The sequence below is a fragment of the Ursus americanus genome, chromosome 35, assembly GCF_024610735.1.
Source record: "Ursus americanus isolate L20-20 chromosome 35, mUrsAme1.1.p, whole genome shotgun sequence".
NCBI lineage: Eukaryota > Metazoa > Chordata > Mammalia > Carnivora > Ursidae > Ursus > Ursus americanus.
The window spans coordinates 2,182,308-2,243,598 of NC_142161.1; the positions used below are offsets into that span (position 1 = coordinate 2,182,308).

The 61,291-nt window shown below is 52.8% G+C and overlaps 4 protein-coding genes and 1 pseudogene across 10 annotated transcripts; 2 read left to right on the forward strand and 3 right to left on the reverse strand.

Moving 5' to 3' along the window:
• Nucleotides 1-2,883: 2,883 nt before the first annotated feature.
• On the forward strand, nt 2,884-17,156 carry ZNF219 (zinc finger protein 219). 4 transcript variants are annotated; one of them, XM_045784874.2, is made up of 5 exons: nt 2,884-3,004; nt 13,671-13,762; nt 14,031-15,438; nt 15,737-15,868; nt 16,096-17,156. In XM_045784874.2, exons 2-5 carry the CDS (start codon nt 13,757-13,759, stop codon nt 16,695-16,697), a joined length of 2,148 nt encoding a protein of 715 aa, XP_045640830.1. In that variant the 5' UTR covers nt 2,884-3,004; nt 13,671-13,756; the 3' UTR covers nt 16,698-17,156. The 4 variants fall into 4 exon arrangements, with proteins under 4 accessions (XP_045640830.1, XP_045640828.1, XP_045640829.1 ...); XM_045784872.2 differs by lacking the exon at nt 2,884-3,004 and adding an exon at nt 8,537-8,973; XM_045784873.2 differs by lacking the exon at nt 2,884-3,004 and adding an exon at nt 9,215-9,383.
• On the reverse strand, nt 4,275-6,197 carry TMEM253 (transmembrane protein 253). The gene is made up of 6 exons (XM_045784875.2): nt 6,083-6,197; nt 5,627-5,737; nt 5,477-5,533; nt 5,051-5,161; nt 4,793-4,939; nt 4,275-4,421 (listed from the first exon to the last, which is right to left on the reverse strand). Exons 1-6 carry the CDS (start codon nt 6,188-6,190, stop codon nt 4,341-4,343), a joined length of 615 nt encoding a protein of 204 aa, XP_045640831.1. The 5' UTR covers nt 6,191-6,197; the 3' UTR covers nt 4,275-4,340.
• A 510-nt stretch (nt 17,157-17,666) lies between the features above and the next one.
• ARHGEF40 (Rho guanine nucleotide exchange factor 40) lies at nt 17,667-36,006 on the reverse strand. 4 transcript variants are annotated; one of them, XM_087859031.1, is made up of 25 exons: nt 35,856-36,004; nt 35,098-35,543; nt 33,119-33,316; nt 31,308-32,553; nt 31,004-31,162; nt 30,743-30,863; nt 30,061-30,157; nt 29,871-29,951; nt 29,629-29,745; nt 28,401-28,496; nt 28,197-28,312; nt 27,722-27,848; nt 25,999-26,121; nt 25,754-25,897; nt 24,658-25,268; nt 24,302-24,536; nt 23,898-23,984; nt 23,108-23,323; nt 21,994-22,164; nt 20,634-20,811; nt 19,770-19,874; nt 19,404-19,547; nt 18,769-18,899; nt 18,324-18,370; nt 17,667-18,078 (listed from the first exon to the last, which is right to left on the reverse strand). In XM_087859031.1, the coding sequence occupies exons 2-24, from the start codon at nt 35,203-35,205 to the stop codon at nt 18,329-18,331; spliced, it is 4,653 nt and encodes a 1,550-aa protein (XP_087715157.1). In that variant the 5' UTR covers nt 35,206-35,543; nt 35,856-36,004; the 3' UTR covers nt 17,667-18,078; nt 18,324-18,328. The 4 variants fall into 4 exon arrangements, with proteins under 4 accessions (XP_087715157.1, XP_045640822.2, XP_045640825.2 ...); XM_045784866.2 differs by having other exon boundaries at nt 17,667-18,196; XM_045784869.2 differs by lacking the exon at nt 19,404-19,547 and having other exon boundaries at nt 35,856-36,006.
• On the forward strand, nt 35,722-37,155 carry LOC148107079 (uncharacterized; annotated as a pseudogene).
• Nucleotides 37,156-47,289: 10,134 nt separating this feature from the next.
• On the reverse strand, nt 47,290-53,846 carry LOC123783929 (ribonuclease 7-like). Its single transcript, XM_087858989.1, has 4 exons — nt 53,810-53,846; nt 52,472-52,558; nt 47,735-48,040; nt 47,290-47,342 (listed from the first exon to the last, which is right to left on the reverse strand). Exons 1-4 carry the CDS (start codon nt 53,844-53,846, stop codon nt 47,290-47,292), a joined length of 483 nt encoding a protein of 160 aa, XP_087715115.1.
• Nucleotides 53,847-61,291: the final 7,445 nt, after the last annotated feature.

Consider the following 61,291-nt stretch of genomic DNA (forward strand, 5'->3'; position numbering starts at 1 on the left):
CTGACGTCAGCAGGAACCTTGTCACAGTACTTCTTTCTGTGAAGTTCCAATAGGCCATAATTCAAGTAAAATATGAGTGACTTCCAGAGAGGCTGCCAAACTGATGAAGGGGCAGATAAGGGTGGTTGCCGGGAAGCGTGGCAGCAGAGCAGAAGGCTCTCCGGGCAGCCAGGGACTCTGGCAACAGGCAGGGGTGGGGGCAGATACCGAAGATCACAGGACGGCTCACACAACCTTCACTCGCCGCTGCGAGAGCGTAATGCAGAGGGAAGGGGCGTTGGTAGCGCTGGGACTTAATCTCTGATCTTCTGACTTGTCGTCTAATCACCTAACACGCCTTCCATTATAAACCCCACCCCCACCCCCAACGCCCAGTTGTTCCAACCAAAAATATCTCTAGATATTGCCAAATAACCCCTAGTGGGCAAAATGCCCTCTCCCTGAGAATCAATGCCGTAGAGGGAGATTGATTAAAAAAAGGTTAAGAACGTAATGTTAAACATCTCCAAAACTCTTGAATTTCAAGAGAGGCCTCAAAGGCCTGCAAGAAGTATTGCACACCCAAAACCCGAATTCCTACCATATGTTTGAATAATTGAAGGACGACAGGCTGAATCTGGTCTGCAGTTTAAGAAAAATTTGTACTCAACATGTTAAGATCAGAAGGGTTCACATTTAAAAAGTCAGAATTTCTGAGGCTCAGTAGATTAGGTGTCTGCCTTCAGCTCAGATCATGGTCTCAGGGGCCTGGGACTGAGCCACGTGGGACTCCCTGGTGGGCGGGGAAGTCTCTTCTCCCTCTCTCTCTGCCCCTCTCCCCGCCCCCCACCAGCTCGTGCTCTCTTTCAAATGAATAAATCTTTAAAAAATTAATTAATTAATTAAAAATTAAAAAGTCAGAATTTCTGACTTGTCTAGGAAAATTGGAACTATGCCAATACCAGGACCACAGTCCCACATGGCAATAATTGGATGGAGTTGAGTGGGGGTAAAGTCTTGAAGTAGAATGTGTGTGCTCTAGTTTCCCACAGTTCCCACCAATCCCTCTTACATCATACCCAATCTGTTTCATTCATTTACACTACTCCTCATCTCTGTAGGGAATTTATTTTCAACCGCTGAAGTGCCTTATAGTTTCAAAGTATTTTCCCATGTGTGATTTTATGTTAGCCTTAGTACTCCAGTAAGGTAGAGAAGATAAATACTATGATTATAATCTCCATGTAAGCAAAATGTACTTCAGGGAGGTTGACTTGCCCAAACCTACACACAATACTGGAATCCCAATTTCCCAACTCCTAGTCCTATTATTTTTTAGGGAAAAGTTTTTTTCTTTTTCTTTCTTTTCTTTCTTTCTTTCTTTCTTTCTTTCTTTCTTTCTTTCTTTCTTTCTTTCTTTCAAGATTTTATTTATTTGAGAGAGAGTGAGAGAGAGCACACACACACGTGCACACGAGCAGGGGGAGGGGCAGAGGGAGAGGGAGAAGCAGACTCCCCATTGAGCAGGGAGCCTGATGCGAGGCTCAATCCCAGGACTCTGGGATCGCGGCCTGAGCCAAAAGCATGCCCCAACAGACTGAGCCACCCCAGGTACCCCTGGAAAAGTTTCTATTAACAACTGCATTTAATGGTTAAGGGAAAACCGAAGAGGTAGATATGGGTATAACTGCCGGAAAAGATTAGTTCCAACTGCTAAACTTTTCAAGAATCACCACAAATAATTAACATTTTTTCTTTTAATATTTCTGTTTCCCTTCTTCTAGGCATTTGAAAAGATTGCCCTTCTAGCTGTCTTGAAGTTGTATGTGGCTATATGACTTGCTTTGGCCAATGAAAATGCTATGTGTCCTGTTGAGGCAGAAGCATTTAAGAGCTCATGAACAATTCATGCTTACTTCACACAGGGATGGGGGGTGGGGACTCTAAGCCTCATGGTGATTTAGACAGGATCTCAAAATGGTGGAGCTCCATCCGCTTGGGTTCCTGAATAACTTATAATGAGCAGAGCCCACTGCCAGACTACTCTAGACATGTACTGTGAGCCCAACCTTTGTGGTTTAAAGTCATTAAGATTTGGGCATTGTTGGGGGCCTGGCTGGCTTAGTAGGTAGAGCATGTGACTCTTAATCTCAGAATTGTGAATTCCATCCCCATGTGGGTCACAGAACTTACTTAAGGAGAAAAAAAAAAAAAAAAAAAAGATTTGGGCATTGTTACCAAAGCATAGCCTAACCTAACCTGACTGATAAGGTTCATTCGTAGGGTCACTGAACTTCTCCAAGAACTAGAAATGCAATTCCTAGATTTCTGATCATATCACTAAAAGCTGTTGATTCTATCTAGAAGACAGAGTGAATTGGTGATTTTTTTAGCCCCATTTCCTCATCCACCACCATCTTCTTCTTCATTTTTAAAGATCTTATTTATTTATTTGATAGAGAGAGAAACAGCCAGCAAGAGAGGGAACACAGTCAGGGGGAGTGGGAGAGGAAGAAGCAGGCTCCCAATGGAGAAGCCTGATGTGGGGCTCCATCCCAGAACGCCGGGATACGCCCTGAGCCGAAGACAGACGCTTAACGACTGAGCCACCCAGGCGCCCCCACCACCACCACCATCTTCTCACTTTGAAGAAAATTATTTTCTGAGTCTTGCACACATAAGCTCTGCATTATTCCGGCAGTTAGATAGGGAGGAGAAGGAGGAGGCCCAGATCTTGTTTTCTCCATTCAAGAGCCTAATTCCAGAACTGTCTCCACCCACTAGTACTCACACAACCTTGTCATAGGGCGACCATTACCACTCCCAAGGTGTCACAAACAGGAGCTCTGCCGCTGGCACCACTGCAATGTCAGGGCAAGGCAGCCAGGCTGCGCTCTTTCCTCACTGATGCCTGGGCTTGGCTAAGTCCGGAGAAGGAGCATTCTCTAGGGAAAGAAGCCTTCTCAAGTGGGAACAAAAATGAGTGTGAAGCGCACACCCATCCTGGGCACTATGTGAATTTGGGGTGAGTTCTCTTAGTACTCCAGCTGTGGTCAATTTCTAGTTTCTCTAGCGGCTAGTAAGCTGCCCGGCTGGTGCTACTGGGTCTCCCAGTTTTCCTGGGATTTTCTCAAGCCCACTCGAGCTTGTCATCTTTGCACACGTGCAAAGGTCATCAACAGTGGGGGTTGAGCCCAATTGGCCACAGCTTCAGGACCAGACGGCAACCGGGATCAAAGGTCGGCGGGGCAGCCGAGAGGCTGAGCTTGCGCAGTCCCGCTCCCGCCTTGGAGAGAAAGGGTGGCGGCAACGCGGGCTCGTTACACCGGCGTGCTCGCAAGAGGCGGGAAAGTCTTAGCTCGGGTCGCCGCGTCCCTTCCTCTTCCTGCCCCATCCACCTGCCTGCCCAGCGAGCCTGTCCTCGTCCGGCACCTGGGCCCCGAGGGAGGGGGACAAGAAGGGCCCCGGGCTTCTGACTCATCATCTCCAACCTCTTTCTCGCGCGCGCTCCAAGTCTCAGGACTTTGGATTTCGGCTCTGTGGGAGGGGGCGCGGCGACAGCATTTGGGAAACCCAGCTCTCCCGAGGGCCGGCCCCCAAACCCTGCCCGTCCGCGACGCTGCCAGAGGGAGGCCTGTGGACCCACAGTCAGCTCCCAGTTGCCGTGGGTGGGGCGGCGGCGCCCCCGCGCGGGATAACCCGCCTGGCGCCTCCCCGCACGCGGGGCCAGTGGTCGCGTCCGAGGAAACTCTCGGCTAGGCCCCGACTTCCAGCGCCTCGCGTCACTCAGCAGATGCACAGCGCCCCCATCCCGGAGGCAAGGCTCTTTATTTCCCATCAGGCCACGGGGCAGCGGGGCATCCCGGGACTTGTAGTCTTCGCTAGCGTAGAAAGGAACTGGATCGAAGGGAGAAACTAAAGCACCCGTGAATTGATTTCCGAGGATGGGCTTGTACGGGACCCCGGGCTTGGAGTGGATGGGATTGTGAAAGGTGGAGAGAAGAGAAATAAGTGAGATGAGGCAGATGTGAAGCTGTATGGGGAGGCGATGGCTAGGGAGGGGAAGGATGGAAGGGAGGAAGTGGGTACAGCTGAAAGTTGGTTTAAGGATGTCCTGCGGGAGGGCAGCTTTTCAGGGTAGTGAGGTGAGGGAAGACTCGGTTTAGGTATAGCTTCCCCTAGCGGGAAAGGGAAGAGCAGGGGGCTCGTCTGGATGGAAACGGAAGGCACTCCCCCGGACTTCATGTAGGTCTCAGAGGACTCCATCCAGCTTCTGAGTTCTGTGGAGTGGGGGCAGGAGGGTCTGGAGAACGCTCCTGCCGGGTTAGTGGAGCAGCACTTGTCGGCCTCCCCTTGCCAGCTCACTCATTCGTTGCATTTGCTGTGCTAGCCACCGTGGGACCGTTCTCCAAAGCGGCAACTTCCTCCAACTCAGAGAGACCCTAAAAGCCAGATAGTTGTGAGGGGAGCAAACTGTAAGGGTGAGAAAGGAGGAATCCCAGACAGAAACAACTTCTCCGTTTCTTGCATTTTTTCTTCCAATATTTTGGCAGTTCTTCCAATATTTAGGCAGCTTCCTAATGCTCTCCCGCATTTCTAGTCTCAGCCATTCAGATACCCAGTTCCCTCTTACCCACCACTACGGAAGAAATGTCTAAAACCAGAAAACCAATCTGTTTCTGGCTGTGACCCCTGCTCTCCCGCCACCCCCACTAACCCCATTATTTTCTCTTAAGTGCCACTGACCACGATAGCCAGGAAAAAAATCAGCCGCTAGCTAACTGCTCCATACTTTCCTCCATGCCCGGAATACCTCCTGCAGCTCCTGGTAGTGCAGACTCCGGCTCCTGCAGCATCCTGGCTTCCTCCAGCTCAGCAGGAATAGCGAGTATGCAGAGACCAGCACTCCCCCTAGGGTGAAGGCCTCAGTGCTGAGCTCCACCACCAGCAAGCCAGCCAGCTGCAGGTAGACAGGGCTGAGGAGGCTCCAGGGAACCCAGCTCCTGTTTGCCCCTGCCCCTTTCCCTCTTCATCTCCTCATCCTCCCACCTTCCCCTTTATTCACCCATACCTGGGAGGGGGCAGCTGGGGCAGGCCCCAAGGCTGTCTTCATCACTTCGACCGCCACCACGATGAAGCCCAAGATCAGACTGAAGATGTTGAGTATCATCATGGCCTGCACCTGCCAGTAAACCAGCTCGGCCTTGCCCAGCCTAGGGGACTCATTGCCACCCCAAGCCCCACCTGCAGCCTAGCCCCAGAACAAAACTCAGCTCCTGTTCCTCCACCTCCAAAGAGGGCCATGAGCCCTCTAATTTCTTGCTTTCCCTCCTCAGTTTTTTAGGCCAGTCAGGGGCAGAGAGTTGACAGGATTAGTTAACATTTAGTCACTTCCTGGGCTGAGTGGTTTGCGTGTGTGTGTGTGTGTGTGTGTGTGTGTGTGTGTGTGTGTGGGGGGTGTGTGGGAGAACAGTGCTGCATTCTCTTCCCCTCTCACCTTCCAGAGGCGGGGTGCTCTGCGCAGCTCAAGGGTGACAGTCCCAGTGAGGAGACCCTGAATGGCGAGAAAGGCAAGTGTTGAGCTCTGGCCCCGTTGAGGAGGCGGCTCCGGGACCTCGCTTCCACCCTTCCTTGTGGTGGGTCTTACCAATGCTCCAGGCCCAAGTGGTAGTGCTGTGGCCATGTGACAAGCAGCGTTCAGGCAGGCAACGGAGACAGCAAAGGGCACCACAGCCACTGCCAGCCACAGCTGGCTCACCTGGAGGCCAGACACAGGGTAGTTGAAGGGGATCCGGGGATCAGCAATTGGGGGGAATGCGTGTTGGTGGAAAGTAGTCAGCCAATGACAAGTGAAGGAATGGGGTATTATTTTTTTCTGCCTCATGTCCAAGTTTGGTTACTTACCTATGTGTTTTCCCCACATAATGGAAGCTAATTGGGGATTAAGGGTCTTGCTTCATTATTCTATGCCATTTCCACCCTCCTCCCACTCAGAGCCTAGCACAGTTTCAGGCACGGGGCGGGTGCTCCCTGAACACGGGTAGAATCGAATTGGGGTACAATTGGACATGCTGAAGCTTGGGGTGGGGCAGCCTGGCCTCACCGCCAGCACCAAGAGGTGCCCACTCTGCCTGTTTCTTGCCCAGTGCTGTAGCTTTTCCAGACGAAGACTGGGTCTCTCCTGCTCCCGCTGAGCAGCTCTCTCCTCCATGTCTCCCTTGACTGCTGGAGTTCGGTGCTTCCTAGCCTGGGAGAAATGCGTTATGGCACCTATCAGGAGATAGGACATGCGGCAACATCTCTTTCAGCTGTCCCTTTGCCCGCTTCCAAAATCCGGGGAGTTGAGGCTCGGCCTCAGACCTACCGAGTCTGAAGGTGCTACTCCAAAGGGACGGGACCCAGCCGGGCCTGGAGCTCCTGGCAGGGTCTGGTAGCTCAGAGCAGATGACGACAAACTTGTCCTGGCAGAGACTGGCTGTCAGGGCCAGGTGTGGTGGGGCAAAGGTCCCCACGAGGGCCTAAGGATCCAGGGAGTGGCCCTGGGCAGACACCAGGCTCAGTTCATTCATTAAGACGCCCAGCCCTGCCTTGCTCTGTCCCTCTTTCCTGTTGCTGCCTTCTCTGCCCATCTGGGGTCCTCTTCTGATTGCTCACCTCATCCCAATGGGCACTACCACCCTAGGCCCCAGTTTCCCCCCATTTCCATCTAATCTTTCTCCTTTTTTTGCTTCCTCCTCAAATTACCTGCTGTTCCCTAGGGAAATCCCATATTACTGTCTGGATTGGTCCCCTGTCATTACCATTTGCAGTGTTGTCTCAAGACCAGGCAAGGTTTAATTCTCCTGGCTTCCTGTCTCTCACTTTCTGGACAGTTTCTCCTCTCTTCTTCCTTTCTTGAAGGATTTACTCTGGATCGGGCACTAAGTAGATGGGGATCCCTATTTACAGTGGGGAATTTTTAATGTTAGAGTGTTAATTTGCAGCTAGACATGTATAGAAAATAGTCCGCAAATGGTCAGTCTTGGGAAGGACACTACTGCACCAAAGAATATTTTTGAGAGATACAGGTCGCCTTGCAGTCACACTGACCTGGACTAGAATCTCAGCTCTGTCACTTTCCCAGCTGTGTGACCTTGGATACATTATTCTACCTTTTTGAACCTCAGTTTGTTCAAACTGAGTGATAAAAAGGGGGCTAATAATTTGACTATGAGGGGTTGTTGACTCATGGTGGGCACTTAATAACCATCGGTGGTGCGATGAGGTCACACTGCTGTGCCTGATGCCCATATACTAAAGGCTTATTCAGAAGCTGAGCTGGGGCCATTTGTTTCTACAGCAAGAAGCAGAACCAGCTGGACCTGAATATATATACTCTATGGATCAAAAATAGGAAAGGTGCAGAGCCTGAGATCTGGAGAAAACCAGACGTATGTTCATAGCCCAGATCTACCGGGGTGACCTTGGGCAAGTTACTTAATCTCTCTGTTTCCTTATCTATAAAGGGAAGTTAATAATACAGATCTCAATACAGTACTCAAGGGGTTGCCCTGAGTATTAAAAGAGAAAATGCAATGAGCAAGCTCAGCCTGGCACCTAGCACTTAAGTGCTCAATAATTGTTAGTGACTATTATATTTATTATTATTACTGATGGTAGAGGAAGACTGAGCCAGAAGACTCCTGGGAGTTAGTACTGACAGACAGGGTCCCGGGAGCCAAGTGGTCCTTTGTAAGACACTTCTGTCCTGCCTAGTGCTGGGCCAACACTCAGGGGAGCATTGTGTCCACTCTTCTTTCCTGGGGAGTGGGAATCACATTTAAAGGCATCTGGGGAAGTTGCGTGTCTACTCCCACCTCAATCCCCATGTGCATTAATTTTATTTGGTGGCAGTGGCCTGACGGAATGTGAAATGTTAGGCTTGCTCTGAGGATCCCTGACCTGGTAGGCCAGTGGAAAGAGACTCTTAGCTTCATTTTCCTTACCCGTAAATGCAGACTGATTATATTTCAGGGTTATTGTGAGGCTTCTATATTATTAAATATGTGAGCAGGCATTCCGTCAATATTGATTAAATCTGAGTATACTACTTACAAGTTTGTAGCCCCTGTCTAGATTACAATCTGCTCATGGAAGGGAACTACAAGCCCCTCATCTGCTCATCCTCCACAGTGCTAAGCATAGTGCCTGGTACTTGGTAGACAATCAGTAAATATTTGTTGTATTGAAGAGCCATTAAAGTGACTTCAGGAATGGAAAAGAGAATTTGAGAGGAAGGAGCAGGATTTGTTTATCAAGAACAGAAAGGACCGAAGAGTAACTTTAATAATGTTTCTTGTACGGCAGACATTAACTATCTCTATAATCGCCCCTCCTCCTCCTCCCCAAAAAGAGAGACAGAAATTGTAAGGGAGAGGCTTTGAGATAAAACCCCAGGAAGAACTTCCCGAGTCTGTGCATGTTGGGGCAGAAAGAGCGGCAGAGCCAACTCCTTCCCTGGTATGTCCGGGTTTAGGGTGGGAGGGGCAGTCCGGCTTGGAGGCTGGGGGAAGGACGAGATGACCTTTCAAAATCTCTTCCAGTCTCCTGTTGGAATCGTCTGTGCGTCCCACCCCCGCTCCCTCCCTCCCTCCCTCCGACAGCGCCCCCCGTCTCCAAACTGCCCGTACCCCGCCCCTGGCGGCCGCCTCTCGCGGCTCCCGGGGTCCCCAGCTCCCTGTCCCCGGAGCCAGAGCCCCGCTCCCGCTCCCGCGCGGCTCCCAGCCCCGCCGCGCCGCCCCCCGCATGCTAATGGCCGGGCCGCCTCCCGCCGCACACAATGCGGGCCAGGGCCGGGGGCGGGGGACCGGGGAGGGGGCGGGGGCCGGGCCGGGGGCGGGGGGGCCGGGGCCCGGCGCATCTCCCCCGGCCCCACGTAACGCTGACGCCCGCGCCGCCGGCCCGCCGCCCGCCGCCGCCGCCGCCGCCCGCTCCGCCGCCGCCCGCCCGGGGCTCGTGAGTAGCCGCTCCCCCCACTCCCGGCCCCCCCCCTCCGCCACCCGGCCCCCGCCCCCGGCCCCCTCCCCCCCACCCGGAGGGGGGGCCCGCTCCGCGCGCCCGGCTCGGAGCAGGTGCAGGGGGCGGGGGCGGGGGAGGGGCGCCGGCTCGGCCCCAAGCAAACTTCGCCCAGAGCTCCTGGGGGGGCGGGGTGGGGGCGGCGGCCTCGGAAGCCGAGAGAGCTGGGGGGCCTCGAGGGAGGGGGGGGCCAGGTGGGGGAGCCGGGAAAGCGGACACCAAAGGGGAAAGGCCAGCGGGGGGGGGGGGCGCGGACGTCTTTGTAGGGGCCCGAAGGCAGGGCGCGAGGGGCCTGGGGGTGCCGGGCGGCCGAGCCGGGAGCCAGAGTGGATGAGCGCCCCCCGGCTCAGGTAGGGCTGATGGAAGAGGGGGAAGGGACCCAAACTCTCCCGGAGCGGGGGTGGGGGAGGGGAGAGGATGGGGGGTGCTTCCCTCTCTGCGTCCCAAACAAAGTGTCACAAAGAGCTCGGCCGGCGGCAGCGGCGGAGGCGGCTGCAACTCAGCTTTTGTTCTCCCGGCCGGGGTAGCTGAGCCCTGGCCTCCCAGTCTCCCAACCCTGCCCCCCATCATCCTTCTAGCTTATCTTCCCCGGGAGGGGACTGGGGTGCTGCTGGAAGAATCTCTTGTGCAGGATCACAGGTCCTGCCCTACTTGCCAACCTACTTCTGGGAGGGAGATTTTCCCAGAGGATCTCCTGCCCGCCCCCCACCCCCTAATCTGAGGACTGAGGCTCATACGGGTGCTAAGACTCTGACCTTTCTAGGGTCAGCTCCAGTTAAGGGGACTTAGGGCTGGCTCCGTGCCCCCTCCCCCAAATCAAGGTCCTCTAGAACTTTCAGAAGAGGGGTCAAGTTGGGACATGCCTGTGGAATAAGATTCACTGTGGTGGGGTGGCTGTAGGTCAGCAGGTGTACCTTCCTCTTGTCTCCTGCTGCACATTTGAAGTCCGTGACTGAGGTGCCATGCCCCCAAATCAGGACAGTGAGGATGGAGGGAAGGAGGCTTTACCAAGAACTCTGTAAAAGATGGGCATGCTGTGATGTGGAGTCAGTTTAGAGGAACTCTCTGAGCAGTGAGGTTCAGAGGCCCATGGAGGGGAGACCATAAAAGTGAGCTACTGGCATGTGTTTGTGATAAAAGTGGTCTTGACTCTAGACCACCTAAGAAGCCCCCTTTCTTTCTTACCTCGTCTTGTGCAGTGTTAATCGTAATTGGTAACGGACTTCAGAGGTGTGGGGTTCTCAACAGAGGGAAGAACATCAAGTATTAGAAATGACCAATGACAGATGTTTAGTCACAACTATACCACAGAAGTCCTGAATCCTTGCCCCTTACACTTTGACCCTAAAAACTTTTGAACCACAGATTTGAGGGACAATCTTTGAGGTCCTTCAGTCAGCAGATGCTTCTGTGTACCTGTCCTTGTTTCTTAGTCTTCTCACCAACCTTTCCAGCCCTCCCTAACGCAGTAAGGCTTGATGATCCACATCCCCTTCCCCACCAGCTTTCCTAGCACATAAAAATAACTGGCCTGTTGCTTTGGAACGACTTCCGATTCCTATCCCTGGCTCTGTATCCCTATAGAACCCAAATAAGGGCCAGATAACCCCTGATTCCCAGTGGGGGTGGAAAGTAGGTCAGTACTACCGTCTGGCCAAGTCTCGTGGATGGTGTTTAGGGCCTAACTATAGGAAACTCTGTGATTATTGCCCACAGGCAATACATGCATGCTGTGGGTTCCAAGCCAGTTCATAGATCTTGGACGCTGTCCGTGCTCTCTCCTATTGAAAGCAAAACAAAACAAAATAAAACAAAACACTCATGGGATCAGGTGCCTGGGGCCTCCTTTGGTGTGGAGATGATTCAGGAGGTCTTGACTGGGTCTAGGAAGGTGTCTAAGTGGGTTTTGTTGATTTGAGGCTACCCTCTAGGGAAACTTTCCCTGCTTGGGAATTCAGCTTCAATTTAGGCCTTCTTGTATATCACTTTTTTCCATCCTGGAAAATGCTATGTGCAAAGTAGGTCTTTCTGTTTTTGTTTTGTTGTGGCGGAGGAAGCTGTGCCCTGTTCCTACTCTGCTTGCTTCATATACGAGGTCAGCCTCCCATGAGATATTTTGCTTGCTGTCCTACAGGCAGTTTTAAGGGCCCTAGAATGTTCTCAGAATCAGAATACGTGCCCATAGGTTAGTCAGCTATGACCATGCAGTATTCCCAGCCTCCCCCCTCCTCCCCCACCATCTGCTTCCTCTGAATATACCAGATTGGCTGTACACCAGGATGTTCCGGGAATCCCCAGGAGAGCAACAGAATGTGATGGACCCAAATACGATGCCTCAGTAACTCATTCCAGGATGTACAAACTGTAACTGTCAGGACACTCCTTATAGCTAATTAAAATTCTTCTAGTTACATCTATTTTCTATTACATTTATCTATTTTCAGTGACATCTAAAAGGCCAAAATAATCCCTCTGGTACCACTGTTCCCCCCACCCCCAATGGTTCCCAGATAGGAATTTTGTAAAATCCTCTAGCTTTTCTCAGTGCTTTTTCTGTGGTGCTAAAATGGCCAATGTGGCCCCTCTAGCACTTCCTAGCTCTTTCTATGGTACCGAGGTGGCCAAAGTGTCTCCTCTGGTAGCCCACTGCACTCTCCATGGTACTGAAGGGATAACCATTTGTTTTTAACATCTCTCTGGGGTCCAGAAGAGTCCTGTGACTCAGAACCACAAATTTTTGAGCTGGAAGGGACCATCAATATAAATTAGTCCAACCTCCTTATTTTACAGATGAGTAAACTGGGAGGTTAAGTGATTTACTGAAGGTTGCAGGGCTATTAATAGCCTGGGCCCACAATAGCCATGCACTTCTCAGTCCTACTCTTTAATTCACCTTTCATGACGCTACTCACGGAGCCTCGCTGGGCTCTTGGTCTCAGGAAAGGGGTTTGTTTGGAGGATCCAGAAGATGACGGTGGATACCCTAATTTGGAGCTACAGAAATACAAATATTAAACGTGGTGGTGCAGGTCGTTTAGTGACCCTCAGATGAGGACACTTTGTCAATCAATCTCCTGTTAATAAAATTCCCTTAACCCAGATTTCACATGTAACAGGTACCTGTCCCTTCATGGAGTCTTATCACATTCACATTCATTAAATGTCAAAAATTAAAGAAGCCTTGGACCTCCAGAGCCTTTTCTCTTTGCTGATAAGCAGCAGGGCTGACTCCTGGCCCAGTTCTCTTCTGTTAAAGATTCTTAAGCAAAGTAATGCTTGAGTCCTTTTCTTTCTCAGTAACCCATTTCGGTTTCACAATGCCTATTGTAAGGAAGTTCTTTATATCTCAAATATTCTTTCTATCTCAGGCAAAAAAATAGGTTAGGCCCACATTCATCTAGCCTCGACCAGATACAATTCTATATGTAAGCAGGAAGGTAGGCTGGCTGACTTCTGCTCGTCCTCCCCGGGCCTATTTCCATGAATGTTAATTCTGGGGTTGCTTCTAAGTCCTAATACTAACCTCTGCAGCTTAGAATCAGGAGAGCCCCCCCCCCCAACCCCAATCTTCTCAGTGCTCTTCTCCTTCCTCAGAACTGGAGCTCTGCACATCCCAGGCCCAGGGAATTTCAGCCTGGAGAATTTTAACCCTTTCCTGCTCGGAGCATGTGCTGAGCCCCTATCTGTGCAGATGGCCCAGCCCCGCCCCCCGTCCCTCACTCCAGCCTCTTGAGCTCAGAGCCAGTGTAATCCTCCTCTTGTGTGAGGGAGCCTCTCCCCTGCAGAGAGGAGGAAAGCCTGCCTCGGAACAGCCCTGGACAAAGGGGCTGAGATGCCCCATCAAACTGCAGGCTCCAAGGTTTGAAACACGGGGATGAATCCTATCCGGTATTGGCAGTTTTTAACCCCTTCCCCAGGCCAGCAGCGCCCCTTAACTTCCACTCCTCCCCCAACTCTCTCTTCATTCCCTCTCCCTCTGGCTCTCTCCCCCTTCATGCCCCTCCCCCTCTGTCTGTCTCCAGACTCTCTGCTGCTGGGAGGTGTTTCTCTCCCATGCATGAATGAGTCTCTGTAATGAATGGAAATGAATGGATCAGGAATCCAGGCGGAGGGAGGGAGAACGAGGGGGAAAAGACAGAAAGACAGGATAAGGGCAGAAGGAAGGACTGTGGAGTGTGGAAGGATGTTTGGCTGGCCGGTCAGTTAGGGCAACTGGTCTCACTTGGATAAATGGGGAGCATGGCAGGCCCACCCCGTTTGCTCATCAAGCTGCATAGCCTGACTTAAATGAGAGAAGGGTATACTGTGATGGTTTCTACCACCAGGGGGTGGTTGTGTTGGTGATGATGGTGGTGGTGGTGATGGTGGTGATGTTAGTGGTGGTTTTGGACTAAGCATTTAAAATGAATAATCTGAGGGAAGACATCTGGGTTACCAGGGAACCTGTGGGCTGGGCAAATCAAGGAGTACAAATTTTGAAGACAGCAGCCCCCTCCTGCTTCAGGGTGCAAGGAAGGGGAACGAAGGGATAGATTGCAGGAGTAAGGGGTGCTAAGAGTATGGGGTTGGGGGTGCCTCGTTCTGCTGCTGAAAACCAGGGCTCATCTTTCCCTCCAAACCTGTCTCTCTTGCTTTAGCTCTTCAGCACCTGTTGCCTTCACTAGCAGCTTTTCCTCCTCCTCTTCCCTGCACTCCCCAGAACCAAAGAATGTGAAGGGGGTCCATGGAGGTGAGTGAAGAAGCTCTGGGCTGAACCTGCAAGTACTTACACCTATACTCCTTCCCCTCCCTACCTCTCTTAGAAGTTATGTCTGTGGCCCCACCAGCTCAGTTCCCATTCATATCCCACTTCCCCCAAGGTGAGTGGGAAGGGCACTCGGTGTTCCTGATTCAGGCCCCACCCACCCTCCCTCGAGTTCTTCTGGCCTTTCACGCCCTTGCTTTCCCCACAACTGTCCCTTCTCCACCCCTTGCTCTACTCAGGTCTTTCTCCACAGGGCTCACGTCCCCGCGCTCCGGGCGGCCACTTAGCGCCCTCGCCGCCCGCCTTCGACGGCGAACTGGATCTGCAGCGCTACTCCAACGGGCCAGGCGTGAGCGCCGGGTCTCCAGGGATGGGAGCAGTGGGCTGGTCGGAGAGTCGCGCAGGCGAAAGGCGCTTCCCCTGCCCTGTATGCGGGAAGCGCTTCCGCTTCAACTCTATCCTGGCTTTGCACCTGCGGGCGCATCCAGGCGCCCAGGCCTTCCAGTGCCCGCACTGCGGCCACCGCGCAGCGCAGCGGGCCCTGCTGCGCTCGCACCTGCGCACGCACCAGCCCGAGCGCCCGCGTAGCCCTGCCGCACGCCTTTTGCTGGAGCTGGAGGAGCGCGCGCTACTGCGCGAGGCTCGGCTGGGGAGAGCCCGAAGCTCAGGGGGCATGCAGTCCACCCCTGCCACTGAGGGCCTGGCTCGGTCCCAGGCTCCTTCGTCGGCCGCCTTCCGTTGCCCCTTCTGCAAAGGCAAGTTTCGTACCGCGGCGGAGCGCGAACGCCACCTGCACATCCTGCACAGGCCCTGGAAGTGCGGCCTGTGCAGTTTTGGCTCCAGCCAGGAGGAGGAGCTGCTGCATCACAGCCTGACGGCCCACGGAGCTCCTGAGCGCCCCCTGGCGGCCACCTCGGCTGCACCCCAGCCTCAGCCTCCACCCCAACCTGAACCCAGATCAGTCCCGGAGTCTGAGCCGGAGCCCGAACGTGAGGCAGTCCCCGCCCCCGCTCCTGCAGCTCCCGAGGAGCCCCCCGCGCCCCCGGAGTTCCGCTGTCAAGTGTGTGGCCAGAGCTTTACGCAGTCCTGGTTTCTGAAGGGCCACATGCGCAAGCACAAGGCCTCCTTCGATCATGCGTGTCCCGTGTGTGGCCGCTGCTTCAAGGAGCCCTGGTTCCTTAAGAACCACATGAAGGTGCACGCCAGCAAGCTGGGCCCGCTGCGTGCCCCGGGGCCTGGTTCCGGGGCTGCCCGGGCTCCCCAGCCTCCTGACCTGGGCCTGCTGGCCTATGAGCCGCTGGGCCCCGCGCTCCTCTTGGCCCCGGCTCCCACTCCCGCCGAGCGCCGTGAGCCTCCGAGCCTTCTGGGCTACCTGAGCCTCCGAGCTGGCGAGGCCCGGCCCAATGGTGAGGGCGCCGAGCCTGGGGCTGGCCGCAGCTTCGGAAGCTTCCGCCCACTGCCCTCCGCTCTTCCAGCCCGGGCTCGCCGGCATCGCGCCGAGGAGCCAGAGGAGGAAGAGGAGGTGGTGGAGGCGGAGGAGGAGACCTGGGCCCGGAGCAGGGCGTTGGGCCCTCTGGCTTCACTGCACCCGCGCCCAGGCGAGGGACCAGGGCACTCTGCGCCCGCTGCGGGGACCCAGGCAAGGTCCACCGCCACGCAGGGTATGTAAGGGGTCTTTTCCCTCCAAGGTTTCCACATCCTGGGCCCACTCTGATTCCACCACTGCCCTCTTGTCCCCTTCTCTTTAAAAAGGACCTGTCTCTTAATTCTCGACTTTTTTCAGTCCTGGGGGCCACTTTTCAACTCACCACAAATCCAACCCCTCAGGTTCCCTCAAACACGCTGTTTCCTTCTGGGGCCCCGAGGGGAAGGCATCCGAAGGGGTGGGTGTGGGACGCATGGCCCTGATAGGGTTAGGGCAAAGGGCCTTTCTGACTTCCCTTAATGTGCGTATTGCAGAAGAGAATGGGCTGTTGGTTGGAGGGACCCGGCCTGAAGGGGGCCGGGGAGCCACAGGAAAGGATTGCCCCTTCTGTGGAAAATCTTTCCGCTCAGCGCATCACCTTAAAGTGCACCTGCGAGTGCACACAGGTGAGGGGGGCAGCCTCTGGGGTGGGGAGGTAACTGGGGGGCGGGAAGAGCGGTGAGAGCAGCCTTCAGATTGGCCAGTTGAGATGGTTGGGGGAATGATGCTCTGTTAAATGAGAAGGGGTGGGGGTGGCAGTGTGTTTTTCTGGTCTACAGGGGCCTGTACGGAGCGAAAGGGGGGTGGGGGCGGTGATCGTGCCTCTGTGATTCGATCGCACCCCTTTCTGCAGGCGAGCGCCCCTACAAGTGTCCGCACTGCGACTACGCGGGCACCCAATCCGGCTCGCTCAAGTATCACCTGCAGCGCCACCACCGAGAGCAAAGGAGCGGGGCAGGCCCCGGACCACCCCCGGAGCCGCCGCCCCCTTCCCAGCGAGGTTCGGCACAGCAGTCGGGAGCCAAGCCGGCTCCGCAGACTGCGACCTGGGTGGAGGGCGCGGCGAACCCCCGGCCTCCTACGAGCGCGGCGCCGGGGTCCCGTCGGAAGCCCGCCAGTCCCGGGAGGACCCTGCGCAACGGGCGAGGCGGTGAGGCCGAACCCCTGGACCTGTCCCTGCGGGCGGGGCCGGGAGGCGAGGCTGGGCCGGGGGGTGCCCTCCACCGATGCCTCTTCTGCCCCTTCGCCACTGGAGCCCCTGAGCTCATGGCCTTGCACCTGCAAGTGCACCACAGCCGCAGGGCTCGGGGCCGCAGGCCGCCCCAGGCCGACGCGTCCCCGCCCTACGCCCCTGCACAATCCGGAGAGACCCCTCCCAGTCCTCCGCAGGAAGGGGAGGAGGGCCCCGGGCTGTCGAGATCAGGAGAGGCGGGGCTGGGGGGACAAGAACGGTAGGGAGCCCTCTTAGGGGCGGTTAGCTTAGTGAGCTCACCCCGCGGGAGCGGGGGAGCGCTAGAGGTAGTTGGGTAGAGCAGCCAGCAGGGGGCAGCGTGGGACCCATATCCCAGCCCCAGGCGGACCAGAGGTGGAGGGGGTGGAGGGCGTAGGAGGGTGGGCGGGCGCTACCCACCCAGCCCAGGGGAGAGTCACAGTGCCTTAGAAGTGGCAGGGGTGAGGATCAAAGAATGGGGTCCCAGGGCTGGCAGAGGGCGGTGTCCCTGTTGAGGGGCCGCTCTGCCAGTCTTTGCTGGTCCATAGGCGTGAGAGTTTATTTTTGTACAATGGGTGGGGGTGGGGGGCACTGTACCCTTCTAGCCCCTTCAGGGGCCCTGTAGACGTCGCTATTTTTGGTACGATTCCTGTCATCCCTGTCGCAGAGTTGTGTCCCCAATAAACAGGTGTCTTGAGGCACAGGGCGCTGTGTTTGTCTGCCTATGTCCTGTCCTCCTTGGACCGTTTCCTGGAAATACTTCTTCAGGTGCTTAGTGATCGCCCGAAGAGCTTTATGAGGACGGAGAGATCTTGGGCTTTACCCCCGGGCTTCGGCTTCAGTAGCTCTGGGGGTGGGGCCGGGAATTAGCATTTAGCAAGTAGCCCAGGGGCTTCTCGTGCACTGTGGTCAGAGGACCTCATTTTGAGAACTGCTGGACGGTGCTGGATCCCAGCTGGACGGCGACCACCTCAGCCTCAAGAAGTGGGTGCAGCGGGAGAGGAGGAACTTCTGCACTGAGCCTCCGAGAGCCACCGTGGAGGAGGCGTATTCTGCTGCACCCAGGCCCCGTTTGGGGCCAGGAAGGGGTACCGGGTACCTTGAAGCCTTGGTTTTATTTTCTGTGTTCTAGTTAATGGTTGGGTGAGGGGAAGCGCTCACGGCAGCAGCGTCACCTCAACTCACAGGTCCGCTCTAGCTCTTCCGACACCAAGTGTGAGTAAATACATTTAATATAACAATAGTATTATAATAACAGTAATTACATGTAGAAAGTTTGCAGTCCCCCCCCCCCATAATGGTTTGCATAGCTCCTTTTCCTATGACACCCCAGAGGAGTCACCAGGAACTACAGCTGACCTGGCAGAGATGAGTCTTCTCGGGGAGAGTCCGGGTGGCCCTGGACGAAGGGGAGAACGTAGGCTGTTGGGGGAGGGCTGACACGGAGCAGTGTCCTGGGAGTATGCAGTGGCCCAGGGTGGGGAAGGACTGGATGAGGGATCAGTTCTCCACCTCCAGGGTATGAAGGCAAGCAAGTGTGGCCACTTTGGTTTCTGCAGGAAGGCACCCGGCTGGAGAGAGCTAGAGATAGCAGCAGGGAAACACGCTGGTCCTGCAACCTCCTCTCTGTCCAGAAAGCAGAGGGAAGGAATTCAGTGCTCTTCCAGTCCTCTGCTATGTCCCACTGCCATCCCGGCCCAAAATGTGCTGAGAGGAGGGGCTGTAGCCAAGTTTTCCATCTTCTCTAGAAGCCAGGAGAGAAGAGGGAGACGGGTCGGGAGAGGGAACATGCTGACTTGCAGGGGAGGGAAGGCCGCTGGCACAAGAAAGGAGGAGTGCTGGATATAGGGGAGAAGGGGGTACTGACTCACCCAGGTCACAGAGGAGTGGTGGGGTCACTCAGGGCTCGGGCATGACTCTGCAAGGAGAAGAACTGCAGTGAACTTAAAGGGTGAGGAAATGTCCTCTTTCCTATATCCACCCCCAAGCTTGCCAATTCACCTCTTCTTCCTCCTCCCCCAAGTTCCTCAATTTGGCTGATTTAATCCCAAGTCCAGGTGCTGTTGGCATTCCCCCCTTTCCATGCACTCCTGCACCGTACTCCTTATTAAAGATTCCGTTTCACTTCTGACCTTGGTGCCTCTCAGTCAGGTCTGGGAGGAGAGGAGAAAGGCAGACTGGACAATATAACTACGTGTGGTCTTGCTGGGAGCACAGGCTCATTGGTCCCCCTGCCCCCATGGGCTGAATGAGAACGGCCCACTCAGCAAGTGGCTGAAGAGATCGCCCGCTACCAGCCCGAGTATAGGGACTTACCTGCCGGGACAGCCCTAAGATCCCTCCGCCGGCCAGAGTGGGAGTGCTGCTTCCAGGGTGGGGGGGTTGCAGGCTGGGGCTGTTCCTTGGTCCTGGGGACACATCTCCAGAAGAGTCAAGTGTTTCTGGGGCTGGAGGGGAAGCTAGGGTGAGAGCAGGGTATAGAACCCCTCTAGATTACCTTAAGCAACCAAGCTGCTCCGTCAGGGAAGAAGAAGCTCCACAGCAACAGGGAGCTGTGAGTCACCATAGCAATCCAGTTGCAAGAGAACCCCCCTACCAAGAGGCAGGAAATTGTCAGCAGCATCATTAGAGCAACCAGGGAAGAAGCGACAGGAAACTATAAGGATTGCCGTGGTGACCCAGGAGGATACAACAGGAAGCTGAGCAGTTTCCATAGAAACCCAAGGTGAGCTAGAGAGAGGGGTACAGAGGAAGTGCTTCTTAGCAACAGGCTGCTGTAAGCATTATCCTAGCAACCAGATGGAAGGCTCTTTTAGCAATGGGGAAGCTGTACATAGTTGTCATGGCAACTGGGCTACTTGGCTAGAAAAAGGAATTGCTTAGCAGCAAGCGGCCTGAACATCACCACGATGACCCAGCTGTTGGGAGCCACCCCTTGAGAGGGGCCTCACCCAGGGAAATCTGCTTGACGTCCAGATCCCAGGCCTCCTCCTCGACGCGGGCGGGCAGGGAGCAGGCTCCCGGTGAGAGGCCGGGAAGGGAAGGGCCGGCATGCTCAAAGGATGACACGGCCACGGAAGCCCGGGTGCGGGCGGCTGCAGAGAGGGGGTGGGGGTGGGGTGCTGGTGTGGGAAAGCCCTCCTGGCTCTCTGAAATGACCCTCAGTCTCACAGAGGGCCTCCCAGTCAGTCCCACAATTTCTGGGAAGACATGTCCACTTATTACCCTTCCTTACTTTTCCACCATGCCTCCCTGCTGTGCCCTCACTCTCAAGGTCTTCACTTCTGGGGGCCACCCCCCAGCACTGTGGCCCTCACCTCTTCCAGTGAGCAAGGCACTCAGTGTTCTCTCCCCAAGGGCTTTGATGTCCAGGAAGGGCTTATTCCCAATGCCCATGGAGACCATCTGCTGCACTCGGAGCTCTAGGGAACAGAGACCCTGTTACCAACCTCCTTCAGCCCCCCTTTGCTCCAAGCCCTAGCACCATCATGATGGACTCTTCTGCTGCTTGCCTAATCTCATTCATCTGGTATCTCCTGTTACTCTTGCTGTCAACTGTCACTATGTGGATGGTGGGCCTCGACTCCCTCCTCAGACATCTGTCTCTTGTCTTCTACATGTTGCATCTTGCCCATTTGGCATTCCAGCCACCTAACTTCTAACACTCACCTTCTGCCCTTTATCTTGGGCATTAAGAGCAAACCTCATTTTTACACAACTTTATAGTTTATCAAGTGCTTCCATAGATAACCACCTTATTCCACCACCCCTATCACACGAAGATGTAGCTGTCATTTTCCGTTTTACAGATGAGTGGAATGGGGTTTGGGGAATTAAAAACAAAAACCCAGCCCCCAAAACCCCAAAACAAAACCCACAGAAACACTAGTTCGGGTCACACAGCAAGTAAATTCTGGAACCCGGGTCCAGTGAGCACTCCCTCATTCTCTTTTGCCCTGCCATTTGCTCTTGCTTTTCTGAAATTGGTAGCTTCCTCTTTCCTTTCGGTGTACCTTGGACTAATTTCTGTGTCCGCGATCGCTCTCCAGTCAGATAGGGCATCGTCTCCTAAGTCATTCCTTCTCCATCCCACAGCCTGTTTTCTCAAATGGGCTCCACACGCTCTGACTACCCTCCTGCCATAACCTGGACCCCAAGCCCCCCCCCCCCCCGCCTGGTACCCTTGTTGTGAGCCGCCTGTCTCCACAGCAGCTGGGCAATAGAGCTGGTCCACTTGAGTTTGACCTCTGGTGAGGCTGCCTGCAGAGTGTACGCTTCTCGCGCACGCCGCCGCCGGAACCACAGCTCAAAGCAGAGTCCGCTGTCCCCGATGTTTTCTGTTAGCCCCATGTCAGCAGTCTGAGAAAGAGCGGAGGCGAGTGGGTGAAGAAAGAGTGCGTCCTGGCTAGATGGTACCACATGGAGAAGCACTACACTTAGCTTGGCATCTGGTAGATGTTCAGTAAATGTTTGCTCAACACCTACCGTATGCCAAGTGTTCCACATTTAGTCTTCATAACAGCCATAATTTACAGAAGGGGAATGCCCAGAGACATGAAGCGACTTGCCTAGGGGCTTATCATAGCTTAGCAGGGAGAGAGGGTTCAAACTCATGTCTATGGTATTTCAAACCTAGGCTTTTTTCTCTATACTGCACCCCTCCCCCCAATAGATGGAACGAATGTAGGGAGACAAAGTTTAGAAACCCTTCGGGGGCACCTGGGTGGCTCAGTAGGTTAAGCGTCTGCTTTCGGCTCAGGTCATGATCTCGGGGTCCTGGGTTTGAGCCCCTGGGATGGAGCCCTGTACCCAGCTCCTTGCTCAGCAGGGAGCCTGCTTCTCCCTCTCCCTTGGCCTGCCACTCCCCCTGCTTGTGCTCTCTCTCTCTCTGTCAAATACATAAATAAAATCTTAAAAAAAAAAAAAAAGAAAGAAACCTTTGGAATCATGCCATACTGACTAAGCTAGGACTATAGGTCTCTCTCTCTCTCTTTTTTAAGATTTTATTTTTTAAGTGATCTCTATACCCAATGTGGGGCTCAAGCTTACAACCCCGAGATCAAGAGTCAGACACAACCGACTGAGCCAGCCAGGTGCCCCCAGGACTATACATCTCTACTGATGTTTATCTGGATACCAAAGCGGTTTCCTTGAAGCAAGGCCTCTCTCCTCTTGGGTTCGGTTCCATTGGTTCTGTCAACTTAAGCTATTAGATATTTAGATAAATAGATAGATAGATAGAGTCCTTTCTTGTCACCCCCAGGGACCACCCCTAACTCAAAAAGCATATATTCTTAATGGGAAAGGTCCTCCATTCTGGCTTGGAATGCCTCGTGAGTATCCCACATGAATGATAACGAAAACCCCAATGACAATGACAGGATTTCTGTCACCTCTGACATCCTGATAGTTGATTAAGGTCAAAACCTGTTTTAGATGATTCAGATTCTGAATCTGGGTTGGAGTTGAATTTCCAGAACATCTTGAGTTCTCAAGAACAGCATGACTTCCTTTCCCATCCCTGCCCCCCCAGCATTGTACCTTAAAGGCCTGCTTGTAAACGAAGCTCTCTGACCCCCCCTCAGGGCCCTTGAGCTTGCTGAACAGGAGGAGATGCTCAAAGAGAAAGACGTGGCGAAGGCTCTTCTTTCGGCCGCAGATGACGGTGAAGGGGTCCCGGTGTAGGAGCTGGCCCTGCTCCCTCAGATCTGTCTGGGGAAAGCATAAGGAAAGATAATTGGCCCTAGAGCCCTCTGGGTATATTTTATGGGGAGTAAAAATGGGATTTATAGGGCAAGGGGCCAACTGTATTGGTTCTCAGGCTGAGTCTGGAAATTAGGGAAGGCCTCGGGCTAGAATCCATCCACCGGCCACCGTGCACAGAGCACCTGGCCTAGCCACGGAGTCCTGCCTCTGCAGAAGGAAGGTACGCAGCACAGCAGGGTTATAGCCTCCCCCAGGAAGTCTGTGGACGTTGGGGATCAAGCACCACTCTGACCCAGGAAGAGAACCCGCAAAGAGCCCAAGGGGAAAGAGGTCTATCACAGAGGAGGTAGGTTCCCCACCTGTTCTGGACCTTCTGGGCCAGAAACAGACTAGGTAAGGGAGAATAAGGTGTGCTGGGCGTCAAGATGCCCGAGCAAGTGCAGAGTAGATAGGGAAAGGAAGAACTGGGACTGGAACAGGAAAACACAGCCCGAGGTAGGATCAGGGGTGTTGGGCAGGACATAGCTTCTTTAGTTACAGATGAGGACACAGAGGCCCAGTGAAGTGCAGTGATTTGACCAAGGTCATCCAGCTGATTAGAAATTAGCGCCTGGGGGGGGGCGCCTGGGTGGCACAGCGGTTAAGCGTCTGCCTTCAGCTCAGGGCGTGATCCCGGCATTATGGGATCGAGCCCCACATCAGGCTCCTCCGCTAGGAGCCTGCTTCTTCCTCTCCCACTCCCCCTGCTTGTGTTCCCTCTCTCGCTGGCTCTCTCTCTCTCTGTCAAATGAATAGATAAAATCTTTTAAAAAATAGTAATAAAATAAAATAAAATAAATTAGCGCCTGAGCCCTCTGACTTTGAGTCTGGTTCTCTGGTCACTAGCCACACTGCTTCTGAAGCCACAGGGCTGGACAGTTTGAACTGGAGTGACGAGCCATGGCCTCACCTCGCAGCCACGCACTGCCTCCACGGCCAGCAGGTCTCTGCCGCGGGTCTCCTGTTCCCGGAGCAGCTGCACGGCAGCCCCGAGAGCCTGGCGCTCAGACCCCAGTTCTGGCCCAGCTTCCCTTAGGAGCTCCTCCAGGAGGCGCCCATACCGAGCTAGCTGCTCCAGGGGCTGCTGCAAGGCCCGTGGCAGGTGAGGGCCGCTCTCCGTGGAGCCCTAGTTGGGGAGGAGACACACAGGGTGAGGGGAGGGGCTGGAGCTATCCGGGGCTGAGCTCTGTCGGGAAAGTGGATGGTATTCCAGGCTTTTGCGGGGAGACGAAGCCCAGATACCACTGCCAAAGGTAAGGTGAAACTTTCCCCAGAAAGAAAGTAGGTAGGGGTCTGCAAGAGAGTCAACCATCCTCTGAATCTTGAAGGAGAACGGAAGAGGAATACAAATAATCCCTATAGTCTCTGGCTTTTAACTCTTGAAGTCACTTTCACATCTCTGGATGTAAAGTCGTTTGATCCTCACAGCGCTCTGTGAGTTAGATATAGTGGACAGTGCCCCCATTTACCAGATGTACAAACAGAGGCCCAGAGGAATCAAGAGTCTTGCCCAAAGTCCCTTAGGATAAAAACTCAGGCTCGCTTGGCTCCTGGCCCAGTGCTTGTCCCGCCCTCAGCGCTTCGGGGAGATTACTGGACACATCCAGGAAAGCTTTTCTTCCCTGAGAGACTTTGAGATTGGGTGCGTTTTAGGGATTCCTGGCCCCTCTCCTTCTCATGGGGATTGGAGCAAAGGTTACCTTGGTTGGGGGGCCAAGTGAAGCCAGACCATTCTCCAGTTTGTGTCGGTGCTTCACGTACTGGGCGTAAAGGCTGAACTGGTCCCCCTGTGCAGTGGGGAAGAGACAAGCCATCATCTGGTGAGAGACCAGCCTCTCCCTTTCCTCCTCCCCATCCTCACTACAGCACAAAGGAGAGACAGGCCACGCAGTCTGCCTGGGAAATGACAGGTTCCCACGCAGAGAGTGAAGGCCGGGACACAGGAGGAGTGGATCCAGAAGGGCTCAGAGCACAGCCCTGGGCCCCAGGGTCTTGGACCACACACTTTAGAGGGGACGGGCAACGGGCACTGAGAACAGATAACTGAATGGGGCTGAGATGTGAGAAGGGAGAGGACCTGGAAGAAGTGTTATGGGTCACTCACGTGGCGAAGGAAACAGGCTCCAATGCGCAGGGGGTGGGTGGCGCAGCCCTGAAGCTCCCGGAGGAAGTGTGTCCGATGGAAGCTGCGAAGCCTCTCCCGGGTACTCAGGGCTGCGGCCCAGGTGCCCCTCAGTTCAGGAGTCAGCTCGGGCCCCGGGGGCGGCACTGGCTCGCTCAAGGTGGCCACGTACTCCTGCTCACAGGCAATCAGCTCCGACACCAGACGCTGCTGGGCGCTGCAGGGACAACAAGGAGTGTCAGAGGAAGCTGGGACATGGGACCCCCAACAATACCGTATTCTTTTCCTACTAGGCAGTTGGGCCCACCTCTTGGGCAGTAATTGGCCTGGGCTCTCACCTGATGCTTCGCTTGCGCTCCATCCGGGGGGTGCCTACTGCCCAGGGCCCATCTGGACCTCCAGCCCGGCCCAGCAACACATGTTCTCGGGGTGAGCACGTCCTGTCTACCACCTCGGTACTGGTAACTTCCAGGCCTCGGATCAGCACGGTCCTCGGAGGCCTACCCTCTGCTTCTGGAGCCAAGTCAGGGCCCTCTTCTTCACAGTCCTCCCCACAGGGGGCCAGGGAGCAATGGGATGGGGCTGCACGTGGCCCAGGGCTGCTGGGGAGCAGCAGGGAGCTGAGGCTGGGCGAGGGGCTATGGGGACCCCGGGCGGCCCCTCCGCTGCTGGCGCTGTCTGCCCGCCGTCGCCGGTGGCCCCGTGGACTCGCCTCCTCTCCCAGTTGCTGCTGAATCCTCCTCTCCAGCTCTTGGCAGCGGGCTCGGCAGCGGCCCCACTCTCGCAGGGCGGCCGGGCTGCCCAGGTCCAAGGCCAGGGCCCGCATCTCCTGGAAAGTGCCGGCGCTCGGCTCTGGGGCCCGCCGCAGGGCCAGGGCTGCCAACACTGCCTCCCTACCCGGCCCCGCTCCTGCCAGCCGAGCAGAACCTTCATTCACCCATTCGTGCGCCTGCAGGGCCAGAGGGGGTGGGGATGGGGAAAGAAAGAGTGAGGTCCGGTGCCGCTCACGCATGCTGCCCAGTGACAGCTCCTGTCTGCTTTTGCCGATGGCTTCCCAGTGCCCACCACCCTCTCAGTCCTCTGACAACACCCCCTTTCCTATCCCAGCACCACCGCCTAACCACGTCACTCGGAGCTGGTATGGAGACAGAGGGGCCTGGATGAAAGGAGAGCCACCACTTCCACAGAATTTATCCGCAGGCTCTGTGCTGTTTCTTATATATCACCTCTCTCCCCTCGCAGCAGCCCTGCGAGGTGGGTGCCTGTGGAGGTGTGCTCAGGTTTAGTAACTTGTTCCAGGTCATTCAGCAAGTAGGTGGCAGAGCCAAGACTCAAAGGAGATCGTCTCCTGAATCCCTGCTTCTAGCAACTACCTGGTCAGCTTCCCCAGGCAGGAGGCCGGTAACGGCGGGCATGGAAGAGGTCTGCACACACCTGCTGGAAAAAGCGCTGTAGCCGCAGGGCTCGGTGGAGGCCACTCTCAGCCTGCTCCAGCCGCTGTTCAAAGACATCCAGAACCTTCTGGGAGGCAGTGTCCTCCTCCAGGGCCAGGGCCTCCCTTGCCTGGGCCAGGCGCTCCTGGAGAAGGAAGGCTGCACTCGGACCTGGTCCTCGGTCCCAATCAGTTTCCCCTCCTTCCCTCCATGCCTTTTCTTCCCAGCCCCTCTCCCCCTTCTCACCTGAACCTCAGTGCTGAAAGCCCGGAACTGCAGCTCCGTCTCCTGCAGGGCAGACAGGGAGTCCCCGGGCACAGCAAAGCTTGCCAGCCGCTCCTCCCCTGGGCCCGAGAGCCACTGCAGCACCTGAAGCAGACGGGGCGGGACAGCAGGGCCATGAGGGGGAAGGAGGCCATGCAGTGGGGAGGAAAGTTGAGATTCAGCTCCAATCCCCGCCCCCCCCCCCCCCCCGATCCGTAGACCCTTGGCGAACCATTTCATGTCAGCTGTAATGTGGGAACGGTTAACAGTGGTCAGTAGTAGTTTCCACAAGGGTTAAGTGAGAAAGCACCAGGAAGGGAAGCTGGGCTGGCAGGAAGCACTGAGGGAGGCGGGAGAGGGTTCCAGGGCTCTGCCTGGAGGGGACATAGGTAAAGCTGCTGTGAGCCTGAGGAAGGTTGAGGATTGTCTGGATAATCGAGGGCCAGAAGAAATTTCACATTCACCGAGTCCATCGACTGGGTGGGCAGGGGTCCGAGGGACCTGGCTTGAAGAGACAGCCCAGTGTGTGTGGTGTGTGTGTGTCCCCAGCTCTAGTTGCCTATTATGGCGATCTAAGGACTCTCATGTTGTTTCTGGGATATTTGACCAAAAAGGAATGGTAATTTTTTTCTCTGAAGAAAGGCTGGAAGCTGGGGTAAGACAGCCTGCGGACGAGAAGCCTGAGAATTTCCCAATAATTAGGGCCCGACTGTAAACATTTGTACAGTCCTTTGCTGAATTCATTTGGTCATCCTAACACCCTTGCGAGGTAAGCGTTGCTATGATCCCCATTCTACAGATGCGGACTTGGGAACTCAGAGATGCTTCAAGATTTGTCCAACATCTCACACCTCGCAGAGTTAGCACTCAAGCTGAGAACTGTAGACTCCCAATCCTGTGTGCTAACGGTTTTGAAATGGGGAAAACAGCTAATAAGCAAGCAAGCAAACAGTAAGAGACACAAGCCCTTGGACACTGGGTTGGAGGAAGTCAATACGCAGAAACCCCAGAAAACAGAGAGCCCTGCCCCCACTTTGACATTGACCTTGAGTTGACCCTTCCCCTGAGGTGCTCATTCACCATGCTTGGGGCTCTGGGGGAACAATCAGATTGCAAGGCCCCCTGTACCCCTATCCCACATGTTAGAATAATCTCTGCGGGGTTCTTAACCCCAGAAGAGAAGAATTAAGGTTCAGAGAAGCCAGCCTTATCCCCAAATCTTCCCCACAAAGGGGCCTTAGCATCTTCCATTATCTTCTCCTTCCAAGGTGAAGAAATGTGGGACCTTTCCAGACTCAGGTTTGGGGATGACATTGTAGAAAGAGTTGAGGGAACATGGGTGGCCTTGTAGCTAAAAAGCTGCTATCAACAGACAGTTATTATTTTAAATTATAGGCACCCGAGAGTCAATCAGCTCCTCCCAGAATCCTCCAGGACACCCAAGCATCTCTTCTAATCTCACAACCTCTCAGGATCCTTGATCAAATATCACTGTAGGGCGGGGGAGGTCTGGCTTCTCTGCTGGGGCCGAGACGCTGTCTCCCTCTTGTTGACTCTCACACCCACCAGACCAACCTCCAGGGTGGGGTGAGGAGAGAGGGAGGGCCACACAACCGGGCCAGGCGAGGAGAGCACTGTCAGCTGTGGATGTCGCCAGTAACAGGTTCCCGGGCCACGGAAGAGCGGGCTGGGGGTCCTGCCTCACCTGCTCGAGTCGGTGCAGACGCTGCCGCCGCTCCTGCTGCTGTGCGTGCAGGTTGGAGAGGCGCACGAGCTGGTGAATGGCCTCATCTACCTCCTGGTACAGCGCAGCGGGGCCCGGGCCCTCCAGCCTGGGGAGAGAAAGGGGCAGAATGATCTGTTGCCCTTGTCAGCCCCTCCCCCCACCCCCACTGCATTCCCTCCTTGTACAGCAGGCCTGGATTTGAATCCTGACTCTCCCATCCACGGACTCATCTTAGCCAAGGGATTTAACACTTCCGATTCTCCAGCTGCCTGTCTGTAGTCATGACTAATACCTAGGGACGTCATGCGAAGGGTATCCTAGGTGGAAAAGCGTGAGCTCCTGTCCAGCGGCATGCCTAGTGAGAATGATCTGGCAGCTAAGGTGTCTTGACAGCTCTCTGCTGTGTCTCCACCCGCCCTGTTCACCTGCCCCCGCACACCGTCCCCCCTCGTACTTGCTGCTGTGGGTGGAACGCAGCCTCATCAGAATGGCTCCGCCGTCCCTCTGCAGCTCCGTCAGCCGGGGATCTGCCAGCACCTTCTGCAGGGGCTCAAGCATTCCTACGGCCTCCTGCGGGCAGGGAGCAGTCGACAGTAGGGGTTCCACTGGAGGGTCCCCATTCCCACCCCATCCCCTTCTGTCGGGTCTCATGTCATACCTTTCCCTCGGGCTCTGCGGCTCCCTCCAGCTCCTCAATGGCTCGCCGCACAGAGCCCAGCACCCCTCGGCACAGGCGGCCCAGCCTCGCCACTTCCTGAAACATACACACACACACACACACACACACACACACACACACACACACACACACGGGGATGGAGGGGGGACAGCTCCAGAGACTTTTATGGAGACAATGCTCGCTTAGTTGCTGACTTTGTTGTTTACTAATTGTATGACATTAAGCAGGTCCAGAACCCTCCTGAACCTCAGCTTTCTCCACTGTAAAGTCAGGACAAGATACACAGAATTCTGTGGCGCCTGGATGGCTCAGTCAGTTAAGCGTCTGACTCTTGGTTTCAGTTCAGGTCGTGATCTCAGGGTTGTGAGATCAAGCCCTGCGTCAGGCTCTTAAGCATGGAGCCTGCTTAAGATTTTCTCTCTGACCCCCAAACCCCCACTTACACTCTCTCTCTCTCAGAAAAAGATACACAGAATTTTGTGAGGTTTAAAGAGATGATGCCAGGTAAGCACTTGGCAAGGACTGGCACAGTAAGCAGCCTAGTAAATTCGAGTCTCCTTTCCCACTGTCTGTACTAGGTTTTCACCCTATAAAACTCTCCTATCTGCCTGTTCAGATCTACTTCCCCTTCGATGTATAGCTTAGAGACCATGTTACAAACCCCCTTTAATACTTAGCTCAGATCCTGTTCATTTATCTTTTCTTGAATATTCACAGCACTTAGATTCATAGAATCGGAGATTATATCACACTCGCTGTACTTTGTGGGTGAGGACCCCGAGGCCTGGATGTTGGTGCAGGGAACAAGTACAGAAAGGCTACCATCTCTGGAAATGGGGTACAGTACTTTGTCCAAGGTCACATGGAACTAGAACCAGCCCTCCTGTCAGCTATTTCCAGAACCCCAGTAAAATTACCTTACACACTTGTCTAATAGCTTCTGACTTATGTCCCACCAAAAACCATATGCTGCTTAATGTCATATTAAGAACCTATTGAATATACTCCTCTCATCTCCCCAGTAGCCCATAGTACATGCATAATATTTTGCTCATGGGTCGTGAGCCATAAATACATCTTGAATTGAATAGAAGGGAAGTCACTTTTTCCCACGGACATGTCTCAGATCTGCCCTTTCTCTCCCAGAATGTCCTCAGCTGGGTCATTCCCAGCTCCCACTGTCCTGGGTAGGGGAGGTGAAGCTTACCTGGTGTGTCTCTACCCAGTAGCTGGGAGAGGGTTCCCTGTGACCTCCCAAGTCCCATGGCAGTTCCTCTGGCTTGGCTACTCTTTTCAGATCACTCTCTGACAGCAACTCAGCGCCCTAGAGACACGTGAAGGCAGGAGGTTTCTGGCCTGGCCACCCAGGAGTTCAGGGACCAGCCGGGGGCTCCAGCCATCCTCCCTCTCCACTACGAGGGGGGCCAGCTGGGAGTGAGGAGCTCAAACCTGAAGTCCATGGAGCTCAGTCAGAGGACCGTCGTGAGTGAGAACCAGCAGTCGCTGAATGAGGGGAGGGTCTCCTGAGTCCTGAGGGCAGAGAAGAATAACGCTAAATGGTGGGCCACTGGGTGGCCTGGACAGGCCACCAGGGAAGAGTTACGGACAGCAGAAGTACCCGTGTCAAAGGGCTGTTTACCTGAAGTTGACCTAGAACAGGAATGAGGGCTGGAGGCAATGGGGGTGCCTTTCGAAGGTCCAGCAGGACGGAGAGCCCCAACATATGGAGATCAGGCCTGTGGGGGCAGGAAGAGCCAAGGGGGCAGTGCGTGTGTGCACCTGTGTGTGTTGAGGGCATGGCAGCACATGGTCTAGTTTTACTGTTACTAGGCCTCAGGAGAAGTTAGTGCCTGGTACTTTCAGGAAGCAATGGGCAAAGGGCCAAAGCGTGGGTTTGTGTCCAAGAGGCTGTGCCCTGTATTCAGGAGTCTGTAGTCACACGATACTAAGTCACAGGATCAGGGACTGGAAAACCAGGGCCGCTATGCTCTGGAAGGGTGTGAATTCCATTCCAGTACATAGCATGGTGCCTACTAGGTTCTTGGTGCCCAGGAAGTAGCTGCTGAGCGAGTAAACCAGAGCCCTGACAGTCTAGGTAGCGCCTTAGGGTACTGAAAGTCAGCAATGTTGACTCTGAACATTGATGAAGATATCCTGGAGGTCAGAGGTCAGCAAGGTCAGTGGTCAGTGGCTTAAAAATTGAGGGGTGAGGAAGTCGGTATCCTAGAGGTCAGGAAGTCAATGTCCTGAGAAGAAAGGAGGTCAGGGCCCTCATGAGCAGGAGGTTAATGTCCAGGGTGCCAGTGGTGGGCCTCGGTTACCTGAGCAACGAGTGGAGGTAATGAAGAGCAGTGCTCAGCATGTCTCGGGAGGGTGGGGGCTCCTCGGGAGGGCACGGTGGGGTAATGGTCAGCAGAGCTCGCCCACACTGGTCCACCCCTCCTGAGGACACAAAATGGCCAGGCCGTCCTGGCTGGGGCAGGCCTTGGCTACCTCCCATCCACCCTGTCTCCCTCCATAGACCACCCTGATCGCTTCTCTTTCCTTGACCCCGGTCCCTTCAAACACTGATGCCCACTGACCAGTCAAGACGAGGAATCCAGATGCCATCAAGTCCCAAGCTACATCCGGGTCGTCAGAGATGGAGACTGGAGAGGCCTCTTCTGGGACACTGTCCCCTTCCACTTCCTGCACCGTCTCCAGGGGTGGTGTTGGTGGGTCTGGCAGGAGCCCTTCTGGACCTGTGGGTCCCACGCAGACAGAAGCAGAGCTATGGGCCTGAGGTGGGGAGGGTTCTGGCTGTGGGCCTCCCAGCTCCTCCTCCAGCCCCCTTCTCTAGGCCCAGCCTATGCCGGCCCTTGCCTACTGGCTCCAGTGTCATCTCACCTGCCACGCATGCCAGGCTGGGACCTTCTGGATCTCTCTCTCTGGCCGTCTCGTCTATAGGTTCACAGGCTTCTGGGGGCTGCGGCTCTTTTTTGTCTGCTGGTTTGAGCTCCTCTTTCGGCTCCGACTCTGGCTTCCCTGAGCCTTTGTGCTCCCCCTCAACTGGGCTGCATCCCGGGAGCTCGTGCTCATTCGGCGGGGGCAGACTGACAAGGACTTCCTGGTGGCTGGCCTCTTCCTTGTCCCCGGGGCTCAGTGGAGCACTGTCCCCTCCTCGGCTAAGAGCCCCTCTGCCTGCAGCACGCTTCTTTCTTCTGTTTCCTTTGCCTGTCCTCCGAGGGGTGCCGGGTGGTCCTTCAGCGGCTTGGCCTGCCCCTCTGCCAGCCTCCCCTGGCCTCAGGGGGCAGGATTCAGAGGCTTCCCCCAATATCTCTGCTGGAGACTCAGACACCTCTAGGGCTGTTGCTTCTGGGAGAGCCTCGGCTCCTGGGGGTGACCCAGGGGAGGCTCTGGTGCTGCTTCCCTCCCCTGGTGGGCGGGCCCCATCCTGGTCCCGAGGCCCCAGGCCCTTCTGATGCATCCAGGCGCGGTGTCTCCTGTGCCGGCCCTTCCCTCCAGCACCCTTTCGGGCGGGTACTGTCCGGGTCCTGGAGAGGCCCGAGGAGCCCTCCGCATCCGTGGGGCTCCCCCTCACAGGCAGGGTCACCTCCAGCAGCTCCACGTACTCGCCTTCAGGTCCTTCAGCGGGGGCGTTGTGCCCGTCGCCAGGACTCCGGGTGCCCAGGGCCTCCTCAGGGAGCGGAGGGCTGGGGAGCCCGGGGGGTCCGGAGGGCAGTTCGGGGGGCAACGTGCTTGGCCGATGTCCAACCATGAGGCCTCCTTTATGTACAAACCGTGGGCAGATGAGTTCTGCCCAGGGCAGCCGCTGAACCCCAGAGGGCGCGGAGAGTAGGCAAGTACTGAGGCGCCCCGTTGGCCGGTCCTTATTGATGCCCTGCAGCCACTCGGGTGTGAACAGGTAGGCGCAGGCCTCGTGAGGCACGGGCAACTCCTGCACCCGCCCACCGCCTGGGGCCAGGCACTTCAGCGCCAGGCGGGGTGCTTGGGCTGCCGAGGGCACCACTTGCAGGTAGAAGTCTCCGGGGCGCAGCAGCTGCCAGGGCAGGGCCGCTAGCTGCACCACGACCTGCTCGTGCAGGCAGAGAGGCCAGCCCTCGTGGAAGAAGAGGAACCCGCTGTACTGGGCCTGTGGAGAGAGGCGGGATGCTGCGCTCAGGACGGGACCACCCTGGGCAGGGCTGCCTGTTGCCTGGTGGGTTATAATCCCAGGGGAGCTGGAGGTGTATCCTGGGGTGTTCACGTAGCAGAGGGAGGGGTTGGGACTGGCCGGTTTTCTGGTAGTAGGAAGCTTCTCGAGGAAACGAGTTCCATGCGTGGGAGAGTAACAACTGAGTCATTACAAAGACACGGTCAGCAGATGCCGTTGCCTTGGAGGGGTCAGAGACTCTTAGGAGTCTTTGGATCTGCAGGACTGAAGGATCTCTGTTGAGTCACGTCTGGGGGAGGTCAGTATCTTGAGAAATCAGTATGGGGGGGATGTCTGGAATTGGTCTGGTGGGTCTGGGTCTTTGGGAGTTGGTGTTTCTCAGGGGTCAATATTTGGGGAAGACGAGTGTCTTCGTGTGTATTGGTATCTGAGTGGCCTGTGCCGCTGGGGCGGAGATCGGTGTTGGGAAGTAACATCTCTGGGGAGAGGGAAACGAGTCTGACTCATCTCTGGAGCGAGACAGTGGATCTTAGGGGCCACTCACACAGGCTTCCTGCTGGACCTTGGCAAGCAGGTGCTTGGCGGGCACCAGGAAGTCCAGCGTGTACCTCAGCGCGTCCTCCCGATAAGTCCGCTCCACCACCCGGAACACCTGGCCCAACAGCGTGGGGGCTGTGGCCTCGAAGGGTGGGTACAGGGCGGCGAGCGTGCTCTGCACACAGTCCTCCACCGGCTCGGGCTCCTGGGAGAGAGAAGACCACCTGCAGCTCCCTAGAGAGCACGGGCCCAGGTCCGGGGCTGCCTGTGTCCCCGGGGGCCGCATCACGCGCGCAGTGTGTGATCAGAGAGGACACTCGGGAAACGCTGGCCAGGTGAGCCGAAGGTCAGTCACAGCACACAGACCTAGCAGTGCGTGCCACACTGGAGCTCTGAGATGCTGGCCCTGGAGCCCCAGGGAGAATTTGTGGTGAATGTGTCTGATCTCAGGGCCCGTCCTGCTGCTTGTGAGTTGGGACCATTGCATAGTTCCTCCTCAGGAAGAGACAGTCCTTTGGGCCACCAGAAGATTTAGTGATGGCTGAGACAGCTCTGGAGGGTGGAGGGCCATCCTGCAAGCCCCTCCTCTCAGGGCCTATGCTCTAGGGACCTCCAACTTAGGTGGAGGGGCCACCACCTCGAACAGTCATATCCGAGAGATGGTCGTTGGGTAAGAAGGAGGAGGACTGGGAAGAAGGAGGACTAAAGGGCTGCCTGTCTTTCTACAAACCTTCTCTCTCCCAGACTGGCCCCAGAGCAATCACCCACTCCCGGAGCATGTGGGGTTGGTTACAAAGAACTGGGTGGGGGCAGCCGAAAGAGGAAAAAGTCACAAAAGGAACATGTGGGGAAGGGAGGAGGCCTCGATGGTATGTATTTTTCCAATTCCAGTAGGACCTCTCCGCCAACTCCACCTGCCACCACTGTCTCAAAAGACAGCCCTGCTTCCTCTGGATTTCCCTGGCTAAGTGCATCACTGGGTCTCTTTCTCCACCCCAGACCCTAAACAAGCACCCCTCAGGCTATTCCTTTGCAGACTAATTTCTCTCTCAAGATGGCTTTGAAGTTCTTTTTATCAGGTTTCTTTGCTGTCAGTGGGCAAGGGGATGCTCTGCAGTGTTTCTACAGGGCCACCCTCCACCCCCCGTCCGGTCTTTGCCCTGCAGACAAAACTGCGTATTTTACCAGTTGCCCATCTGTCCTGACCCTCTGAGAAGCGAGGGCAGCCACTCCAGAGAGGGACATTCAGTGCGTCAGCACAGAGACCCAGCCCCAAGGTGTGTGGGCGAGCAGACAGACCCCGCAGTGTTCCGGCCGGCCAGCGCGGTGAGAGCGGGTGGGGGCAGGGTGGAGATGGGCGGGGGGTTGGGGGAGGCAGAGTGGGCCGTCCGATCGGAGGCCAGGAGGGGGGAGCTAGAGCTTGAGTAGCGAGGCAGCTGCAACCCATTAGGGGCGGTGAGCTCATGGCTGAGCGAGAGTCTCAGCCACAGGAAACTGCAGCGGCAGGAGGGGAGGAGGGGTCTGGGGTGGGAGGCGGCGGGCAGGAGCACAGAGACCGGGCCTCCAGTCGGCCAGGACCAAAAAGGAGACCAGAGAGACTGAGTCAGCTCTCCCTGGCCCAGTTCCTCTTTTTTCTTGCTCCAGCCTCCCTGCCAGGGGGTGCCCTTCCTTCTGTGGAGGACCAGCCCCGGTAGAGCTCCTCCCCCCACCTCCTGGTAGTGAGCGCCCCCTGGCAGGGCCTCCCCCCACCTCCACTCTGCAGCCAGAGCCCCCTTAGCCGTGGACCCCCCACGCCCCTGCAGTGGGCGCTCTGTCTGGCAGCGCCCACTCCTTGCGGTGATTCTTCAAAGAGAACTTCTGAAGTTAAAGTTCCCAGAAAAGTGTCCACTCCTGTCGGTATGGAGTCCCCCTTAACAGTGCCATTTGGCTTCCTGCGTCCGAAGTTGCTGCTGCCTGGGTCACCTACCTCCTGCCTGAGTCCCCTACCTTCTGCGGGTCCTCCCGCTGGTGCTCCCTCCCCTCTGCAGCGGGAGTGCTCTGAGATAGTGCTTCGGTTCCCTGCAGCGAGAGCTCTGGGGCACTCTTCCCCCCCATCCTCACTCTCTTGTCTGCTCCGGCCGCGTCACGCCCCCTGGCACTGCGAGTCCCCCTCCCCACTCTGTCCACTATCCTGAAGCAGCCCCTCTTTCTCCGCGGGAATTTCCCTCTTTGGCCATGTCCCTGGCCCCAGCCCAGCCACAGCTGTGGCCGGTCCCCCAGGGCCGGATGGGTGGGCCCAGCTCACCGGGCTGGGGACTGGGATGGAAAATGGTGGTTCCAGGCAGGTCAGTTCTCATGACCCGAGGCCGGGCCCCTTCCAGGGCCGCTGCAGCACCAACCCGCAGGGGTCTCCCGCGGGTAAGGAGCTGGGACCCAGAGGGGGAGGGAAGAGCCTGCAAAGGAAGGCACAGGTCGGGACAGAGAAGGGCGGGGGGAGGTGTGTGGATTGGGGGAGCGACCAGAGGGAGGATGGGGGAGGGGGCGGAGAAGAAGGGAAGAAAGAGTGAGGGCAATACCCGGCAGGGACAGAGCCAGACAGTGGGGCAGACAGATCAAAGAAAAGAAGGGGGGATGGGAGGGAGGAGAGTCCCAGGGGCGCTCAACAGACCGAGGCGGGCGCTGGAGGCACCGGGCTGGGGGCTGGCGGCCCCGAGCGGGCTGCGCGAAGGCGGAGGGGGACACCGGGGCCGCGACACGGGACTCACCATGGCTCGGCGCGGGGCCGCGTTCGACGCTCGGGCGGGCGGGGCCGGGCGCGCCGCCGCCTCCCTCCCGCCGCTCGCGTCTCGCCGGGTCTGGCTAGGGGACAGCTCCGGCCGCGGTGGCGGCTCGGCCCGCTCGGGCTCCCAGGCCGCGGGGCCCCGCCAGGGAGGGCCGAGACGGCCGCCCCTCCCCGCCCCGCCCTTCAGTGCCCGCCTCCGCCTCCGCGCCGGACCCCCTGCCGGGACTCCCGCTCCCGCGCCGGGCTTCTCCGCGGCTTCCCCGCCGCCCACAGCTGATCAGCCTCGCTCTCCCGCAACCCTCTTCCTCCCCCGCCCCGCCCCCCAGTGCGTAGCCCGGACCCCGGCCCTCGGGCGGCCGCCCTGCCGAGGATGCCCCTCTTTTCCCGCCACCGCCTCGCTCCCTGAGGGATCAGTTTAGCCTCCACAAGGGACACTCCAGAGGCTGGGGCGTGCGTGAAATTTCTGGGCTACCCAGCTTAGGACTGGGATCTTTTGGCGGCCGGAAGCCTCCCGTCCCTAACTTGCTTGGGAACCTGTTGTCCCCGCGGTTGCCAGACTTTGGCGGCACCTGGAGCTCAGAAGAGACCCCGGGGCCCCTGGCCGACTCGGGTGGAGCTGAGGGCCGGGAAATCAGGGGATTCCTTCCACCCTCCAGGGGCTCGCCCGCCCTCTTTCCCTCCCATCTCCTTCGGCCTCGAGCCTTCTGGCTCCGACAATGGGCTCCTCTGTGCGGCCTGGGGAGGGCGGGGGCGGCGGTGGGGGGAATTAGGGAGCGGTGAAGGCTTGGGGTGGGGGGTGGGGGTGACCATCGTGACTGAAGAGGGGCCGGGTCTTGGCATCAGGATCCTCCTGTAGGGGCGTGCACTTCGGCAGACGTTTTCTGAGTTCTTTACTCGCTGCCCCTTCCCCTCCGCACCGCGTGTCTCCATTTTCGGCTAGCGGAGGGAAGGCATCAGACCCTCCCCCCGCACCCCTCCTCGTCAGACCCCGTGATTCGAAACTGGGTGCCAGACCCTCCTTTCTTATGGGGTGGCGGTAGAGTCTCCCAGGGTCGCTAGGGCTCATGGCGGTGAGGGTGGCTATCTGACGCAGTAGACAAAGCGGGGCAGGCTAGTTAAGAAAGTTCTAGTCTCACCCATCCTCCACCGCGTCTGGATGTCAAATGAAGCCCCTGCGAGGGTTTCCCGGAGTGGGGGGGGGGGGGGCTGGGGAGGCTTAGGCATAGACGGGAGATGCCTCGTTCCTCCTCCGAGCAGGCCCTGGGAAGCCCTGCAGGGGCTGGGGGTGGGGGTGGCACTTCCAAAGGGTGGGCATTTGAGATGAGATCGGAAAGCCGGATAGTCCCCAGAGAGGCACGTGAAGGCATGTGCCACTGGGGTTGCGGGCTGACGTTTGGAAAACATCCTGCCAGTGGACGCAGCACCTGTGAGGCCAGGAGGCTGGGGCCTCTGGGCAGTCGCTGGCACCGCGGGAGAGAAGAGCGTCGTCTAGGTGACGGGCTGTTCCGTCACCTCCTCAGAAGGCTAAACAGCACCCTTTCTCCACTCCACTGGGTCTGGATTAAGAAGAGAGAGAAAACACTTATCCTTCTTGGAAACAAGAAGATCCCTCTGCCCCTTAGTGTCAAAGAAAAAAAAATCTAGGGCGGCAAACTCCAGCGACTATCTTCTCAGCAGAGTTAGAGGCAGGGAGCTGGAACTCTTTTTCATCAGTGGGTTATGGGCCCTGGAGTCACACAGGCTCTCCCGCCACCCTGTTATTATTGCTGGGGAGCTGGGAGAGTGAGATTTTGCTACCCCCTGGTGTCCACTCTATAAAGCTGCCCAGTAGCTGGTTACAGAGGCCAGCGCGCCGGAAACGTTCTTAGAGGATATGTTATGAATCTTACTCGCTTGTTTCAAAGCCTGCTAACCCATTTCCAGTGTTGAGAAAGAGTCTGAACTTTCCCTCACCGGGTCTTACATTCTTTATACTCAAGGAAATTGTTTGGGAAACAGTTGGTAGAATCCAAGGCTCCTACAAGTAGGAAATGGAATATAAGTTAAGCTGGCTCTGAGAGTCCATGAACTCCTGGAAAAAAGGAGTGGATCATGTTTTTTCTATGGAAAATGGGAGCCACTGAAAGTTTTTGAAGCTGTAGGGGATGGAGTTTGGATGCAAGGTCTGGGGTCCAGTTACTCCTTTCCAGGAGTTGTTTTAACCTGTACTAAATGAGAAAGGGTTCTTCTATTAAGTAAAGTGACATATATACGTATAATGGTTAAAGACCCTTTCTCCCAGAATGCGGGCTCTTACCTAAGAGCGTGTGTGTGTCCGTACAATCAATTGTATGCTGATGAGTGAGTTTTGGGGAGATGCGAAAGGGAGAGATTATAGGGGAGGAATTGGAGCTGGGGAACAGCCCAGGCTTAGAAGCCTTCTCTTGCATTCACAATCTGGCCTCACCACATTTCACTGATTCAGATTCTTTGGAGCTTACCAAACTCCCATTTTACAGATGAAATTCTGGCTTATTGAAGTAAAATAACTTGCTGGAAGCTACACAGTAAGTATAAAAGCCAGGATTTGAGCCCAGGCGGTCTGACTCCCGAGCCTTCACTCTCGACCACTAAGTTACAGGGTTTCATCTAAGCTGTCAGAGTCCATGAAAGAAGCACTTTGAACACTACCTCACCTTTCCTACCACCTAACCATCATGTTAAAAAGTGTTTGTTTTGTACTAGCCAGTGCTGAAAGAGTTTCTAAAAGTGACAGATATGTCCCCGTAGGTGAGAGAATAAAAATCCTTTTTTTTTTCTAGACTTGGTCTAGAATTAGTAATAGTTACAATAATCCCCAAGAAATTTCCAATATGGTTTTGATAGGGAAGTAGTGTTATCCAAACATGAGAGAAGGTGGGTGGAAGAAACATTTGGACCTGTAATGTTGATTACCTGGCTTCTGTGCCCCAAGAGATGCGATTGCCTTTCCATGTTGGGTGGGGGCTGTAGGCTGCTCGCTATTTGTCCACTTGGAGCCCGGCAGTGACCAAGGCCCTGCTTTGGTCCCATGCCTCAAGGCAAGGGGAATTAATGAAGGACCACAAAGGAGAGTTTTAGAGACAGGAAGGGGTGGACTTGAGAGAACATGTTCTTGTTACCTGTGCCTTCCTAGGAAACCGGGGCCAAACCTTCGTTATGTATAGGGTAAGAAATCTGTGCAGTATGCAGTATATATGTTAATTCTATTTTTTGTTGAATTTCCCCCTTAGTTTTGGCTTTATTTTATTGGTAATATTCCTTCAAAAGTGTACAGTTTGTTTTCTCTGAGCTAGGTGTCATCAGAGTTCACACCGCCACCACCATCTCGCCTCTGGTGGTGCATTAGTTTCTGTACTGGCTTCTCTACTCTACTCTTACCTTCTTTTTTTTTTTTTTTTAAAGATTTTACTTATTTATTCCACAGAGATAGAGACAGCCAGCGAGAGAGGGAACACAAGCAGGTGGAGTGGGAGAGGAAGAAGCAGGCTCATAGCGGAGGAGCCTGATGTGGGGCTCGATCCCATAACGCCGGGATCACGCCCTGAGCCGGAGGCAGACGCTTAACCGCTGTGTCACCCAGGCGCCCCTACTCTTACCTTCTAAGAAGCCGTTCTCTGCACCCTCCCTCGAGCATCCTCTAAAAACTCTAATCAGGGGTGCCTGAGTAGCTCAGTCAGTTGAGGGTCTGACTCTTGATTTCCGCTCATGTCATGATCTTGGGGTCATAGGACCGAGCCCCCGAGTTGGGCTCTACGCTCAGCGGGGAGTCTGCCTAAGAGTCTCTCTCTCCCTCGCTCACTCCCTCTGCCCCTCCTCCCGTACCTGTGCTCTCTTTCTCTAAAAATAAATAAATAAATAAATCTTAAAACAACAACAACAACAACAACAAACTCTAATTCGATCCCCTCGACCCCTTCTAATGGCTTCCTTTGGCATACGGATCATTTCCTGCCTATCTCTCTAGCGCATTCTCTCAGCACTCCCCTGATGTGGGGAGCCACTAGTGGCCATCCAGCCATAGTGGCCTTCTTTCAGTTCTTTAAACATGCCTTGCTTATTCTTAATTTGGGGACTTCTCCTTCTTCCCTTGCAGCTGGATGCTCCTTTTCACAATTCTAGGGGCTGACTCTCATCGTTCGGGATTCTACTAAAGTGTTGCATTTTCAAATGTCTTCCATGCCCACCTGATCTAAAGTGGTCTCTCACCCATCGTCCCTCCCAAAGATGTTACTTTGTTTTGTTGTCTTCACAGTATTTATTTCTATTTGATTATGTACTTGTTTAGTTATGTCCTGTCTCTCATAATAGGACCACCCACGCCAACATATGTCATTTGAAAATAAACTTCATGAAGACGAGGACCTTTGTCTATTTTGTCACTGCTGTATCCTAGATAGTGTCTGACTAGGTCCCAAAGGATATCTCTAATCTACGTGAAATCTAGGTGAAAATCCCCATCGAACAGGAACAGTGGTGGGAATAAGCGAGAGGTGGAAACCAGGAGCGAGTGGGGCCCAATGCCTGGGGTCTGTTGCTTAGCTTGGCTTTCTTTCTGGACTTAGCCCTCACAAGTTCTTTGTTTGTGGTTGATATTGACATGTGGAAAGTACGCAGGACAGAATTAAAAGCAAATGTGGGGTGTAGCCACTATGGAACACAGTATGGAGGTTCCACCCCAATTAAAAATAGAATTACCATATGATCTAGCAATTCCATTTCTGGGTATTTCTCTGAAGAAAACAAAAACACAAACTTGAAAAGTTATCTGTGCCTTTATGTTCATTGTAGCATTATTTACAATAGCCAGGGAATAGAAACAACCTAAGTGTCCCTCAAACTGATGAATGAATAAAGGAAATGTGGCATGTGTGTATATAATTGGTATATTATTCAGCCATAAAAAACGAAACCTTGCCATTTGCTATAATGGACCTTGGGGGCATTATACTAAGTGAAATAAGCCAGTGAAAGACAAATACCATATGATCTCACTTATATGTGGAAACTAACACACACACACACACACACACACACACACAGACGAGCACACAGATACAGAGAACAGACTGGTGGCTGCCAGAGGTGGAGGAAGGGCAAAATGGGTGAAGGGGGTCAAAAGGTACAAACTTCCAATTATAAAACGAATAAGCCATGGGGATGTCATGTGTGGCAGGGTGACTATAGTTAATAACACTCTATTGCATCTTGGAAAGTTGCTGAGAGTAGATCTTAGAAGTTCTCACCACAAGAAAAAATTTTGTGACTATGTGTGTTAACTAGACTGGTGGTGATCATTTTGCAACAAGTATGGGATCATTACGTTGTATAACCGAAACTCATATAATGTCGTATGTCAGTTATACTTCAGTTAAAAAAAAAAGAAACCAAATGTGGACTGTCATCTGGATCAGTTGTAGTTTCCCTGAGCTAGATGAATCTGGAGGAGGCCCGGTTTGGAGAGAATGTTCTGGAAGGGTTCCAAATTGACTTAGGGACTTTATTGGTGGACAAGGCCAGAGACTCTTTTACATAGCTGTAGTTCATTTGAAAATACAGTTTTATATTCTGGTTTCTTCCTAGAGCGTTGCCCATACGCATTCCCACGCATCAACATACTTCTTGTGGATTTGTCTTCAGCCAAAGTGGTAGCTTGCTGCTTCAGTGAAAGCACTAAGCCCTTGTCCGTCATCTGTTTAGTCACTCTCAATTTTGAGGAATTTGTATTATTTCTAACTTTTCTCCGTTACACAGAGTATAAACAGATACGCATACATTTATTCCTCCCCACTTCGAGTTATTTCCATGTAGCATATTTTACCAAGTAGAATTATTGGATCAAAGAGTCAGAGCCATTTTATAGCCCTTGTTGTCTGGTGAGGCGCTATCGGGAGGCAAGGGTCACAAAACTCCCTTAAAAGACTGAAGAGGTGTGAAGAGGAATGGGATGTATTCTGAAGGGCTCCCAGTGACTGGGGAGCAGCGAACTGCTGCTGACGGAGACGTAGATTCTATTCTATACGGGGCAATTTGAGATATTTGGAGCTGCCAGAAAATGGCACAGGCTGTCTCCACAGGTAGTAGATTCCTCCTCTCTGGAAAAATTTAAGCATAATAAGAGAATACAAAAAATTGTTTTATAAGCTTTCCAGATTTGCAATCCGTGTGTTTTTCTAGCCCCATTCCTCTGCTCTGAAAACAAAGTTTGTTCAACAAACACTTATGAAGACATAACGTGTGCCAGGTATATCTAGAAACAGCCCGAACCCTCATTGGCAGCCTCCCAGCAGCGTCCTCCAGGGGCCAGGAATCTGGGAATTACAACAGCATGAAGTCATGCTTCCACCCTACCCCCAACTTCAGAACTGCTAAGCATGTGGGTTCAAATTTGTCTCCAGTTCCTTGACATCTCCTTTTCTGTGCTCATTGTCTGCTTCCAGGTCTCTGCCCATATTCCACCCATTCTTAAGACCCCTTATTCCAGAACTTTCTCTCGGTGCTGTGCATGCCTCCAAATGCTCCCAAGCCAAGCCTAGTACCTAAGTGATTGAGTCCAAGTAATTGTTATGTTGTCTTGTTTTTCTATTTCTGCCGAAAGATATTTGTATTTAAAATTAGGATTTTTTTTTTAAATGAGGAGTTTTCGTCCCCAGAGTATCAGTAACTGATGGAATATAGCAGTCCTAATTCCACTAATATAACTTCACTTTCTCACCATGAACATAATGGGTGTTTTTCTCTCTCTCTTTCTCTCTCTCTCTCTTCCAGGCAAGCAGCCTGATTTATTGAAGAAACCAGTTGCTTAACAATCTGTTGGTTTTGAGTTTTGTTTTTTTTTTAAAGTCACCTACCTAGTAAAATACGGTCTCAAAACTCCAAATTTGGCCAGGGAGGAAAAGCCCCTATTGAGGATGAAGACTCAACCATAGTCCCCGAATTTGACTTTCTCTTGGAGTGTGTTTTGCTGAATTTCTCTGCCAACACCACACTGGCCTCGGGGAAGTCCTGCTCCCCTTTCGCAGTTTCTCCAGAATGCAAGTCAGCAGAATGACCCACCCGGAGGCGGCACAGGGCAGAGGCAGGAGGGCACGGAGGAGAGACAGGGTTCCAGGTTCTGCACAGGGCAGAGGCAGGAGGGCACGGAGGAGAGGCAGGGTTCCAGGTTCTGCCCTCTCCACTTCGGTGGGAGGCCTTGAGCCTGAGCCTGGGCCATTGTGTCCTTAGTGACCTCCCTCCCTTCTGAGGCCTCAGTAAGACCAGCAAACATGGGAACACCAGCAAATACAATCACCAAAGGTCACTGTTCACTGTGTCAATGCAAACAGTGCAGAGAACCGACTGGTCTTGTAGTGTCAATGTGAATTTTTAAAAACGTTCTTTTGGTTCCCAGAAAATATATTCGGAGGGCTATCTTGGTGTTTAAAAATTTTTAAACGTATGTTCCCTATAGTAAAGATGCAATCAGAAGACCAGTTCTTCCGTAGCCTTTATGGGTTTTCAAAAATTGTATGTATGTATGTATATGTATGTATTTATTAAGTAATCTCTACCCCAGTGTGGGGCTTGAACTCACAACCCCGAGATCAGGAGTTGCATGCTCTACTGACTCAGCCAGCCAGGCACCGCTTTAAGCTTTTATGTTTAACTTACAAACAAGTACATTTTAATAATCACCTTAAAAGATTGTATTTGAGGGGCACCTGGGTGGCTCAGTGATTAAGCGTCTGCCTTCGGCTCAGGGCCTGATCCCAAGGTCCTGGGATCTAGCCCCACATAGGGCTTCCTGCTCCGCTGGGAGCCTGCTTCTTCCTCTCCCACTCCCCCTGCTTGTGTTCCCTCTCTCGCTGGCTGTTTCTCTCTCTCTGTCAAATACATAAATAAAATCTTAAAAAAAAAAGAGATTGTATTTGATGACTATTTGGTACTATTTATAATTAATAAGACAATATTTAATATTAAAATATATTTTATACTTTTGACATATTCCATGTCCTTATAAAGGAATTCAGTCATCTAACAAACCAGTAAGGCATTCCTGAATACCTAAAACACTAAACTCTAAACAATTTGTAAATATGGTGATTCAATTCTTGTTTCCTTCAATGTTCCTAAACTAATTGTATTTTATTATTTTTATTTTTATTTTTGTCCCAAAGCCCATTTTAAAGGAAAATTCTACTTCAAATTACACATTTAGGGTGTCTGGGTGGCTTAGCCAGTTAAGCATCTGCCTTCGGCTGAGATCATGATCCCAGGGGCCTGGGATCCAGCCCTGCGTGGAGCCCCGCATACATCGGGCTCCTGCTGCTTTGGGAGCCTGCTTCTCCTCTCCCTCTGCCCGCAGCTCCCCCTGCTTGTGCGCATGCCTCTCTGTCTCTGTCAAATAAATAAATAAAATCTTCAAGACAAAACAAATCACACATCTAAACCGATTACACATTTTATTTTTTGTAAGGTTTTATTTATTTATTAGAGAGAGAGGGAGAGGGAGCACGGGCTGGGGAAGGGGCAAAGGGAGAAGCAGACTCCCCCCTGAGCAAGGAGCTGGATGTGGGGCTCAATCCCAGGACCCCGGGATCATGACCTGAGCAGAAGGCAGACTCTTAACCGACTGAGCCACCCGGGTGCCCCACAATTACACATTTTAAATTAGAATTGTAAGGCCAATTAATTACTGTTAACAGATGAAAAAAATTTTTTAAATACTGCAAATACCTGGGTACCAAATATGCACAAATTTCTTAATACAAACATATTAATGCTATGTGTTTGATTGTTTTAAGTATTTCTATCCTTAATTTAAAAATTTCTGGATGTTAAAACAAACTTACCTACTAAGAGAGAACTGTGTCATCCCAGATGGCTGGGGAGCCCCTTTCCAAGTGACTTTTTGGAAACATGTTCTCAGTGGCCCAGCAGAGATTTTGTCCCAAGACTTTTGGGTGGCTCTTCTCAGGCCCCCGATGGCCCCACGGAGCCCTCTTCATGGCTGCTGGGTCATGGGCCCATTCCACAGTCCAAGGCCCCCTAGGTTCAAGTTACGCTTCATCTCATTCTTCAACCCACACACACGGAAGTCAGAAACGCCTACCCAGGTTGCTATACAACGTGGTTGGATGTAACTAATCTAGTGAAGGATTTATCCTATTCTGAATTCTTTCCACACTCTTTTCAGCTTTTGGGGCCACTACTGTTACAGATACTGAATGGTCCAATTGCTCCTAGTGTTGCCTGACTCTGGTTATAGCCCCGGGGGGGGGGGGGACCGCCGGAAACAAGTAACAGGAGGATTTGTATTTATCAGAGAATGGGTTTGCTTAGCTGGGATGAATGAAACCCTAGGGGAGGTGGGAGAAAACTGTTCTCGAGTCTATTTCACTGTACTCTCTCTACTTTCTCTATAACTGTACTTTCTGTTATCTTTGGATGGTGTTTCAAAGGTATTGTTTTTATTTGCCTCCTAAGCTAGATAACGAATCCTTGATTGCAGCACCTTAGGTGTGTTTGTCTAACTCCAAATCACAGCCCCTCCAAAGCCATCGTGTGTGTTGGGCACACGTTAGGAGCCCAGGATATTTGGATAAGAGAAAACCCAAGAACTTTTGCGCCCTCTTAAGGCAGTACCTGGGATAGATGGGAATTAACAGAAGCAAAGGAAGGGGGGGGGGGAATGAGTTCATACAGGTGTCTCTTAGACGAAGCTCTTGAGATTGGGTATGATGTTTCCACCAACCAAGACTGGGAGATCGCAGGAGGAGGGGCAAGTTTGGAAGCCAGGCAGATCGTGAGCTCAGTTCTGAGTGTTTTTTTCCTCAGATGCCTGCAGGACACGGAGGGGGCTGTAAGGGCAGGTAGAAATCGAGGCACTTGGGAGAGGGGGCATGGAGGTATGCCCTTGGGGGCAGGTAAGTGGCCGGTGAGGCCCTGGACGTGTATCAAGTTCCTCCAGAGAGTGCTGTTGCGAGAAGAAAAGAGAGCTAAGAATAGGCCCCTGAGGAACACCCCCATTTAAGGGCAGACGGAGGAAGTGGAGCTGCCCACGACACTGGGGAGATGCCCGAGGGGGAGGAGGGTGGTGTCTTTCTCTCACTTCCAGCACTCCAGTGGTCGGAGGCAGAGGGCTGGCTAGACAGCAACAACGAGGGGCCGAGCGTGGCGTCCGGGCCGCCTGGGTGCTGCGGGGGGAAGCTGTATTTGGGGTGGGCCGGTGTGGGTGTGGTAGGTCGCCGGGAGCTCTGCCTTCAGTCTCTTTCTCTAGAAAGCTGGGAGGAGGGCTGGGAGTCAGAATTGTCGGATTCTCTGCTTTCTCTGCCACTTCATGTTTCCCCAGACACCCTTGGCTTATTCTGAGCTCTCATCTGAGTAGGAGGGAAGGAGGCCGAGCTGGTGGAGGGAAGGAGAGCGGCCGCCTCACTGCTGAGTGTTCGTGCGTGTCGATGTGTGTCTGTGTGTGCTGTCCGCACACGTGCGCGCGTATGAATGTGTCCCTGTGCACGTGTACGTGTGGGTATGCCTCATGTTAGTATTTATGTGTGCGTATGTGTACGATATGCGTATGTTTTTCTCTGAGCGTCTCACAGGAACAGTATAGAAATTGAGAGGAAGCATCGAGACACTTTTACGCCAGTTTGATGGAGTGACTTTATGTTAATCGAATCTAATAATAAGACATTCGGCCTTGCGTTGTCTATATGGGTATGCTCTATTTCGTTTTTCTAGTTATTCACTTTATTGTATCTTATGAAAACGCTGGTCTGTGGCAGACTGCGCACAAAAGTGCTCCTTCCTCGTAGTTATCAGCTCTAGTTAGGACCAGATCAACATTCTGGGAGGGTCCTGATTCTGAAATTCCCAAGGGAGAGAGACTCACTTCAGAAATCCGAGGTTTCTGCTCTGGGTCATATCAAGGAGGCATGAGGACAGACAAAAGGGGGTCAGGCCTCCGATGTGACGGGCATCTGGGGGGGGGCAACCTGCTCTTCCTCCCCTTCCCTCCCCTAAGTGAGATAGGCTCACCAGGCCGTTCTCAAGTGGGTGGGAGACTGAGGCCGCTGTGCCTCCAAGCCAAGCCTTGCTCAAAGGGCTGCCCTCCCTCCTGCTTGCAGAAGGTGGAGCTGATGCCTGAGAGGTGAGACGGGGTTTCCAAGCCTCCATCCTTTCCCTGGGGTTGTCATGCACACTCAGTATGAAAGAACAGAGCCTTTTATTACAGCAAAACCAGACGCCTTGTCCAGTACAGGGAACCCAGGTAGATCTTCCTGCTTTTCTTCCTTAGATAATCGCCCCTGCCTGGATCCCTCTGAAGTGTCCAAACACAGCCCTCCCAAGGCCCTGACTTGGTTGGCACTTGTCATTTTATATTCCTTTTCTTTAAGAGGGTCTCCAAAATTATACACGCCTTAGGCCCCACAAAACCTGGATCCTTCCTTGCTGAGATCCTTAGTGCTTGACCCTGGAGGGGCCACACAGTGTCACACTCAGAAAGCAAGAGAAGCGACAGCGAAGGGCTAAAGAGAATGGCTCCTCTTTCCTCATCATTTGGAGCGTCCATAAACCCCCCTATGGAATTAAGAGTATGTGAAGTTGGGTGTGTGGGAGGAAAGTGGTATTTGCAAAGAGGGGAAGGATTAGTCAAGAACTCAGGGGTGGAAATTCAGCAGCGATGTCCGGAGGCTGCAGAGCTTGGAGTGGGGATGGGGGGGACACCTGGCTTTCGATAGTATTACCAAGTGCACGGGGACCCTTGATACCAGCTGGAACCGGGCCATCTTTCTGCTGTGGAGGGACATAGACCATGGTGTAGGGAGTGGCCAGCTGCTTCTCTTTGTACAGCAGTCTGGACACCTTGGCCAAGGTGGCAGTTCTCCTGGGCGTTCTTGCAGGCTACGGTGGGGGTCTGACAGGTGGCGGCCACATGGGAGAAGGATTCATGCAGGAAGGTGCCGGGGCCTTTACAGTGCGTTGTGGACTTGTTGACACTGCCCATCGCCGTGTTGCAACTCTGGGGCCTGGGCTGCATGTGCTGAGTCTCAAACCCCTGAGCTGAGGTCATGTGACTGGGCTTGGCCCTGACTGGGACCTCAGCCACCCACAGCCCCAGCAGCAGGGACTGCCGCAGAGGGCAGGAGCCCGCTCTGGCTGCTGCCCTCTCTTGTAGGGGAACAATGGCACAGAGGAACAGCACGACACCACGGGGGGAGACCTGCTCACCCCTCCAAGCATTTCATACCATAAGGCAATTACTGCAAGCTTCTATGGCCTCAGACATTAAGAACAGCACTGATGTTTTACGGTTCAGTCCCAGCGGATAACGTGCCCTTTTATGCCCCCCAATAAATACTTATATTGTTTACCCCTCATAAGAGTTTTATGAGGCAAGTATGATTACTTTTTTTAACATATGAGCAAACTGAGGCTCAGAAAAGTTAAAGAAATTGCCCATCACCACACAGCTGAAGAGTGATTTTAATCACAGGATTTTAATCAATGCCTCTCGGTTTCCAACACCCCTGTTCTTTCCACACTCCCAGGTTTCTTGTTTGAAACACTGGGAAGTCAGACCACAGGGGAAAGGAATCTCAGAAGAAAAATGGGCTAAAGGTCCACACTCCAGTCTCCCAGGCTAGTTCAGGTGTTCCTGAGTCAATATTAAGGTGGTGGGGTGAGGCTCATCCCTTTCTGTTCTGTGGCCTAGGTTCTCACTGAAACTAGAAAAACAGTCACTTCCGGTATGAGAATCCCTGCTCCAGCTGGCCAAGCAGCATGGCGCGTTGGGTTCTTTCTGTGGCAGACATTTCCCCTGTTGGAGAAAGTCTTGGCAGACTTTCTGGGAGCTGGGAGAGTCCTCAGACATATCCCAATCAACTCCCTATTGTACAGATGAAGGAGCTGCAGGTCGTGAAAGAGCGCGTGCCCTTCCCAAGGCCACCTGTGAATGGCAGAGCTGGGGCCAGGAGCTTTCTGACTTTCAACCCACCCGTTGGTGTGGTGCCAGGCTGAAAAGGGAGGGAGAAAGTGGTTCCCATAGAGGGAGAGCACGGTGTGTCTCTGTTTGTAGTCTCGGGCGGTGCATGAACATTGCCTTCAATAATTCTCTTCTGATCCTTGTGATAACATTTAGGAGGAAGTCTCCTATTGGAGCAAGGAGGTAAATTCTTTCTCCCCCTTTCCAATGGAGACCGCAGATCTCAGGCTGAGTCTTCAGCTGCAAATAGTATCTGGATAGAATTTTTAAAAATTGGATGACACGGGGGCTCCTGGCTGGCTCAGTCAGTGTACCATACGACTCTTGATCTTAGGGTTGTGAGTTCGAGACCCACATTGAGCGTAAGAATGACTTAAAAAAATATAACAATTAAAAAATAAAAGGGGTGCCTGGGTGGCTCAGCTGGTTAGGTGTCTGCGTTTGGCTCAGGTCAGGATCTCAGGGTCATGAGATCAAGCCCCACGTTGGGTGTAGAAATTGCATAAAATAAATGAGAAAATAAAATTTTTAAAAATTGAAAAAACCCAAAGGAAAAAAATATATATATATATTTTAAGATTTATTTATTTATTTTAGAGGTGGGGCAGAGAGAGTCCCAAGCAGACTCCATGCCCAGCGCAGAGCCCCACACGGGGCTCAATCTCACCACCGTGGATCATGACCTGAGCCAAAACCAAGAGTCAGATGCCCAACGGACCGCGCCACCCAGACGCCCCTACATATGTATTTAGTAAGTTATAATACCCGCAGTAAGGGGATATTGCTGCAATTGTCAAGGGACGAAGCAAATGGCTACAGTTGGGGCCCTTGCTCTCTGGGCTACAGCTGCTCAGGTCCCTGTGGCTGTTGGGCCCCACTCAGCATCTCCACCTCTGGGATTTGTGTGACTTCACTGCCATTGAGATAAAATGCTCCTTCAAGTGGCACAAATCCCTGAGTCTCCTAGCATCTGCATTGCCAGAGGGGAAACTGCTGGGATGTTTGTCCCTCTGCCCCTGGGGTGGGGCCTGGGTCACCCACCCGGCTCCCCTTTTCCACAGCGGGGATCTCTTCACACGCTCCTCCCAACAAAGCTAGCGACACTGATTTTTGAGGCCAGGAGAACATTATCCAGCAAACAGTTGACTGGGGCCCCAGAGAGCAAATATATATATCTATTTATCCAGGAAGTCATTTCTCTTTTGCAGGCCCTCAGCCGAGCCTCTCCCAAGGGGTTGGGAGGATCACCAAGGGATTATTCATTAACAGTCGCAGACCCAGGCCTCTGGGCTCTGGAGTGAGGGCGGGGAGGGCGGCGGGAGCCGAGGGCTGGCATGAACATTCCGTGCTGACAAGATGGTTGACCACAGATTTGCAAGCTCTGAATCCAATTAAGTTGCAAACGTGCTTTCCCTCGGGTAGGTACAGAGCTTGCCGCCGGCTGACCCCACTCAGGCAGGCCGAGGAAAGGGTTCCTTTGATTATGTGTTTGGTCCTAGTCATTCCTCATGGCCCTTCCCACGGCCACAGTCTCAGGGCCCTTTTACCCATTAAGCACCAGATGCTCAGTGCCTAGGGTTTGGGAGGTTTTCAAGGGCCCAGGCGATGGGAGCCCGGGAAGAAAACTATATTGGCTCCGATACAGGAACAGTCAACTTCAAAATCAACTGTAAAATATGTAATAAAGTTAACTTCACTTATTTTGAAATCTGGCACTCATAAAAAGTTTATTACATTGTAGAACAATCTTAGGTTAGATTTTCTCATTTTATGGGAATTCTCAAGTACTGCAACTGGAAAAGGAGCGATACCAATTACAAATTAGTTGTAATTTCAAAAGCAAAGCTTTACATATCATTTCAGATACATTTCTGCAAGAATGATACTGAATGAGGAACATGTATATTAAACATATTCGCTGTGATGAAGTGTTAAGGGGTCTAGCAGGGCATGGTGGTACTAAACACGAGCCTGCTTATGGGTCCAGCTGGCCCAGGCTGCACCGCAGCAATGGAAGGAAAGGATACCACTAGCCACGGTTTCGTGAAGGGCTGCTTGGCAGTGATAGGTACTTTGTTAAGAATTACAGCTATCATTTTAGAAAGTATTTACTGGGGCACCTGGGTGGTTCAGTCAGTTAAGTGTCTGACTCTTGATTTCAGCTCAGGTCATTATCTTGGGGTCCTGGGATGAGCCCTGCATAGGGCTCCGCGCTCAGTGGGGAGTGTGCTTGAGATTCTCTCTCCCTCTCTGTCCCTTCCCCTACTCATGAGTGTGTGGGCGCTCTTTCTCTCAAATAAATAAATCTTTTTATTTTTTAAAAATTTATTTATTTGTTTGAGAGAGACAGAGCGTGCACACAAGTGGGGTGAGGGGCAGAGGCAGAGGGAGAAGCAGATTCCCTGCTGAGCCAGGAGCCCGATGCGGGGCTCCATCCTGGGACCCTGGGATCATGACCTGAGCCAAAGGCGCGTGCTTAACCGACTGAGCCACACAGGTGCCCCTCAAATAAATAAATCTTTAAAAAAGGTGTTTACTGGGGCACCTGGGTGGCGCAGTCGTTAAGCGTCTGCCTTCGGCTCAGGGCGTGATCCCGGCGTTCCGGGATGGAGCCCCACATCAGGCTCCTCCGCTATGAGCCTGCTTCTTTCTCTCCCACTCCCCCTGCTTGTGTTCCCTCTCTAGCTGGCTGGCTCTCTGTCAAATAAATAAAATCTTTAAAAAAAAAAAAAGGTGTTTACGATGTGCCAAGGCATTGTACTGTGTATATAACTTTATCTACAAAGCAATTATGTGGTCCATGTATTACCCCCATTTTACAGAAGAGGAAACAGGCTTGGAGAGGTTCAGGTTACAGATTTGGTAAGTGGGACTGAAAATGAGGTAGGTCTGGCTCCAGAGTTATGCTGTTGCTTTTTTTTTTTTTTTTTAAGATTTATTTAAGGCAGACGCTTAACCACTGTGCCACCCAGGCGCCCCATGGTGTTGCTTTCTGCCACACTGCTTTCCCGTTTATCGAAGTTGCCTTATGGGCTAAGAGTCACCTGGTGACCAAATTCTGTTCTATCAGACTGGTCTTCCTTTTGTCTCCTGGGCACGTTTTGCTCTTTTCTGCACTGTACTTGCGTTTTGTTTTGTTTCTTCCCTTCCCTGAGAGCCCTCACACGTGGGTGAACGCTCCTGTCGCGTCTACCCTAGGCTAGTCCCTCCTGACCTCACGCCCCTCAGCATTACTTCTGGTACCACTCATTTGGGTTCTTGATCGTGTGCCACCTTGTTTTGTTACTTGATGCTTACATGTGTGTCCAGTCTTCCCACCTAGATGGAGAACTCATGGGACAGAAATCGGGTCCTCTCGTGCTTCGCTGGCTCAGAGGGGACACTCATTGACTGTGTTGCCTCTCAGAATCCTCGTCGTTTGTAACGCCGGGATGAACAGTTGCAGAACTTGTAAAATGCCGCCTGGTACGAACACTCTAGGAAACAAGAAGAAACATCCAAGCCCTCGCGGCCAGACCAGAACGTATGAAGAGCCCCCACGGACCCTGAAGGTAGCTCAACAGAGGAAAAGCAGAGAATCAGCCACTATCCCCTAAAGACCAGTGTTTTCAGGATACCCGAGGAAGGGTGGATGAGGGTGCCAGCAAAGTCTGTCTGGGTCACTGGCACGAAGGACAGCAGCAGCAGGAGGCTAGAGGGCAGTCCTTGACCCACAAGTGCCACACACCGTCAGTATGGGTCCTCAGGCTTCCCTCTCCCAATGTCCTCCTGGTGGCGAGAGGCAGACTCTTCAGGAAGAAGGGGTTCTGGAGGAGGGGTGGTGAAGGAGGGGCCAAGGCCACTACGAATGACCAGGCGTGGCTAAGGGGATCATGGGGGGTGCAATTTCTCATCCTTTGCTTGGGTCCTGTGTGAGCTTGTTCAGAAGCGGTTCCCGGTCCCTCGGTGGAGGGCAATGGTGGGGTCCGTTCATGGAGCTTGTGTGCGAGGTTCCGCTGCGACTACTGAACTGGAAGCGACGTGCTCTGGTAAGTTTCTCGGGACGACAGGGTGTGAGAGGAACAGCTGTGCTGTTGCCCGGAGGCGCCGAGGTGGGGACGAGCTGGGATGCAGAAGGCTTGACATAGAATCCACCCAGAGGCAAGCCCAGGGACCGTAGAACAGCAGCCGCTGGAGGCAAGTGACTGCTGACAGTTGTGTCTCTGGGCTCCACATAGCTTTTCAGCTAACTTTCTGCCCAGCAGCTTGACGCCTCCATGGTGGGCCACCTGGAGCCAGGACAGGGGATGGGCAGGAGCACTTCCTCCTGACCGTGATCCCCGCCGTCCTGGCCTTTGACCGGCTCCGGCTGTGCAAACTTGCTGCAATGCTGATTCAAAACTGAGACTGTGATTGTGAATATTTAGTTCCCCAGGGATGTCCTGAGTATGTACAATGACATCCCTGCCCGCGCACGGGAACAGAGAAAGGAACAGAATAGCGCAAACCGAGTGAACGTCGAGGAAATTGAGTAGAGGCGGGCTCAGGCTGGAAAAGCCCCGAGGCGAACGAGAAGGGTGAGGAGACGGCAGGGCAGCGTCCTGCTCTTGAGCAGCTCCGGAGAACGACGAGCCTGTCGTGCTGGCTCGTCAGAATATCCTTCATCTGCTTGCTAGGATCCAGGATCTTGGCGATGAGTCAACCACCAGGGCTGGGGGAGCTGGGTTGGTCTCACACTGAGGCGGGGGTTTTGTCAGAAGCTTCCAACAGGGAATCTCTCCAGGAGAGATTCTCGTCCGAGGGGTCCTTGGCTCTGAAGGCCCATGGCCATGACGTATCTTGGATCCTGGTTTCTGAACTCTGAGCCTTAGAGTTGTTACAAGAAATTCATTGCCATACTCTTTCTAAAAAGCCTCACGCTTTGCCCAGTGCCTGACCCTGTCTCCCGCCAGGTCCATTTCCTCTTTACTGTGTACCTCCTCGGAGCCTCCTCGGGGAGCCCAGGCCCACCATGATCTTGCCTCAGCAGGTGGACTGTTTCCCTTTGTTCCTGACTATAGGCTCTGTCCTCAAGAAACAGAGCATGGAATCTCCAGCCCAAACAGACCTGAGGCTGGCGGCTCCCGTCACGTGCGTTTTGTGGTCTGTGACTTACTGCAAGCCTGTGAGCAGCATTCTGACCTCCCAGGGGTAATAAAAACGACATGGATAAAAATGATCATGGCTAATATTTACTGAGGGGTTCCTATGTTCCGGTCACTCTTCCAAATGCTCCATGTCTGTTTTCTTTCTTTCGCGCTCTCTCTCTCTCTCTCTTTTTTTTAGCATGTGAAGGACCTCCCTACTGCCCTTGTCCCATAACCAGCTTACCTTCCTCACCCAGTTCTTGAAAAGAAATACTGATTAGAGTCTCAGACCCATGGAGAGCAAGTTAAGGAAAACCCCATTAAGGCCAGTGTACTCCTACCTCTGACTGAATGCGGTGGGGGGGAGGGGGCATACAAAGACACAAGATAAATGTCTTCTTTCCCAATTTTCCCGAATTGTTTTGGGGGAAGAGGAAGTAATTGAAAACATTATTTTTACATAAAATAAAACTATATGATGGAATATATTGAAAAATTCAAATAAATTACAGGTTTGTTTTTTTGTTTTTTTTTTATAATTTAAACTGTTTTTGCTTTGAGGTAATCTCAAATTTTTATGTAAGTTTCAGAAAGAGTATACTGAGCTCCCCTATATGCTTCAACCAGATTCCCCAATTATTAACATTTCTGAACTGTTTGAGAATAGGTTACAGACATGAAGCTCCATTACCCCTTAATACTATGAGTGTCTCCTAATTACAAGTCTCCTTGCCACATCAGCCCAGCACAGACATCCAGACCAGCAAATTAGCATCGATCTATTATTACCCACAAATGAAATTTTAAGAAAACATATAAAACATCTACGCACATGGCTATTCTAAAAATATTAGTTAAGTGAAACAAGGAGGCTTCAGTGAAGGCCCATGCTTGCTGGGCACGACGTTAGGTGTTTTAATGAATTCTCTTCTGCCATTACCAGCTCTGTAGGGACAAGTCTGAGACACACCGCTCTGTGTCTAGTCGACCACGAAAGCACAGCCCTGGATGCACCAAGTTGGCAGGTAAAGAACCGTGACCCTTACCAAAGATAAAACGTTTCAGGATGTCTCAGGCCCACCCAGAGGTCTGCCAATGTTTTCACCCTGACCCCAAATAGCAGATGGAAAGCGAAGACCTTTGTCCTTGCTGCGTGCCCTTATTCACGTCTCCAACAGCCAGTGGTACAGCCCAACGACATGCTTGACTGGTTTATAATCCAGTGCTTAGGTACTGTTTTGTTCCCATCTCACTGACACAACACGAACATTCAGGTGAAGGGGATGTGTTCCATGGGTGAGAGGCAGAGATGTAAACATGTCAGGATTATGGACACTGAACCCTCTTTTGAACGAACGTGCTTTTGTCTCAAGTCCGGGAATCTGCCTATCTGCAGATTGATTTGCCAGTCCATGGACAGTGAATTTGATCTTGGAAAATGTCTGAGATCCATCTGGGACAATTAATTAGGATGCCAGTTTGGAAATATCACTGGACTGGTTCAAGAAGCCTGAGTACTTACTTAACCTAGCCACGTGAGCTTAGACGAGGTGTTTAAGTCCTCTGGGTCTTATTTTTCTCATTTGCAAAGTGGGGAAAGCTGGACTAGGTGATCTTTGAGGTCAGTGGATACCACCTCCTGTAACCTTTTAATTTGAAGAATATCTGCCGAAAGCTTTGCAGGGGTGTAGATCTGCGTGGTGCTAAATGCCACAGGCCGAGCAGGGACTTGTACTCATTTGCACCAGGTCAGTTTATGCTTGAAATGTGTAAGCTCAACGAAGTTTCTATGTGAAGACCGTTGAAAGTGACAGCTATGATGCTTTCCCACTGCAAGCAGTCCACTGGAAGGCAGGGAAGGACCATGAGCCCTGGGCACTGGTGGCAGTTGTGAGTGATGGAAGACGAAGTAGGAAAGGGAGCTGTATCCGAGAGTGGGAAGAATTGAAGAGTCCATGATGGAGGCAAGGGCACAGTAAGCTCCCCTGGGACTGATTTCAATGTCAGGAGGGGAAGTTGGATTTTCACTAGAGCCCTCTTGCCATTAATTGCTGTGATTCTTGAACCCTTTGGAGAGGAGCTGGCATGGAGGAAAGCCTCAAAAGTTAGTGGCCCTAAATCCTCTGCCTTCTTTTTATATCTTTTTTTTAAAAAGATTTTATTTATTTATTCGACAGAGATAGAGACAGCCAGCGAGAGAGAGAACACAAGCAGGGGGAGTGGGAGAGGAAGAAGCAGGCTCATAGCGGAGGAGCCCGATGTGGGGCTCGATCCCGGAACGCCGGGATCACGCCCTGAGCCGAAGGCAGACGCTTAACTGCTGTGCCACCCAGGTGCCCCTCTTTTTATATCTTTTGATTCATGGAGGGTAGAGTTGGGGAAAAAAAACCAAACCCTTTAGTAGGCTTAACAGAAATACTCAATTTAACACCCCCCTTTTCTTCACTCCAATTGAAAGCATTGCCCCCTCCCCCACCCCACTCCAAATTATTTTACCTAGAGAGATAATGCATATTGTCCTTTTGGTCTGACCTTGAGCCTTACTTCATCCACTCTTGGCTAGGAGCTACATTTGGCAAAGGGAGCCTAAGGAGGAGTTTGGCCTCTGTTTAAATCCTTTGTTCTTCTGTCACGGAAGTCAGGCCTGTTCCATCCATCACAGGTTTGGCCAACCAACATTTGACACCACAGCAGTAAATATAAATGATAACACCTCTTGAACTTTTCCTACAGGCCAGCCACTGTACTAAGTGCTTTAAACATATCATCCCATTTAATCTACCTCATATTCCTATGAAGTAGGTTATCTTTATACAGACGAGGAAATTCCAATCTCCCTGTCAAGAAGATTTCCCACCATAATGTGTATTTCCTTTATGGGTAGACATCTTTCTTTACCTCCCGTCTTGGGAACTATGGGCTTCCTACAAGGCCCCATTAGTGATGTGTTCTCACGCTCCTGTGGCTTCATGGGTGCTCCCAGGCTGACTGCTTTGGAGTCCTGCACAGGTAAACATCCTGGCCAGAGCTGTACCTGCTCTTCCTTCTACCTTCCATGGTGGGATAGGGGTTGTGGAGACCTTTAAAAGAGAGAATCTAAAGTCTTCAAAGTCCTTTTGGCAGCTCAGTCACGCAGGAGCATAAGAATGGGCCAAGGCTCTCTCAGAGGAAAGGCTCCTTGGATGTCATTGCTATTGGTATGTTTTCTGCTGCCGTAGCCCTGGGGTTACCCCCTGAGCCATGGATACTATGAAGACGGCCATTGATATGATGAATCAATGTGTGGAGAAGGGTCCTCATCTCAAGGGCATTTCCTCTTCCCACATTCTGCCCTTGAAATCAGGACGCTTCTCCTCATGTTAATTCAGTTGGCCTTCTTCATAGTGTCTATGGGTCCTTTACTTCAGGGTATGGAGACTTTGGGAAACCAGGGTCATGTAAAAGCATCTCCTACCTAATGTACCTCAGTTCTCAGTTATAGGAAAGTGAGTGAGCTCTAGAACCAGTTCTTGGGTTACTTTCTTTCTTTCTTTTTTTTAAAGATTTTATTTATTTATTTGACAGAGAGAGACAGCCAGCGAGACAGGGAACACAAGCAGGAGGGGAGTGGGAGAGGAAGAAGCAGGCTCCCATCAGAGGAGCCGGATGTGGGGCTGGATCCCATAACGCCGGATCACGCCCTGAGCCGAAGGCAGACGCTTAACGACTGTGCTACCCAGGCGCCCCCTTGGGTTACTTTCTTTACTGAACTCCATTTCTTTTCTTTCTTTCTTTTTTTAGAGAGAGAGTGCACATGGGTGAGCTGGTGGGGGGGGGGGCGCAGGAGGGGGAGAGAGAGAATCTTTTTTTTTTTTTAAGATTTTATTTATTTGACAGAGATAGAGACAGCCAGCGAGAGAGGGAACACAAGCAGGGGGAGTGGGAGAGGAAGAAGCAGGCTCCCAGCGGAGGAGCCGGATGTGGGGCTTGATCCCAGAATGCTGGGATCACGCCCTGAGCCGAAGGCAGACGCTTAACCGCTGTGCCACCCAGGCGCCCCAGGAGAGAGAGAATCTTAAGCAGGCTCCTTGCCCAGCGTGGAGCCCAGAGCCTGACATGGGGCTCCATCTCACGACCCTGAGATCATGACCTGAGCAGAAATCGAGAGTCAAACGCTTAACTGACCGAGCCACCCAGGCGCCTGTACTGGACTCCATCTCTGCTCCTTAGGTCCAGGTTGAAATAATTTTCTTTAAAGCCACCTATACAAAGCTGGGTAACATTTCCCCGCACACACTCCTCCCCTCTCCAAGCTCCCACCCCAGAAACAGTAGTGTTTAATAACTAGTCAGCCTCCTTTTCCCATCCTTCTAGTTTCAGGTAGGAATGTGTCATCACGCTTCAGTCAGCCTTGGTAATTGGCCCAAACCTGTTAATCGCTTTGGACCTCACCTTTGACCTCTGGAGAGCTGAATAACCAAATGCTTATTTCAACATTGTTCTTGGCATCTGTCAGCTTGGCTGTGATCAAGGTCATGTGAAGGAATGAGTGACTGTCAAGCCTAATCAGTTAAAGCGTCAGGAATGAGAACAAGGCAAGTCATTTGGATTCATTGTTAATACCTGGATCATTTTCAAATATTAGTGAGCACGCTAGGTGTAACTTGGGAGTGAAATTTTCCTTATGAACTTTTTTTAAATGTTGAAACTCTATCAGCCAGTAAAAGTATAAATGCACATTTATTATTTTAAGAAAAATGCTGTAGAGGGGCCTGGGTGGCTCAGTTGGTTAAGCATCTGCCTTTGGCTCAGGTCATGATCCTGGAGTCCCGGGATCAAGCCCCGTGTTGGGCTCCCTGCTCAGCGGGGAGCCTCCTTCTCCCTCTCCCTCTCACCCCGCTCGTGTTCTCTCTCCCTCTCACTCTGTCTCTCTCTCAAGTAAATAAATAAAATCTTTAAAAAGAAGAAAAAGAAAAATGCTGTAATAATGGTTGTCAAAGCTTATACTATATGCAAAACAATAAAGGATTTTCACATAAAGTAAGAAAATTAGTTGACAGTTAATATATAATAAGAGATAGTGTTTAGCTGGATAACTTTAAAAAGAACCTTATGTACTTTTTGAGCCAAAAGTATTTATAACAGTTTAATAAATAGTATAAGAACTATTAAATTCAAAACATAGTATAAGAGATAACAAGGTTATATCTTAATTCTATGATTCCCTGATATCATACTCATTACAGAATTGATATATTAGCATTTATCATGTTAAATAAAGTAATTCTTAAGAACTCTACATTCAGGAGGATCCTTTGTTGAGGCATAACTTACACACAGTCAAGTACACAAATCTTAAGTGTACAGCTCAATGGATTTTCACAAAGTAAGCACATCCAGACCAGGGAAACAGGTCTAGCTTGCCTCTGACCCTTCCCAGTTAGTGCTCCCCAAGATACCACTATTCTGAACTCCATCACCACAGATTACTTTTGAATTATGCTGAACTTTTATTTAATACTATGTAGGTCATGAATCTGTCAAGAAAAAATTTTATTTGGAAATTCCTCTCATTGGAGAGGATGCATTAAAGCATCATTTTAGCCACTTCATAATTTTGTGACGAGGAAGTCTTCGAAACCGTAATATCCATAAGAAGAAAATCAATATATATAATTTATATTTATATATGATAAATACCAATTTATACAATTTATGTTTACTTGAATATACAGAGTTGTGAAAAAAGAATAAAGGGAAAAAATCAATACCCCTAAGTATCTTGCTTTTCTATGCATCTCAGTCAAAGCCTTCTATTTAGAGTGACAAATGTAGAGTATACTGACTGTAGGAAATACAGATTTACACTCAGTCGTTCGGCATTTGGCTACAATGTGTATTTAGTACATCTGTACTTCCAAGACTCATAAACGTATTGACCCCACGTTCTGCTTGAATTGTTCAGTGTTCTGCTCTTCCTTCTGACCATCCCCTCCCTACCTTCTCTCCTCCTCTCAAACCACCCAGGCCGACTAGCGGGACTCTGCTCCCAGGCTTTGTCCTCTAGCCTGCTCATGAACGTCACTCGAGCAGTAGAAAGCCCTCAAGGAAAATGGAGTGGGGGATTTGCCTTCATCTGCCTGCTTGCCAAGGGGAATATGACTGGACTATTATTTGCTACGACCAGTGATCATCATTAAACGTCTACCAGTGCCGAGAGCGGATTGAGGCTACCTAAATATCATTTCCAAATCTTTCTGCCATCCTGTTGGGTAGGTGGGATTACTTCCATTTCACTGGAAACACAGCTGCAGGGAGGTTCCTTAGTTTGCTCGAGGTCACATAGCCAGGAAGACCGAGCCAACCAAGATTTACACCCAATTTTATCTGGCTCCAAAACGGACTCTGATTCTGGTAAGGAGTAAAGGAGCCCTGGCAGTGGCGGGGAGGGGCAGGAAGAGAACAGGAGCCCCGGTTGGGAAGGGAAGGTCTAACAAGGTAACTGGGCGGTGAAGTAGGGTGGGCATGGGGCATCGTGCAGTTTGTCTGGGACTGAAGTAAAGGAAAGAAAGAACGGGCTGGTGATGGTCAGGGCTGCGGGCAATGGGAGTGGGATGGGGCATGGGCACCATCATAACAGAGCCAAGGTGAAGCTGTAGCTTCTTCAGTTCTGCTCACTAGAGACGGAGCAATGGTGTCTGCAGCCCGGGGGGACAGGGAGATGGCATTTCCACATCTCAAACCCTCCGGCCTGGGCGGACTGCCAGAGTGGGGAGCCAGGGAAGCACCGAGGCAGGACAGATCATTATCAGAGGAAGGAAGCTCTGGCAGCTCCCACCAGCCTGTTTGTGACCAGCAGGCTCTGGGCCACGGAAGTCCCTTGAGGTCAAGGGAAATGTGATCCTGGAGCAGGGGGATGAAACTGGGACACTCCCCTGACCCTATGCCTCCAGGCCAAAGGGATCCAGCGGGAGCCAGACCCGGGGCCCAGGTCGGAAGAGCAGTGGGCTAGAGAAGGGGGAGGCCCGTTAGAGAGGCAGAGACAGAATGAATTAAGATCCCTGGAGCACCTCATAAACAGCTTTTGGCCGGAGAGCTAATGACCACGATTGCAGCGGGCACAGGGTAATTGGCTCCTCAGAGCACTCAGGGCACATTTCTTCATGCGTGAACTCTTACCTAGTTCTCTCCTCCCTGCAGAGGTCTCTCCTTTTTTGCCCAAGGGTCAAGTACCAAGTGAGCTTTATTTAGAATAAGGAGACCTAGGTTCAAGTCCAGATTCTTTTTTTATTTTTTTTAAGATTTTATTTATTTATTTGACAGAGACAGACAGCCAGCGCGAGAAGGAACACA

What these genes read in the sequence shown, in the direction of transcription:
- TMEM253 (XM_045784875.2), bottom strand. Translation starts at nt 6,190, where the DNA reads ATGGAGGAGAGAGCTGCTCAGCGGGAGCAGGAGAGACCCAGTCTTCGT. An exon ending in GGCACCTCTTGGTGCTGGCG is followed by an intron (nt 5,738 to 6,082) that starts GTGAGGCCAGGC and finishes TCTGGCCTCCAG; the next exon opens with GTGAGCCAGCTGTGGCTGGC. An exon ending in ACTACCAGGAGCTGCAGGAG is followed by an intron (nt 4,422 to 4,792) that starts GTATTCCGGGCA and finishes TCTGGCTTTTAG; the next exon opens with GGTCTCTCTGAGTTGGAGGA.
- LOC123783929 (XM_087858989.1), bottom strand. Translation starts at nt 53,846, where the DNA reads ATGGTGGGCCTGGGCTCCCCGAGGAGGCTCCGAGGAG. An exon ending in CCTCATCCACCCTTCCTCGG is followed by an intron (nt 48,041 to 52,471) that starts GTATCCTGAAAA and finishes TTCCCCTACAAG; the next exon opens with AGAGGGCAGCAGCCAGAGCG. An exon ending in GAACTGCCACCTTGGCCAAG is followed by an intron (nt 47,343 to 47,734) that starts GTGTCCAGACTG and finishes TGGCCCCTCCAG; the next exon opens with GGTCAAGCACTAAGGATCTC.
- ZNF219 (XM_045784874.2), top strand. An exon ending in AAGGTCCACCGCCACGCAGG is followed by an intron (nt 15,439 to 15,736) that starts GTATGTAAGGGG and finishes TGCGTATTGCAG; the next exon opens with AAGAGAATGGGCTGTTGGTT. An exon ending in GCACCTGCGAGTGCACACAG is followed by an intron (nt 15,869 to 16,095) that starts GTGAGGGGGGCA and finishes CCCTTTCTGCAG; the next exon opens with GCGAGCGCCCCTACAAGTGT.
- ARHGEF40 (XM_087859031.1), bottom strand. Translation starts at nt 35,205, where the DNA reads ATGGGGGGGAAGAGTGCCCCAGAGCTCTCGCTGCAGGGAACCGAAGCA. An exon ending in ACTGGGTAGAGACACACCAG is followed by an intron (nt 28,497 to 29,628) that starts GTAAGCTTCACC and finishes TGTATGTTTCAG; the next exon opens with GAAGTGGCGAGGCTGGGCCG. An exon ending in GTCTGCACCGACTCGAGCAG is followed by an intron (nt 26,122 to 27,721) that starts GTGAGGCAGGAC and finishes CGTCTGCTTCAG; the next exon opens with GTGCTGCAGTGGCTCTCGGG.